General features: G+C 39.1%; 1 long non-coding RNA gene across 1 annotated transcript; it reads right to left on the bottom strand.

Moving 5' to 3' along the window:
• Nucleotides 1-14,670: 14,670 nt before the first annotated feature.
• Nucleotides 14,671-19,850, bottom strand: LOC147830254 (uncharacterized). Its single transcript, XR_015440418.1, has 4 exons — nucleotides 19,472-19,850; nucleotides 16,349-16,455; nucleotides 15,650-15,791; nucleotides 14,671-15,085 (listed from the first exon to the last, which is right to left on the bottom strand). It is a non-coding gene; the product is annotated as an uncharacterized LOC147830254 (long non-coding RNA).
• Nucleotides 19,851-72,089: the final 52,239 nt, after the last annotated feature.

Here is a 72,089-nt window from a genome sequence, read left to right as displayed (position 1 = left end):
TCAACCCTTTTTTTCCATACATGAAAATAACTTGAAGGGATCTATGAACCTAAATAAGAAAGCCTAAAAGTATAAAACTTTAAGAAGAAATTATAAGGGAAAAATATTTATGAATTCAGGGTAGGCAAGAAATACCTAGGATACAAAAAACATGATGTATAAAAGAAAAAATTGATAAATGAGATTTCATCAAAATTTAGAACTTTAAGTGACATCATTAAAATGAAAAGTAGTCCTTAAACAGACCATATTTACAATGCATATAACCTATGACCAGAATATATAAAGAATTCTTAGAGCTCATTAATAGACAAACAATTAAAATGTAGACATAAGAAGATGATAAATAGCCAGTATAGCACAAGGAATGGTGTGCCACTCTAGAATCAGAAAAATACTAATCACTACAATAATAAGATTGAATTATACACTCATTAGGGAGATGAAGTTAAAAGTTTTAAAAGCCTTGTCATGACTTTTTCTTTTTGTTGGCTTCTCCCTCTTTACATTTAATTTCTCACACCCAATGGATTCATTCTGCTGGGTTTCCTGGGGTTGTGATCCTCATTGTCTTTTCCTAGGGTATTGTCTAAAATTTTTTGGAGTGCTGGTTTGGTATTCATGAAGTTCTTGAGGTGCTCTTCATCATAAAAGTATCTTATTCCTCCATCAATTTTGAAAGATAGTTTTGCAGGGTACATGAATCTGGGTTGGAGGCTGTTTTCCTTTAGGGCTTGAACTACATCACTCCAAGCTCTTCTTGCCTTGAGGGTTTGCATTGAGAAGTCTGCTGTGATTCTGATGAGCTTTCCTTTGTATGTGATTTGTTTCTTTTCTCTCACTGCTTGTAGCATTCTGTTCTTCTGTTGGATTTCTGGAATCCTAACTATTATATGCCTATGTGTAGATTTTTTTTGATTAAGGCTAGCTGGAGTCCTATATGCCTCACTTATCTGTATGTCAAGTTCTTTTCCCCTCCTTGGCAAGTTTTCTGCCATCACTTCGTGAACAGTTTTTTTATGTCTTCTGCACTCTCTCCTCTTTCTTCATTGACTCCAATCAGTCTTATGTTATTCTTCTTTGCATCGTCTAGCAGCTGCTGGATTGATTTCTCATGTTCCCTTACAATTTTGAAGCAATTTTTCTTGTCGTGGTCACTAATTGCAATCTTATCTTCTATATGTGAACTTCTATCCTCACATTGGTTCATTCTGCTGTGCAGACTTTCGATGGAGTTTTTAATCTCTTGGAAACCTGTTTGTATCTGTTTTATGGATTCCATTTGTTTCCTATGTTGGGATTCCATCATGTTCCTCAGATCCTCTATTTTTTTATCTGTGTCCTCTCTAGATTTATTAATCATGTCTTGCACCATGAGCAAAATCTTTGCTGTTATCTGAGTATTATTTCTGATTTCATTTTTCCCAGGTCCTCTTTTGTTGTCAGTTCAGAGAGTCCAGGTGGTTGAGAATCAGAGTGTTCCATCTCTTTTCCCTTTGAGGTTGCTGTAGGAAGATCTGCAAGTCTGTTTTTGAGGCTTGTTTATGTGTCTTCTCATTTCCATGTGGGAGGGGTGCTTCTGGCACCCACGCGGCTCACCTTCTCTACCCTAGGAGCTTGAGATGGCAGCACAGGAGCTTCCTTCAGGGTGCTGGGACTGGCTCAGCTTCTCTGCCCTAGGAGCTTGGGATGGTGGCGGGGGAGCTTCCTTCCAGGTGCTGGGACCGACTGAGCTTCTCTCCCTATCAGCTATTGAAGTAGTGGCAGTTGACAGATGTCTATTGGTTTTTATTAATAAAGCTATAAAAATTATTAAAATGGAAATTACAGATTGATGTTTTTATGGTTTTGAGTGTAAAAATACCCAATAATTATTATCAAATTTATTTCATAAATCTATGAAAAGCATTATATGTCATAATCAGTAAACTTTACCCTAAGAATACAGATAACTTAACATTTAAATACTTTTTATAGTTTTATTGATAAGATTATGGTGGTTTTGCAAAATGAGTTAGGAAGTATTCACATTGCTTCTATTTTTGGAAAAACAATTTCATGTGTTTGAGTTAATTGACCATAAAACCATCTAGGCAAAATGTGTGAGAGTGGATGTGTGTGTGAAGAAGCATGCTTGTGTGTGTGCATAGTAGACATAAGGTTATACATGTTTTCTGCTTCATTTTCTGGAAGTTTGGATTTGCTGTATTTTTCAAGCTTAATTAGTTATTTGATTTTAGTTGTCAAATTAGTGGCATAAATTTGTCAAAAATAATCTGTTAATATCTAGATCTCTAGCTATGTGTCTTACTCATGTTTCAATTATTGTTTTTCTTTATCTGTTAGCTATGTTTTATTGATTTTAATGATTTTTGAAAGTATTTAATATTGGCTTTTTCTTTGTTACTTATTTTCTATTTGATTGATTTCTGTTATCTTTGTTACTAATGTTTTCATTTAGAGTACCCCTCATCCCCAATTATTTAGGGTATAATTTTAACTAATTGTTTTAGTCTGTTTACTTTTCTAATATGTGCACATAAATATGTAAATTTTCACGTTTTTTCTTTATTTAAATCTCTCATACTTTAGCATATTTTCTGTTTCTATTTTATTAGTACATGTTGGCAGTACATGTTTGCGTTCATCTTAGGGAGAGGGTTCCCGCATTTATGATTCATTTCATTCCCCTTTCCCACCTCACCCACCTCCCTCCTTCATCTCTAGATACCCTTTCCTAGTTCTTGTTATATTTCTTTTCATATTTGTAACATACGACAGTCACAGTTATTGTGGGAGTTGATACATGTACAGGATGCACTTTAAATCTCCTCCCATTTGCAAAAGATCTGTCTCCCTATTTTCTTTAATCGGTCCTTTATTTTGCTCTTTATATGTATTTTGGATAATTCAAAAGAGGCAAAGCATATGATATTTAATTTGTATGTTGTATTTACTTCACTTAATATGCTTTCAAGCTGCATCTATTTTCCTACAAATGTCTCAAATTTATCCTTCTTTATACCTCAGTAGTATTCCATTAGATACAGGTAACACATTTTCTTTATCCATTCATCTGTTGATGGACATTTAGCCTGGTTTCAAGATTTAGCTGTTATTGATTGTGCTGCTATAAACATTGGTATGCATGTATTGGTGTAATATGTTGTCTTTAGTTCTCTGGGAAGATATCTAGAAGGAGAATCACTGAGTCAAATAGAAATTCTATTTATACTTTTTACATAAATCACAATATGATTTCTATAATGGTTGTACTAGTTTACATGCCCATCAACAATGCAGAAGAGTTCCTTTTCCACCACAGTCATGCCAACATTTGTTATTATTTGATTTCTTGATGATTGCCATTCTTTCTGGCATAATATGATATGTTAGTGTTGTTTTAATTTGCTTTTTCTTCATCTGAGTGAATGTACTCATCTCAGGTGACCATTTTTGGATTGGGTCTTTAAATTTGAGGGATCTGATTTTTTTCAATTGTTTATATGTTCTGGATATTAGTTCTTTGTTGCAGAACAATTGGCTACAATTTTTTCCCACTCTGTTGGTTGTCTTTTTCACTTTGTTGATGTTTTCTTTTACTATACAAAAGCTTTTTAATAAGATGAGATCCCAGTTGTTGACTCCTTGTCATATTTCCATGCAATCAGGGTTTTGTTCATGAAGTCTTTGTCTACATCTATGTCCTCAAGAATTCTACCTATTTTCTCTTCCATCAGATTTATTATTTCTGTTTTAATATTTAGCTCTTTGATCCAATTGATTTTAGTGTAGTGCATGGTGAGAGGCATGGGTCTAGTTTTAATCTTCAGCATGTAAAAAGCCAGTTTTTCCAGCACTGCTTATTAAACAGGCTATCTTTCTTCCAGTGAATGTGTTTGGCTATTTTGTCAAAGATAAGGTAGTTGCTTCTGTATCTTCTAATGTGTTCCACTGATCCTTGGGTCTATTTTTTTTGCCAGCACCATGCTGTTTTTATCACAGTAGCTCTGTACTATAATTTCAAGTCAGGGATTGTGATACCCCCTGCCTTGTCTTTGTTGCCCAGAATTGTTTTTGCTATTCTAAGTCTCTTCTAGTTCCAAATATATTTTAGGAATGTTTTCTTAGTTCTGTGAGGTATGCTAATGACATTTTGATTGGGATTGGATTAAATCTGTACAACAATTTTTGGAGTATGGTCATTTTCACTATATTTGTTCTTCCTACCCATTTTCTGATCTTTCCATTTTCTGATATCCTCTTTGATATCCTTTTTCAGAGTGCTGTAATTTTCAATGTAAAGATATTTTACTGCCTTTGTTAGGTTGATTTCTAAGTATTTCTTTTTTGATGCTATTGTGTAAGGTGCTGCTTGCTAATTTCTCCCTCAATTAGTTTATTTGTGTACAGAGATGCTATTGATTTTTGACTGTTGACTTTGAATCCAGCTATGCTACTGAATTATTAAATCTAGAAGTATTTTGGTGGAAATTTTGGGGTCTTCTATGTAGAGCATTATGTCTGTTTGTACTTCTTATATCTTTTCAGCTGTCTATTGTTTCCAGTAGAAGCCTTTTAATTTGATATGACCCCAAGTGTTGATTCTTGCTGTTATTTCTTAAACAATTGGAGTTCTGTTTAGAAAGTTCTTGTCTATGTCTATCACTTGAAGAGTTTTACCAATTTTATCTTCATAGGTTCATCATTTCTGTTTTAATGCTCAGATCTTTGATCCATTTTGAGTTAATTTTAGTACACAGTGAGAGACAGGGGCCCAGCTTCATTCTTCAGCATGTGGATGGACAGTTTTCCCAGCACCACTTGCTAAAGAGGCTATCTTTACTCCACTTTAAGTTTTTGGCCCCTTTGCAAAAGATCAAATAACTGAATGTGTCTGGGGTTATTTCTGCATCATCCTTTCTGTTCCATTGATTCATATGTGTGTTTTTGTGCCAATACCATGCCTTTTTTTTTACTGTAACTTTGTTATATAACTTGAGGTCAGGTATTGCAATGTCCTCTATGTTGCACTTATTGCCCATGTTTGTTTTTGGTATTTTGGGTATCTACTGGTTCCATATGAATTTTAGGACTGTTTCCTACAATTTTGTAAGGAATGTTGTAGGTATTCTGATTAAGATTGCATTCAACCTAAATAACAGTTTTGGAAGGATGGCCTTTTTGACAGTATTCATTCTGCCTATCCAGGAACAAAGGATGCCTTTCCATTTTCTGATGTATCTCTTCAATCTTCTTTTTCAGAGTACTGTAGTTTTTGCTATAGATGACTTTCACTTCCGTGGTTAGGTTAATTCCTAGGTATTCAATTCTTTGCCATGCTATTGTGAATACCATTGTTTATCTAATTTCTTTCTCAATTAGTTCATTATTGTTGAATAAGGATGCTATCGATTTTTATGTGTTAATTTCATCTCTTGTTACATTTATGAATTTGGTTTTTAATTGAAAGACGTTTTAGTGGAATTCTTTGGGTCTTCTATGTACAGGATCATATCATCTCCAAATAATGATAATTTGACTTCTTTCTTTCCTATACATATCCCTTTTACTTCTTTCTCTTACCTGATTGCTCTGGCTAATGTTTTTACTGTTATATTGATCAGAAACAGTGGTTATTTTCTTGTTCCTCATTTTAGATGGAAAGCTTACAGTTTTTCCCCATTTAATATGATGTTGGCCATTTATTTGTCATAAATGGCTTTTATCAGATCCAGATAAGGTTCTTTGATATCTATGTCTTCATGGTTTTTTTTTATCATGAATTGGTGTTGGATTTTGTTAAAAGCTTTTTCTGCATCTATTGTTATGATCATGTGGTTATTGTCCTTGTTTCTGTTTATGTGGTGAATTCTATTTATTGATCTCTGTATGTTGAACCATCCTTGCAACTGTGGAATGAAATCTACTTGTTCATGATATATGATCCTTTTCATTTGTTGCATTCTGCTTGCCAATATCTTATTGAGGATTTTTCCATCTATGTCTAGAAATTTGCCTCTAGTTTGTTTTCTTTTTTCTTTTGTAGTTTTGTCTTTGTTTAGTTTTGGGATCACAATGATGCTGGCTTACCAAAATGTGTTTGAAAGCACTCTTTCTCTTTCTATTTCATTGATGAGTTGAGGTATATTGGCATTATAACACCCTTCAATTTTTATAGAGTTCAGCAGTGAGCCCTTTAAGTCCTGGACTTTTCTTAATTAGTAGGGTTTTTTTTTCATTACTGCCTCAATTTTATTGCTAGTTATAGGATTGTTCAGTGATTTTATGTCTTCTTAGTTTAGTTTTGCTAATTTGTATACATCTAGGAATCTGTCCATTTCTTCAAGAATTTCCAATTTGGTAGAATAGAATTTTCACACTAAAGTAGTTACTATCTTTTGAATTTCGATAGTGTCAGTTTGATTTCGCCTTTTTACATTTCTAATTTCACTTATATGAGTCTTTTCGCTCTTTCCTTTGGTAAGCTTGGTTAAGGGTTCATTTATTTGGATTATTCTTTGGAAGACACTTCATAATTAAACCATAACAGTGGATAATAATATTTTTCAGATCATCTACATTTTTACTATTATTTCAAATAGCCTATATATTGCTGAAGGAGAAGTATATTTTTAAATTCTTTTATTGGTACATTTTAGGTATACATTTAGATTTATCTTTGGGTGCTTGTACCTGTACATGATGTATCTTGGCTATTTTTCCCCATTACCTGTGTGCCCTTCACCCCTAAACCTTTCCCTATCTACATACTTCATTTCCAATTTTTCTTTTCTCATAATTTTTCCTTTCCCTGAATGAGAAGTATTAAATCATTTTTATTATATAATTTTATGGTTCTTCTTGTAATTCCATCAATGTTTGCTTCAAATATTTTGAAACTCTTATTTGGGTATAAATGAGATTATTATGCTCTTCTCTTGACCCTTTAAAGTTTGAAATTATTTTCTTTATCTCTCTTATACTTGTTTGTTGATTTTATCCATAACTTTTTTCCTAATTTATATGTTGTTAATATAGCCACTCCAGGCTTTTCATCCTTACTTTGCAATGATTATAAAATATTGTGTGTGAGTATATTGTATACCTAAAATGTACCAATAAAGTTAATTTTAAAAATATCATGAAGCAAATTTACTCCAATGCCTAGAAGTTTAAAACAACAGACATTTGTTTTCTCCTAGTTTTTCATATCAGGAATTATGAAGCAGTTTAGCTGAATGACTGCTTCCAGGAGTTCCATGAGGTTGCAGCAAAGTCATTGGCTGTAGCTTCCATGTCACAGATCCACGTGGGTGATGTTGGTGAGGCCCAGTCTCTGGCCTCATGGCCTGTTGAACTCAGAGCTTCAGCTCCTCACCACATAGAGGAGGCTTTTTGCAGTCTTTCCTGGATGTCTTCAAGTTATGGCAGGCACCTGTCCTTCCTGGGGTATGTAATGATGGGAGAAAAGAGAGAGAGGGGCTATATCATAATGGAAGCTACATATGTTTTTACAATCTCCTTTTAGAAGTGTATTCTCATCATTTGTGCCACATACTGTTTTTCAGAAGCAAGTCAGTAATTCCAACCCACATTCAGGAGATTACACAGGGAAAGGATGTCACGAGAGAGGGGTCTTCAAGGATCGTCCTGGGGACTACCTACTACACTTTTTTATCAAATATCTTTTTAAGGTTATTTAACTTCAATCTGACTTTACGTTTTAACAATGATTGTCCTATAGACAGTACAAATTCTTACATTGTTATCAGTTCTAAAGCATTGTACTTTTCATTGGAGTGTTCAAACTATTAATATTTAATGTAACTATTGTTATGTTTAAATCATTACCACGCTGTCTTCTGTTTTCTGTTACTTTCCTTTCCTATCTGCTTTTGAATTATCTGAACTTTTAGGATTTAATTTTAATATATATTTTGAAGTTTTTAGATTTTCCTCTCTATACTTTAGTGTTAATATAAGGAATAGCCAATATCTATGTATTTGGAGCCAAATACATTTTATTAGTTAGTCTTACTTTTTGATTCTTTTAATCCCAATTCCCCTCCCCTCCCTTCAGCTCCTCTTTCCCTCCTTATTTATAAAAGCTTAGTTTCCATTTTTTCTCTTTTTTCCTTTTCCCTTCCTTCCTTTCCTCCTTTTCCTCCCTAGTTCCCCTTCCCATTTGAACATTTTCTTCCTATTTCACAATATCTATTATATATTTTGGTCTTTATTTACACTTTTTATTTTCTCATACCAGAGAAACCATGCACTATTTGACCATGTGTGTCCAAATTACTTCACTTAAGAGTATGTACTTTAAACATTTCATATTCTACTTTGTGTTAATAAAGCACCATTTTACATAAAATATAGAAATCTTGTTATTCTCTGGTCCACTTACTACATCCTGCCAGTTCTATATGCTAGCATTATCAATGCTACATATACCTAGATTATAATTCCAACAAGATAATGTTATAAATTTGACTTGCACAGTCATGAGTAAATTAAATTATTTACAGAAGAAATTGTCTTCAATTTTAATTCAGATAGGTACTATTCCAATTTCCTATGTTCCTTTCTGAAGATTCAAGATTCCATCTGTACCATTTCCTTTCAGTCCAAAGAACTTCCTTTAATATTCTTAGTAGTGCAGATTTGCTGAGGATAAAGACCTTTAGTTTTCCTTTATCTAAAAATGCCTTCATGTTGTTATGTTCTAGTGTCCCTGGCCCAATGAATAATCTGTGTTCATTCAAGCCACAGTTTCCCTATATGTAATATTTCACTTTTCCTGGGCATTTCTAAGGTCATTCCTCATGTGAGGTTTCCAACATTTTGACTACGATATGCGGTGGGGATGTACCTAGATGTAATCAGAAACAATAGCAGGCATAGAGTTAAAAACGTGGTTAAATCTTAAGCTGTAACACATGTAAGCTACTGGGAGTAGATGCTAAACTGCCTTCCACAGTGATTCCATTTGCCATGTGGACAGCACTCTATCCGCCTCTTCGTCGTCTGGGAACCCGAGTCCGGGCACACAGTGTGAGGACTGTGATTCCCAGTGTGTTTGTTGTTGATCAGATCTAAGTGACTTACTCTCAGTGTGAAGTACATAACAGAGGGATATCTTCAAAGAAGGCCTGGACCTCAGCTGTCACTCTACATCTAACATCCACCCACATGCCTTCCTGGGACTTCCAATTCCTACTTATCAATCCAGAAGTCTCTAGTAGATAACCAGTAAGTGTTTTTCCCATTTTATGTTTCTAAGACTAAATCTACAGAAGGCTCAATAGCAGAAAATTGCTGCTGTATTATGCTGACATCTCCCATAAACACACCTCACTCCACTGTGTTCCTTAGCAGATCTAGAAAAATGGAGATTTTCATCTTTATGCCAAATATAAAAGTCAGCCCCTTTTCACTGAGCTCCATGAACATGTTTCTGCTGAATTTAAAGGGTCTATCATATCCAGCTTCCCCAGATGAGTTTGTGGGACTTTTTTCATAGTAGAATACAAGCTGTCTCCACATTTTATTTTTTTAAATGGTTAAGGATCTGCTCCTCTTGTAAACAAATCTTGCAGCCTCGGTAACAGGAAACACAATGACCCAAGCAATGGTGAGCCTGGAGCACAGGAACTTTTTCATCTGAGCAAATCAATACTTTTATTTTTGTTTTGTTTTTAGTTTTGACTGGGCTTAATTTCTACAGAAACTCTGCATTTCAAAAAAATATATAAATGGTTAAACCTATAGATTATTCCTATAAGTTTAAACATTTAGAAGCACATGAAATAAATGTCACTGAAACCTGCAATGCTAAGATGAGTAGCCCAAGGGGAAGAGATGAAAAGAAATTATTATTTATAGAGAACTTGCTGACTGCCAGGTCCTTGGTATGTACTGTCACATTTAACCCACAAAGTTATATTTATTTATACTTTAAAGATGAAACTAAGGCTCGTAGATATTGTGTTAACTCATTCAAAGTCAGACCGCAAAGTTTATAAGCTGCTGTGAGGAGTTTACAAACTGTGTGAGCAGGGTTCAAATCTTTATCTTGATGACTCCAAATTGTCTGCTCTTCTCGTGGTTTGAAATATTTTGTTTTCCAGCTACAATGAGCATCTGTGGTAGCTGTAGAGTCAGAAAATCCCAGTCACTAGATAAAAAGCCCATCCTTGACCAACTCCTAGTTGGGATTGTTGTAAAGGAAAAAGAATTTTTTTAAGTCATCCAAGGTGAGGGGGCTCTTGGCTTAAACTCTTCCACACTTCACTTCCAAACACTTTGGCCAACCTCAAATCTGACCCTCTCATGTCTAATCTCTAACCTAAATACGTAGAGGGTTCTGGAGAGTCAACAGATGAGCCCATACCCTGGACATACAACTAGAGGGTTTATAAATTTCAGACCACTTTGTCCCACAGTCATTGCATTAGATAAGGAAAATGAGACCCAGAGAGCACGATCAACTTTGGGAGGTTATATAGCTAACAGGTGACAGGCAGAATGTATGTTCCTTCCCATTATGCCACCTTGAAATTTCAGTTAGTCTCCACCATCATAGAGTCCCCTCTAAACCAAAACTGGTCAATTATGGCCAAAGCCACTCTAAGACCGAACCTCAATATTTCAAAGGGTAGCAGCTAGAGTCAGTGTGTGCTGAATGATCAGGGAGATATATGGGAATAATTTTATTATGAGATACATTTTTCTAACCTAGTAGGATAGAAATTTGGGTGCAGTAGGTGAAGCATCAGGCTTTCCTCTTAGCATATAACTATTCTGTGGAATCTTGAGTAAGAGAGGAAAAAAAGAAGATCAGAATGTTTTTATTACTCTCTCGACTCCATGACTCCCTGTCTCTTAAGCTTGTTTTCTTCTCACTTCTGTTTCCATCAGCTATTCTCACACAAACTATTCATATTAATTCTCATACTAACTTATCTGTGGAAAAGTACTAGTTACCAGAGATACTTGTAAGAGTGGCCTGACCTTCTAATCTGGACAATTTTAAATTCTGCAGTCTGACTTAGGCAAATATAAGATCATTAGACTTTAACCTGCTCATACTCAGCTTTTACTAAAATGATAATAACAGACCCAACTTCCATTACTAATGTTGGATTCTTCTTTCTTCCTTCATTCTGTTTTAGATATCTTCCATTTGCTGTTTAAATTTAGTTTATCTTAAACCATCATTTACTCAAGGAAGTGATTTCTGACTCAAAGCACAGGAACGAAAGCCACAGCTGAATGTTTAAAACTATACTAATTAAAATAAAATTAAATGTTTTTTTAAAAAGTAGTTTCCCAGTTAGTGTTCTACAGTCACTCGTGGCTTGTTGCTACTGCTCTGTAGAATGCAGAATGCCAGAATATTTCCATGACAGCAGAGAGACCACCTGAAGTGAGCCCAACCAGACCTACCCCAGGGTGTGCTCCCTGAGCACTCTGCATCTCCTCCTCTGAGTGTTCCTCACACTTGAAGTTAGTTGCTATCATCCTTATCCTACTTTAGACTGTAAGTCTCCTGAGTTCAAGGACATATTCAATTTGTTTGCTCTTATATCCCCTGCAAATAATAAAGAATGTGAGAAATTACACATGTTCCACTCAACATTTTTGATGAAGTTGGCTTCTCTTTCCCACAAAACATAATACTTGAGGGAAACCAGTTCATTTCTTTAAGTCTTTCTTTGTTGATTAGCATACGGAAGGGATAAAACTCTTACAGCTCTACATTCTAGGATTGTATTATTTTATTATGTTCTTCCTCCTTTCACCTCGCTCCCTTTCCCTAGCTTCCTGACGCTACATAAGACATATTATGTAGGTGACACCACTGACTAAAATAACCTCAAATAAAGACATTAAGAGTGATAAGGGGGCTGGGGATTTAGCTCAGTGGTGCCGCCACCTGCCTAGTAAGCGGAAGTCCTGAGTTCAATCCCTGGTACCAAAAATAAAGAGTGATAAGGAAGGAAGTTTGCTCTGGACCCCAGAAACCCTTTCATATTTTAGTGAGTACAGTGGTGCCTCAGTTCACAAACTTAATTCTTTTCATGCTCCTGGTCACAAACCAAACTGGACAAGAACCAAATCAAACTCAGTGGTTAGGTGCAATGTCGACCTTATGGGACAATTTGATTCAGTTCTTGTCCAATTTGGCTTGTGACCAGAATTGTAGAAAGAAATAAGTTCATGAACTGGGGTACCACTGTATTTCATCACTCTAGAGCAACTTATGAAGATATCTTCCAGAATTCCACATATTTCTGCAGCTGCACAGAAGAAAGTCTGCATTAGAGACCACAAATTTAAACTATAAGCTTCCCTAAGAGTAATCCAAATGGTATGAATTAAGACATGTTTTTTGCATCTATGGATGGAGAATACAATGGTAGACTTAAAAACAAACAAAAACTCTTATTTTTTCTCTTAATAGTTGTATTGACTGAAGCGTATCATCTAATCATTACTGATTCTCAGTTCTTTTCATTTGCAAATTAGATATGACATTGCCTTTGTCCTAGGTCTGCAGCAAAAATTAAGAGAGGAAATGTTTGGATGTACTGCTAACACTACCATTAGAAAGGACCCAGGTCAGTACTAAACCACAGCAGGTAATTCAGATGACTGTGCACGTGATTCCAGGCACAGATAAGAGATTTATCTTCAGCAAGTCCCTATCATTGTATTTCTGTCTCCTTCATGGTTCACTCTGCCAATTATGCAAAATACCCTTTTCTCACAGACTTGTACTACACAAATACAGAACAGGCGTGGACCTCAACATTGGATTGAGGGTAATGATATCTGCACTCCCATTACATCTTCACTTATTCCTACAAAACAGTTAACTAGATGTGAAAGTCACATTGCAGGATATGATATCCAACTTTCACAACATGAAGGAAGGGAGGTGTGATTTGGCTCACAGTTTCAAGAAATTCAGTCCATTGTCAGCTGGCTCCAAGGCAGGAGCACCATGGCAGAAGAGCATGGGGGAGCAAAGCTGCTGAAGCTCAGGTCTGCTGGGGAGAGGAGGGGGGCCAGCACCAGAGAGGAATGAGCAAGGGAACATGTGTGTTACCCAAGACTGCCTCCTTGCCTACCCAGAAGCACGCTCTACTAATCCGGTAGGCATTTCTTAGCCCAGTGAAGTAGACATGTCAGGATTACTGGTCACATTTTTCAATTGTTATATTTTTTTTCCACCAATAAATTACTTTCTGTTAACTGTGCTTCAGTAATGGGTTTATCCCTTTCCATGACATTTTCACCTGTTACCTGTTCTGTAGACCCTCTATGGAATTGCTGTGTTCATACACAATATTAGCCAGCAAGAAACAGCTTGTGAATTTAACCTGACAACTTCTGATTGTCTTGTGCCAGGTAGGCAGAAAGATGTACTTGAGCTAACAACCCAGGTTGCTTTGTACCCAGCCCAGGGCAAATCTTCATGAGGTAATTTATAACTCTCCAGTATCTATGCATCCCTTGTGTCAAGCGCAGCCAAAGATATGTCATAACACCCTCCTCTCATAGTGCCAGGGTCACTTCAAATGGACAGATGTACACTGCTCCTGCTAGGTCCCCAAAACCAGGCAGATAGAACTGGGAGAGCGGTGTGACCTGCAGCTAACTTCACATTCCTCAGTGTGTCTGCTCTTGTATTCCTGCCTCACCCTGTGCTGTAGGAGACTGTTTAGCCTTGGTCGGTTTCCATGGCAACCACTTCTCCCACAGTACTCCCTTTTTACTATAGGAATTGTTAAAAGAATAAAAATAAATGGAAAATAATTAGGAGTTTTTATTGCATGCCTTCTCCAGAGTGTAGCAGGTAGGAAAAGAGGTGAAAGGAGACGAATGTATGATTATGGCAGAGAATTGTGGCACTGTGAGCAATTTTATTAATACGAAAGATGTAATCTCATAGCCACCATGGAGTGTAATTTCCTGTCTCTGCTGTGGGAATATGTGCATTCCAGTTTTTACTCAAGTATGATTATGAGAAGTAGATGAAAGATGTTTTACACCTGTTATTTCAGTCTCATGCAGCATCATCTTGATTAATGAAATTAGAGCATTTAAGGCATTTAACTTTTGATGGCTGCTGAACAAACAAAAGCCACTGCAGTCCTTGTTCAGTTTTGGTCAATAAGGTACTGGAGGGTACCTTACTGAAAGTTAAATTTTAAAGCAGGAAAAGTTCTCTGCAGGGGCCTTTGGTGAGGTCAGAATGATGACTAGATTTGGGGTCAGGACACTGTTTTCTAACTCCAGTTCAATAATTTAACCAGCTGTGTTTTCTAGAACAAGTCACCTAACCTCTCTACTCTTAATCTGTAAATAAAAGGTTGGATTGTCTGGCTTCAGAAAGTTCTAACAGCCCTAGGATCTCTAGATGTCTGAGTGCCAGACAGCTATGTCCAGATGTGAAAGAAAGGAAAAAAAACAGCAAAGATGTAATATGGCAACAATGGCTATTGTTTTCTGATGAAATCAGGTTGGGTCGTGGATACAGATTTATGTTTTATGGCCATATCTCACTAAATATTTATAAAAACTTTATGAAGGCATAATCATCACACCCATGTTGCAATGAGAAGCTGAAAATCAGAGATAGTGTCATGGCTTAAGGGCTGGAAGAGCTATGCTTCTAACTCAGGTCTGCTTGACATTAATACAGATACAAAATCACATCCTAACTTAACAGGGGAGACAATTATAACTGATTCCCCCTAACTTCCTAAAACATACACATGCAGTATTTGGTTTCATTAATCATCAAACCCAATAAACTGAACAAGAGAGCTTGTATAGTGTGAGGAACAAAAGGCCAGGCATGGGAACCTCTGTGCCGTTTATTTGAGCAGCTAGAAGGTACCTTAGTAGAAGCACCTATGAAAGCAGAATCTTTCATCAAAATAGCCAAGTTCAGGCTTGGCTCTTCAACCCCGCAGCAGGTTCCAGCATCTGAAGACAAAGGGAAACCCCATGAAACACACTCTGAGAGGTGGTGAGGTATTTTCAGGATGGATTTCTGTGACCTCAGCACCTAGAACACAGAGTGACACAGCTTAGGCAGCCAGTAGCATCTGAATAAAGAAATCATGTTCAGAAATCTGTCATGTATGGTTCTGAGACTCCCATCTCACTCCATCACCTATACACTTCTGGCTTATTGCACCTAGATTTCTCTCCAGTCTAAAAGCCTGTCTATCTTCTAAATACCACTACTTAGACTCAGGGGTGATACACGTTTCATTTTCCCAGACAAGCCTCAGTCTGTTCCTTGGATATAACTGAAATAGTGTTCTTCTCACTCTCACATATGTCTGTGTTTGGACAGTAAGCTACATGGTTCTCCCCATGTGCCCTGCCTTTATGACAGAGCTTCATATTCTCATTGGAAATACAAAGGACCAGGGAGGATACAGGGAAATGCTCCCTGAGAGTCACAGTTGCTGAAATTTGAAATGAATTAGTAGCAAGAATGGTATAGCTTCTTTACTAGAGAGCTTCAGAAACAATTAAAAATACATTATCAACATTTTAAAAGCACTGCTTTCTTCAAATGCGGTAATGATAGGTGGGAAAGGAACAGGAGATAGGAAGGTACCTTTCTGCTCAGCTGTTCTAAATGGTAGCAAAGCTGCCCAACGAAAGGAAGAGAGAGTGGCAGCTGGTGTGTGAATAGATGATGGGGAAAATCAGAGCTACTTAGTGCTGATGTGCTTCAATCAAAGTGAAAGACTTCCGAGCTGAAAGGCATAGAACAGACACAGTTAATAGGGTACTGGAGCCTAGGACGCATGTGGTGTCAGAAAATAAGGCCTCTACTGCACATTCACTCAAGTGTCCTAGACGCAGACAAATTATATCCCCCAACAACCAAAGATCTTGCTGATGTGATACAGAAGAACTGCAAGGCATTTCGTAGCATCATGTAAAACAAACAGATAACAGAAAATGGAGATGGAGAAGTTTTACTCATATTTCTAAAAAGGGAAGAAAAATAGATTATAGAACAACAAATAAATGAGCTCTTTTATCAAGCCCAGAAAAACATCTGGGACAGATTATATACAATATATATGTTTGTGACATATCAACTGAACCATGGATTTCAAAAAGTCTTCATAAATTCAATATATGTCATGAAGTCTCTCCTTAGAGTCTTATGAACATACTGTACAAAATACATGCTATACTACCATAACTGTTATGATATCACCCAAAAAACCCTGTTTTATTTCAATTAACAAATAAATTGAGTTATTGCCCAAGTATCACACAGAATTGGAGAAGACTGATCTACCTGCAGAATCCATGCTCTAAGTCAATATGTTGTACTGTCTCTCCAATCTCCAACTGTCCATATGGATGGTTTTTTTAAATCAAATTTTCAGATAGCATAGCAAAAAGCTGGAAGGAAAGATAATGGCAGAATCAATATTTAAATATATCTTGAAAGGCTTGCCATGTGATTCAAAACTCCACAAAAAAATGGGAAAAAACGGGCCAGGGGTTTAGCTCAGTGGTTCTGCCTCCTGCCTCCCAAGCCCAAGTTCCCAAGTTTGATCCATGGTACCAAAAAAAAAGAAAAAAAAATGGAAAAAGTTAAATCCATTCACTTAATGAATAATTCCTAAACTCTACACACTTGTGTGTTTTTTTTTTACACACCGTGGGGAGGAAGAGTCATCAGTAAATTACTTCCACTGTCATGAAGTTTTTACATAGTAAAACCCATGCTCAGAGATTAAAATAGCAGGAGCAGATGTGGTTAAGGGTAAAGGCTTTCAAAGTCGCAGAACTGAAGTCTCATCCCAACCACTGACCTCATGGACTCATCTCCATTACTTAATTTTTGAAGCAGGATTATCATATGCATTTCTCCACATATATCAACTAGGATCATGTTGTGACATACAGAAAAAGTTTCCATTTAGGCTGTGAAAATGTACTGTAATAATTAGAGCAGAGAAAAATAAAAACTAAAAATAAAAATATGGCTGATTCCATATCTTGACTGTTGTTGAGTTTTGCTACAATTAACATGGGAGAACAGCCATTTCTTCAACATACTAATTTCATTTCTTTTGACTATATCCTCTATGGTCAGAGTGTCAGGTCATATGGTAGCTCTATTTTTAGTTTTCTGAGGGGCTTCTTAACTGTTTCTTACAGTGGCTGTACTAATTTACATTCTTACCAACCATGTGGAAGTATTCCATTTTCTCCATATCCTCACCACACTTTAGTGTTACTCTTTTTGTTAGTAGCCCTTCCAACAGGTGGAAGTGATATCGTATGTGCATTCTTCTGATGATTAATTGCACTGAGAGATTTTCATATACCACTTGGTCATTTGTATGTCTCTTCAGGTGCTTTGCCAAGTTTTGAATGTGGTTATGTTTTGCTGTTATTGAATTGTTTGAGTTCCTTATATATCTTGGATATTAGTCTCTTAGTAGGTGTATAGTGTGCAGGCATTTTCCTCTTTTTCCATAGGTTCTCTCTTCAGTGTGTTGGTTGTTTCCTTTGCTGTGCAGAAGCTTTTTAATTTGATATAATCCCATTTGTTGATTCTTAGTACTATTTCTTCTGCCACTGGAGTTCTGTTCAGAAAGTTCTTACCCATGTCTATGTCTTCTAGAGTTTTACCTATTCTATTTTCTAGCAGATTAAATGTTACTCATGTAACATTTAGATCTTTGATCCATTTTGATTATAGTTTAGTACATGGTGAAATATAAAGACCCAATAAAAATAGGCAAACAAAATGAATAGACACTTCTCACAATAAATATAAAAGACCAATAAACACATGAAAAATGTTCAACATTGCTGACCACAAATGTATTACTTTAATGCAAATTAAAACAACACTGAGATTCCATCCTACTCCAGAAAGAACAGCTATCATTATGAAATCAAATAATTACAAATGGTGGTGAGTATGTGAAGAAAAGGAACTTTTATCCATTCTTAGTGGGAATGTAAACAAGTATAATCACTGGAAATCAACATGGAGCTTCCTCAAAAAACTAAAAATAGAAATTCCATTTGACTTAGCTATTCCTCTTCTATACTTATGTTTATAGCAGCACAATTTATAACTGCTAAGTCTTAAAAAAAGCCTGTATGCCCATCAATAGATGAACAGATAAAGGAAATGTGATATTTATACATAATAGAGTACTACTCTGCCATAAAGATAAACTTGAGGCATTCATAGGTGAATGGATGCACCTTGAGACCATAATATTAAGGGAAATAAATCAGACACACAAGCTCAAATGCTGCATAGTTGAGAGAGAGAGAGAGAGACAGAGACAGAGACAGAGAGAGACAGAGAGATACAGAGAGGAGACAGAGACATACCAAGAGACACAGGGAAAGAGAGAAAATTAGAAGATAAAAAAATAGAAAATAGGAAGTAGGAAGAGTTTTTCCAAGTAGATGAGAGAGCAGGAGATAGAGAGGTAAGGAGAGAGGGGAAGAAAAGGGGATGGAAAAAAGAGAGAATCAAAGAAAAAAATGAAAATAAAGCTTTTACAGCTAAGATATATTGTGCACATGTGCCAACTCAGCATGAAAAATGTAATTATTGTGCACTGGAAAAGTGCTAATAAAAATAAAGAAAAAGGTCAAACTTGTAGAAGCAGAGAATAGAGTGAACATTTCCATTGAAAGATGTTAATCAAAAGATACAAAATTTCGTTAGAAGGTGTAAGCTCAAGAGATCTATTATACAACATCCTGGCTATAATTAATGTATCACTGACTTTGAGAGAAAATGAAAAAAAGTGTGGAGGGTAATCCATATGTAAATTAGCTTAATGAAGGTGTTTCACAATGTATAGTTATTTCTAAACATCATCCTGTATATCATAAATACATACAACTTTTACTGTAAGAATATCTCCTAAAAGTAAAGCTGTTATCCTCACCCATACACTCATTGACTTGGAAAATACACAATTGATTTTCATTGATTTTGAGCCATTTTTGCCTCATGTGATGCTGTCCAAGATAGCTCCCAATTTTGCACACAAATCTTAGATTCCAGTATGTGGACTTATTAGGAGATTTACACACAGATTGTGATGAAAGTGAACTCAAAATTAAATCTTTCGGGCCGGGGATTCAGCTCAGTGGTTTCACCGCCTGCTGCACAAGCGCAAGGACCCAAGTTCCATCCCCGGTACCAAAAAAAAAAAAAAAATTAAATCTTTCGATTGCCATATCAATTGAGTTCTGAACAATAGCGATAACAAGCAGTGTTTTTGGAGCTTTCACCATTTGCTGGGTGCATTTTAAACATCTGAATTAACTCAGTTAACAATGTATGGAGAACTTACGAGGTGCCCCATTCTGATGAGCCCCAAAAAGTAGGAATAAAAGAATGCCTATCATCAAGGAAGAATCAACATACCTCAAGGTAAAAGCTCGCAAGGAAAAGCTGGACCACACACTCCAGAAGGATCCAGACAAGAGTCTGACCAGGGGCTCCTTTCTCTCTCCATTGCCTCCTTTCTTAACACCCTAGAAATTCTCAAGGAAAATTTCAAACATTCAACTCCCTCCTGTATTTTCCAAGGCAGACCCTCTCACTCCTTTTGGCATTGTGACCTTTTGTTCCTTTTAATTAGTCATTTCTGGCTCACTCTCACCAGCACCAACTGATCCTTTTCTCTCTCCTTCTACTTCCCCACTCTGCCAGGGAGCTGAGTAATACTTTTTTTTTTTTTTTTGGTACCAGGGATTGAACTCGGGAACTTGTGCTTGCAAGGCAAGCACCAGAACCACTGAGCTAAATCCCCAGCCTGAATAATACTTCTTTGCGGAAAGGTAGAATGTGCAATGGCCTGCGACCCAGCAGATAGGTATGAATTGTGATACTGACATTTATGTCATGTGACCTTAAGCAAGATCTCTAACCTCTCTAAGCCTCATGTATAAAATCAGAGGGACCAGAGCGTCTCACAGCTACTGTGATAATTCAGTGTGATTTTATATTGATAGATTAACCCAGGGGGTGAGGTATATGGAGATCAAATTTGCCTGTTTACTGTCAATAAAGCTGAGTTGGAGAATATGGCTTGAGCTATTGCCAGAAGCAAATTTTCTAAAATCACTGTTGAGATACAGACCTCTCCGAGGAAACACTAGTCCCCCTCATAACAGGCTACATTAGTTCATGGAGCAACTGAAAATATTTGTGTATCAAAACCTAGGTTTCTGAAAAATAGAGAAGAAAGAAGCCTGAGTAATATACAGTTAATACCTTACCAATTTCACAAGATTTTGAAATAACTCTTCATCCTGTGGAAAAAAACAAGAGAGTGGGTAGAGAGAATAACAAGAGTCACTTACACAAGAACAATACAGCAAGTCCATTTTATGGGCACAAAAAGTCTCAAAAACAAAATATTTCCTCCTATGCAGAAAGGCAGGGAAAGCCAGGTACAGGATGACACAGTATTCCAGGCTGAACACGTGGAGAGCATTGCTGTCAGATGTCATTGATAAGAAAAGGAGATGTTGTCAGTGTTCGGTATTTTCAATAGATTCAGCAAAGTCATACACTGTAGCTACTTCCTTGTGTTGCACAAGTCTAGGGCAGCACAAATGGAGAGCAAGTCTGTCCAACCCACACATGATGGTGTTACTGATGGAGATGGGGAGTCTAGATAGCACAAGAGTGTGGTTGTGAAGATACATATTTTCACATTTCTGGTGTTTCTCCAGTGGCACTTTCTAATCCCAACTCTCCCCCTCCTGCAGTGTATGGTACTTTGCCAGTATATAAGTCCACTGCACCTTCAATATTTCACTTACCTAATAGTTTTGCTATTAGGCACATAGTCAAAAGGCATTGCTCAAAGAGAAAAACATTCAAAAGAGATTTTTTTATGCCAGAATATCTAAGTATTGCAACCTTTGATACTTCTTAACATGTTATTATTCTAATATCATTATGCTGCTGCTTTAAATGAGATTTTACCGCAGCTGTTTTTTTTCATTTGTTGTTTAGGGGTTATAATAGGTTATAGTAGCTTCCAAGGATGAAAAAAATCAATATAAACAGCTAAAAATACCTTGTTGTTATCTCAGCTTGCAATTCTGCCAGCTTTAAAGGGAGAGGAAAAAACAGTAGAGGTAGGCTTTCAGGCTCTGGCATATAGAATTCCATTTGATGATGAATGCACCAGAAATACTTCCCAACATATCTCTGCAAGGACAGCTCTCCTGCCTTTTTCTCAGTAGCACAAAATCCATGGTGAAGACTGTAGTGACAGGATCCACTGTGTTTTCACTATGTCATTAGCACCCTTTGGATTCTTGCTCACAGTTCTGGGGTGGTAAATTCCAGGGGAATCTGTGTGCTGGGGTTGGAGAGTCATTCCCGGAGCACCAGGAAGCGCCCCCCACCCTGACCCACTGCTTCTCTCAACCTCCATCCAGACACGAGGAGCTCTGCTCCTTTGGACTGGTCCAAACCATTCTCTGCTTTGAAGCATTTTCCCAAGCTGGAGACCTTATTTTCTACTAAATCTCCTCTCCTGCTGGTGAGAGAAAGCTCAAGTTGAAAGAGGCGATGTCAAATTTAATATGATGTGGTTGAGAAAACATCAAAACTCTTCTGAGTGTTTAGCACTTGATTAGACACTGTGGGAGACATTTAAAAAATCAGATTATCACACTTGACAATTTAACATGCAAATTGTTTGCGTCAAAGTTTGAAACTGGGGTGAGTTCTAGTGAGGAATTCAAAGGAGTGTCTACCTTAGATACTGTGTATCAGATTCTGGCAAAGGTGCTGGATGTGATGATTCTAAGGGTAGCTAAGATTTGAATACAACAGGACCAAAACCTGTCGGGTGTGATGAAACTGGCAGGGCATGGAAACTTCTGGAGGACTTGTGGAAAGCAGAGGCTGAACTTACTCAGGGTTCATTAGGGTGGTTGCTTAAATGCTACGGTAAACAAGAATTAAATGTTGGTTTAACAAATGAGCTCTGAAATCAGACAGGCCTGAGTTTTGAGCCTGGATTTTCTCCCACCTTCTTGGAAATATACTTAACTCTGATCAATCTCAGATTCCTGAAATGGGGAAATAATGCATGTGCTACTACTGAAGATAAAGTGATATTCATTGGATTAAAATTCTTGATGGATACTGTATTCCAGGCACACAGATTTCAAAAGCTCTAGACACTGAAATATAAATTTAAACAAAATAGACAAAACTGATGATGAAAACTGTCCAGCATATGGTAAACAATCAGTGAAAGACAGCTCTTAATTGGTGTTTTCAACCTTATGGGAGAGGAGCTGATGTGATCATAATTTCGATTAAGCAACATAGCTCCATCCTGCAGGTCAGCAGTAGGATGTCGTGGAGATAGCAGGATCTGAAAGCTAGAAAGACCAGCAGAGACACTTTGTGGCAGTCCCCATAGTGAGTGTGTGACCTTCCCCCAGGGCCAGAGATAAGGAGACTGCTGCAGGGAAGAGTTCTTGAAGAGAATGGTACATTCACCTCAAGAATTTTCTTCTGATAATTTCTTTAAATTTTCAATTCACATAGAACAGCTGGAAGCATTTAAAAAGTGCAGTGTGATGTTTTGACACATGTGTGCGCTATGTAATGACTAAACCAGGGTGATAGGGACTGTCCCTCACCTTGAACACTGTAGGCCAATGCAGCCAGCAGCAGTTCAGAGTTAGCTGTCTCTACCATCACAGGAGAACAGCCTGCAGACATCCCACGGAGTATGGACTGAAGCATCTTGACCTTTATTTACTTCTGAAACAGCAGTTTCCCCAGGACCCACCCAGTTCGGAAAACAGCTTATAAATAGAACATTTTGCCTGTTTCCTGAACCAGACCATCACTGTGATGATGAGCTGACTCGGGTGCTGCTGGTGAGCTGGATGTTCTCACGGAGATCTTTGAGGGGCAAAGAAACAATGCTGCTCGTCCATCCCTCAAGTCAGAGGAAGTAAAATTGAGGAGGCTGTGGTTTGTGCGCTTAACGGATCTGCAGTACATTCATCAAACTCCTTGTCAACATTTTATTATCTGCAAAGGGATTCTCTTTTCTCTAATTATATATAACATAGAACTTAGGAAATTGTCCGTTTTAAAGGTAAATAAAGCACCTGGTCTCCTCCCTCCCAGCAACTAAGGACTTCTCCGTATTTGAGTCATAAGCATGATTGGAAGGCAAAAGCAACAACAATAGCGACAAGAAGCAGTGTTTATGAGGTACTTATCATTTGCTAGGTGTATTGTGTACATATGAACTAATCAAATTAATTAACAATGTAAAGAAGGTCTACTATGTACCCTGCTTTAATGAACCCCAAAAACTTAACTAGCAAGAAGATAATATCTATCATCAAGAAAGCCAGTCTTAAAGTAGATAAAGGAAATGCTAGACCACACTTGCTCAATGGAATCAGAGAAAAGGCAGACCACAGCCTCCTCTCTGCCCATATCACCCATCTATTCATATCCCGGATCCTCAGTGAAAACTGTGTACCCTTGACTCCTCCCTGTACTTTCCAAGACAGGTCCTCTCTCTCTTTTCTGGTTTCATGGTCCCTTGTTCCTCTGAGTTCATCTTTTCCAATTCACTCTCATCAATAGCATTCTGCTAGGGAGTTCAGTGCTAGAGCTTGGTGAAACAGTAAAAGGAGCACTGGCTTCGGGTTGAGCTGTTTGGTTCCAATCTTGGCTCTCACCTTTCCATCTGTGTGAGCTTGAAAAGGATCTCTAAACTATTTGTGTCTCATCTATAAAAAGGGAGGGAACCATGTTTCACAAGCCAGTGTCACAACTCAGAGTGATTCTCAATAGATAGGCATATGATCAAGATATACCTATGTGATCAATATTGATATCCGGTTCAAATCTGTATGCATTATGTGCATACATATGTTGAGCTCTCCACATACAGTTTATGACATAAAATAACAAACTGTATTTATATTACTTGTATATTAATTTGTCTATTTACTCCTCTGTTTCTTGCCAAGGAATTGGAGAAAATTGGTCTGTTTTGGTATTGTCTCATTCTCAGTATCTCAAATAGTGTCTCTGTGGCTGGCACGGAGTGGGTATTCCATAAATATTTTAATAGTGAATGAATGCATGAGTCATTGATGCTTAAAAAATATTGTTTCTTTCTGAGCTTCATGTGAACATTGGGGATTTTTTGCTTCTGTTTCCCAGCTGTGACCTATTAGAGGAGAACTGCATAATCATGCTGATTGACTTCATAACAAATTTATGATCTGCAATCTTAGCCAGCCTCTAAGTATTTCTTGATAATCCTTTAACGTGTCTACTCAGTTTCCTTTCATTTTTCCTTAGCAGCTGTATCTAACACCACTTTTCCTTGAGTTTTTCAGTCCTCCAGCTCCTATGCCTTCTACCCTTCCACAGAAGAGCAAAGGAGCTTAAGTTCTCTCAGCCTTTGCTGTCCTGCTGTATTGCCTCCCTTTCAACTTGGCTTTCACTCATTCCTCTCTGCTTTCAGTTTCTCTTCTTCCCCTTTGCATACATGATGGTGCCCTCTGCTAATCTCTGTTGGGATGCCCCAAGGGCATTAAGTCTTACTTCTTTCACACCATGGGAAGGGAAAGGGAGGCCATGACAAAGACAGAATGAAGGGTAGTTCTGGTAGCTCTGTCTGTGTGAACTCAACACTTTAGATCACAAAACCCCTCCTAACTAAAAAGGCTATTTATCCTCAGCAGCTCATTCCTCCTGAAATCTAAAAGAAACAAAACACATTAAATGGCAATACTCCCTTAGATTCACGTCACCCATTAAAAGGATGTTTGCACCCCTACTGAACCACAGGACAATGTTTTCAGCACTGAGGAGCAGGTGCTATTATCTTCATTTTATAAACAGGGATATGAGGCCCATAGAACTGAAATGATTTGCTCAAGGCCACAACCTCCATTTTTCATTGTTGCTTTTAGAAACCAGATGTTCTTACTGGAAACCCTGGGCTCTCTCCACTCAACCATGCTGGCCCACGTCAGAGAGACACAGACCACGATTTTATGTTCGGATTTTACCCCAATCTTTTCTTCCATGATGGGATCTCTTAAAAGCTAAGATTCCTGACTGCTAGTGTAAGGCTAAGTGCATAATCTCAGGAGACAAGCTTCCACCCTTCAAAGCCTGTGTAAGGCCTGGCAATTTCCTGAACCTAGTTGTTACTCCTCAGTAAAATGGAGATAATAATATCTGAATATCTTGTATTTTTCTGATAATAAAAATTAATTATATGTAAAGCACTTAAAACTCTGTCAGATGAGGACTCAATACATGTAAACTATTCTTAGGTAACTGAGGACTGTGAGAAGGGTTTTCTTTTCCTTCCTCTATGTAACATTACGGTTCACTTTGAGGGGTTTTGGACGCACATTTACCAAGCACCTCCTAAGTGTCACCTTATTTTTCCATTTCTCTCCTGATGTGCTTTGCCTGATTTTTAAGACATAGATGATGCCAGACATGGTGGTGCATGGTTATAATCCCAGCACTTGGGAGGCTGAGGCAGGAGGATTGCAGTGACTTTGAGGCCAGCCTGGGCTACATAGTAAGTTCAGGGCCAGCCTGAACTACAAAGCGAGACCTTGTGACAAAAAAATAAATTTAAAAAATGCATTAAATAGATTCTTTAACATGTGATTGATCCCTTTTTCCTCCCTATAAACCTTTCTTCTATCCTTCACCTCAGTTTTAACCAAGGTCAATATGGCAGGAAGAATTTGTAGGAATCTCCCCAAGATCCTATTCTCTATTCTCAGTAATTGTTTTAGGTTGTATGGAACAGTTGGCCTTAAAAGGTGCTAATCTAATCACAGGAGTCCTTAAAAAACCTTTGTCCAGCTGGGTACAGAAGCCAGAGGCATTCAAGGAATGGTAAAGATTGAAGATGCAATGGGCTGCATGGGAAAGAATGTAGGTGGCTTTCTAAGAACCAAGAACAGTCCCTGGCCAACAGTTTCTTAGTCTTTTCTTGCAATTACAACAAAATACCTAAGACTAAGTAATTTATAAACTCAAATTTGTTTCTCACAGTTCCAGAAAACAGTAAGTCCAAGGTCAGCATGCTGGCAAGTTCAGGGTCTGGTGAAGTCCGAGGCTCTGCTTCCAAGATGGCGTCTTGACTGTTGTGTCCAGTCAGGTGGGGCGAATGCTACATCCCGACGTGGCAGAAGAGATGGGACCGCAAAAGGCACTAGCTAGTTTCCTCCGGCTCTTTCCTAGCAGGGCTCATCCACTTGTGAGGCTGGAACCTTCATGAACTGATCACCACGCAAAGGCCATGCCATACTGTCTCACGAAGGATTAAGTCTTACGTCGCTGTCCGAGGGTACACAAATATTCGAACTGCGGCGGCTAGCAAGCAAACAGGGGCATCCATCCTGCAACTGCAAGGACCTAGATTCTGCCAGCAACGTGAGCTTGAAATGAGCTTGAAGACATATCCTTCCCCAGACAGAGCCCAGCCGGTGCACACACCGATTTTACCCTCTTGATACAGAGCCCAGTCGAGCCTGCCTACGATTCCTAACGCACAAACCTGCACGACAATAAGGGGGCATGACTTGAAAATGCTAAGTCAGTGATGATCTGTTCTGGCAGCGACAGGAAATTTGTACAGCTGGGAATCTGCTGATTTACTCTTCAGAAAAGGACCTGGGCTGCCCGAAAGCACCTAAACCCCAGGTGCATTCTTCCTTATTACCAGGAGGTGCAGAAGCGCTGCTGGGAGGCCAGTGCTCCTCTGAGTGCCTGACAATGGGGGATGGGGAGAAAGGACAAAAAAAACCGAGACGAAATATTTTACATGACCTCCATAATCAAGGCCTACAACCCGGCAATGGCGTTCCAGCTACTTGGGGACGACACTTGGAGAATCATTCTTAACTTACATTTTGGATGGAGGAGTTTACAGAGAAGGGCTGTAAGAGCATCTACTGTGGGTTAGATGTCTGCCACCCTTACACCAGGAGCATAACACTGGGTAAGACACTGCCCCGCCAACCCTTCCTTTTCACGTCTGTAAAATGCAAGAGCAACAGCACCTAATTTAATGGTCTGTCTTGAGGGTTAAGTAAGAGGATGATCTATGATGCACTTCCTTCAATGCCTGGTACTTATTAACGCTAACTAAATGGTTATAATTATAATTATTCATGTATTCATTCAAAAAGTATGTGTTAATCATCATCTCGGTGCCAGGCATTGCTAGGCAATATGAGAATACAAACACGAACGAGGAATAGCCTCCACCCTCAACCATCTCTCCGTGTGTCCCCACGCATTCTTTGCACTCATGTGTGCATGTGAATGTTGCTCTGTGTCTGCTGAGAGTGCCCGTGGTGTGATTTCTGCCCTCTCTGAAACTGCCAGGGAACAAAGTGCTGCATTGAGCCCTGAGGGGAGGAGGGGGCTGCAGATCAGCCATCTATCTTCCTCCTCCTCAGAGGTGGGCGGTTGTTTGCTCTGAGAATACTGACGAAATGGCCATTAAATCATTTCAGAGTGCTGGAGCTGGGAGGTCCCTGCAAGGCCTTCCCTCATACCGCCCTGTTCTGGCACAAAGAAGGGTGTTATGCCTCACGCATACCAACAGGCAGGCCACAGGAAAAAGGCTCTCCTTGCCAAATAACTTTGCCCAGCCCACCTCCGAGTGGGGAAGTAAAAAGAAATCCATCAGCCTGCTTGTCTGGGAGTTGCAGAACTCCTCAAAACAGACCTATTAGCTGAAAGGATAAATATTTACTCTGAGTTCATCTGAATAACCCAGAAAGGGGACTCTGTTTTTTATCAGTAATAAAAAACACTCCCACCTAAACCGGGATTTAGAGCTTTTTGTCTTTAAATCTTCCATGCCTACAATCACTCAAACTTCCTGTGAGAGAGCAGACCAGGGTTTCTTCATGGTCCCAGGGCTCAGCTGGGGGCTGGGGTAGCACAGGAGCACAAAGGAAAAGCTCCAGCAGGGGAACCGTGTTTTCTTTTGCCGCAGAAAGCATGTGTGGGCTCTGCCTGGCTTCTACTACACAGGTAACTGAAATATTTGCCCTTGGGAGAGAAGGCGCAGAATGTTCTCTTAAAATGCTCCAATTGGTGAAATAAGAGATTTTAGATAAACAGCTTGCAAAGGACCCCATTTCCTGAGCTATGCTTTGATCACATGACAACAGCGCCAGTGAAAACACTTCTGTTATCCTTTCAAGGATGATGTTCAAGAAAGGACTCCTGCCTGGGTCACAGAGGTGAGGATTTGGACTTGAAGTGGGGAGGAGGGAGGGACAGAGGGAGGGCTGGGGTGGAAGGATGAAAAAGATGGAGGAGCAACAACCGTGACCAGACAGGGGATGTTTCTGTGCTACATCATTTGGCCCTGCATCCCCCCTTTTCCATCCCCCACACCCTTATGGCATGGTGTCTGAACTGGAATAGAGTTCAGATTCTGGAAGCAAAATAATTGTTTTCAGGCCCAATTTAAGGCCTGAAGTAAAATGGATATTGAGAAAATGCCATGTGAAAAAAGTCCTGTCCACCATCCAGATGTTTTCTAACCCCTCTGAGATTCAGGGCCTCTATGTGCATTATGAGGGTAATAAACTTGGCCCTAGGATTGTGCTAACCTGAATAAGCAGATACAGATACTGTGCAACATAGGAGCCCAGTGAGCATTAGCACAAATCTGCATATTCAAGCTTTAGAGAAGGGCAAATCATAGAAACCAGATTATTTTAAATTTGTCAGTCCCAAAGCTCACACAGTTACAGAGGTGGGCAGAAGAGGCTGAACGGGCCTGGACTAGGTGGAATAAACATCTTCTGCTGTGGGTGTTGGACACATTGAGCCCGTGGCCTCCCAATGTCTCCTTACTGAAGCTGGGCAGCAGCCATCCCTCCCTCCAGGACCTATTCAGATCCCTACACACAGTCAGGGCACCATCAGTGCAGCGGTGCAGATGTGAGAAAGTATGTCTCTGTCCTTCATCTGTCAAGAAAAGGTACATGTGTCTCTCGCCACAGCAAAGACCAGTGTTCTAATTCTCCACTACAGTTCACGCATGTAGAGTAGCATAGTCATAAGCATGCAATTAACTTGTTAGATAAAATTAATAAATGGATGAAAGAAAGAGGAATGAATGCAGAAATGGGACCATAAGCTTCTGTAATGTTTTGAGTTTATGGTGTACTTTCTAGCTCTTCCCCCATCCTCATAGGTCCCTTAGCTTTCTTGCCACTGTAAGGCTACCCTAGCTGCTTTGGCACCATTTAGGGGATTTTTTGCTGTCATACATGCTAACAAGAGAACTCATATGGCTCCGTCAAAGCTGGAGAGGATTTTAGGGAAGAAGGGGAGGACCTGGTCCTCTATTAGTGTTCCTGTTGGTGGTGCATGACAGTGTCAGTCCTGTCCACATCTTTGCTCCTGTCCTGGTCCATATCCACGTTTTTCCCAGGAGCTGAGGAATGGACACATTTTGCCCACTTGTTACTCCAAATGGCAGCGTTCCCACCTCTTTTCCTTCCACCTTGTAATGAAAACTTTTTCCCTGGGAGAGAAATAGAGCCAGGCCAGATCTGAGGAGAAACTGTATCTTGTCTCAGTCTATACACATACACACACTGTATACATGGCCTTTAAGTTTTGGTCCCAAAACTTGGTCTGAATAGTGAGTATCTTACTTTAATATACTATGATTATTAACCTACCCATGCTAGAATAAATATATTTTATTTAATATTAGTATACAATATTATTTAATTATTTCCTTCTTTCTAACGTTCCATGGAAGAAGAAAAAATGGAAACAAAGCTTTTGTACATATGGAGGAGAGGAAGCTTGAGGGGGGGAATGGGATAAAATAAAATAAAATATATTAAAAATAAATAAAGTTCTGTTTGTTCAGATTGTTTTTTATAGATGCTATGGGTAAAATTCTCGGCATATAGAACTTTCATTCTAGAAGAAGACAGGTAATAAATAAATAAATGCATCACTAAGTCCATATATGTTAGATGCTAAAGAAAATATGCTGTGAAGAAAATAAGCTGTGTAGAGCTTCCCTTAGGACAACTTTTAATTTTTTTATTGAATTATGGATTCATCAGTACTACCATGAATGCATAAACATTCTTTTTTGCATTGAAGACAGAGTAGTAAACAAGATATAATTGTTGTCCTCAAGAGCATACATTTAGCTAGGGAGTCAAACAGTGAATATTAAAATTGTACAATTAAGTGTTCCAATGTACTAAGAGAGTATAAAACAGTGCATCATAATGTATCCAGAGCCACCAAAAAATGCTTCTGGGTGGATTTTTAGTTTGATGGCCATCAGTTAATCAGGCTTTGCTCTATCTGCACCCTGGTTAGGTCCCCTTCTATCCTATGTGTTTGGCCATGGGATTTTATTTGGTCAATGGGACATAAGCAAACCTGAAATACACAGAGGTATAAAGAAGTACTTACATCCTGGAGTTTGCTGCTGGAAAGTCTTCTGCTACCATGTGAAGAAGCCCACCCTGACCTGCAGTATAGATTGGTGCAGGCAGCACTCATGGTCAGACATCCATCACGGTCAAAATATCAGTGCCCGCAGCTGCGCAAGTGACCCAGGTGAGACTAGGAGACCTACCCAGCCAAGTACAGTGGGGACAAATAGAATAATTGCTATTTTCAGTCAATAAGCTTTGAGATGGCTTTCTGTGCAGCAAACAGTACTTGCTACAGAAAGATATACCTAGAAGTCAGCTGTTGTCACCCAAAAATTGAAAACAGCATGTACGTACAGGTTTTGAGGATGAGCAAGAGACAGTGGTTGGAAAAGTAGTTAGAAAATGTATCAACTTCTCATAAATGTTTTTGTGGATTTGGGGAAAGTGCTAAGGAAACTTATTTTGCAAGTTGTAAAATAGTTAATCTGTGTTGCGTAGCAGTGACAAACTGTCACCTGAATTAACTGGAAGATGGAAAATGCTCTTAATGAATTTGTGGATCTTGCAAAGGGCATGATCAGAAAGAGTGACGAAAGTGTTGATTGGCTTTGTTTAGCTGCATGTGGCAAGATGGAGGAAGAGAGAAATGAGCTAATGAGGGAACTGTTCAATTTCCAAGCAGATTCAGAGGAACCCCGATATAACTAGGATTGTCTGGTTGGAAATAAAGTTTTGCATAGCTTTACTCTCTCCAGCTTGCCATGAGAGGCTTTGTGGAATGGCTACAGATTAAAGATCAGTTCAAGAGTGCGGCCATACAACTCTTTGCTAAGATCCCCCAAATGACTTAAAGCCAGACCTAATAGACCCTCTCAGTGAAATAAAATTGCTTCTAAGAATCTTAATGGCAAGGTCTAATGGACGCCAAGTCTCAAACCAGTTCTAAATAAATACAGTGCCAGAAGGTTATTTCACACAGAACAGCAGGCATGTATTCTGACCACTAGAGTAGATGTAATATAATACATAGCAAACCCAAAAATGTTTAAAGGAACTTATACAATCTGACATTAAAAGATACGGAGACAATTCTCTAGACACCCACACTTTTTGGAAATGTGGCAGGCTGAAATAAATCACTGCATTAAGTTTTCTTACAAATTTTCTATTGTGAGTAGAGTAAAGAGCATAGGGCAGTAGCTGAAGACCTGGTCCCAGAAAACAGTCACAGTTAGGGTGGCTGACACATGTCTGGATGTCTCCATCACAGATTTTCTATTCCTTTCCTAGCACTAAATGCTAGATATTTGGGGGTAGGTAACTTGTTTTAGTTCCCTTGTCTCTGCAGTGGAGGGGTATAACCAAGGAGCTGTATTGGAAGAGTCCGCTGCATTGGACCTAAAGCAGATTGTGAGATCAGGGCCTTTGAATCTGACTTTGTCCTTGAATCATATTTCAAGGCTCTTGGAAGGGATTAACACATTTTACAGGTTAGAGAGACACGAACCACATGTAGCGCCCCAATGTCCTCATATCATGCCCCCTCATATGTGTGATGCTTAGCATGGCCAAGTGACCCGTTTGCACCAACAGGACACTAGGAGACATGAAGCAACATTCAGCTGAAACCTGCGCATGGGGCTTTGCTCTGCATTCCTGGTGCAAACCCTGAGCCCATTTGCAGAAGCTCAGGTGGGTCTGCTGGTGACACAAGGCTCCACTGAAAGTGACAAAGGCCAGAAGGGCAATCTTACATTATCCATCCCCAGATGATCCTCTAGATAACTGACACTGCATTTGTGATCCAAAAGACCACACAGAAGGACATGGCCTGCATTGTTGGTCCGTAGTTTCATAAAAATGAAAGAGTTGTGAACCATGAGGCTTTGAAGCTTTTGTTGCTCAGCAAAGACATACATGTTTTCTCTGAGGTGACTAAGTTAGGATAGGAAGGTGCAGTGGACAGCAGTCATGCAAAGAGAAGGGGAGCGATATTCCAGACAGAGGAAATAGCTTGGATGAAGAAGAGCCTGAGCAAAGTAGGTACACATGAATCTGGGGGTCTGGAAGCATGCCTGAGTGGCTGGGAAAAAAGGAGCAAGAAGATTATGAAATAAGTTTGGTGAGTAGGAATAGCTAAGTTCTTCCATGATTTCTGTATCCATTAGCTATTGGTACAATAATGCTACATAATTTACCCCAAATTTCAGGTTTAAAACAATTATAATTCTACTATTCTCATGCTTCTTCTGCTGAAACAGAAGCTACCCTCAAAACTCCTGTGGTATAGGCAGAGGTGTAAGAAAGAAATTTAACCATGCAAGTGCACTCCTGCCTGCATCTGCCTGCTAACAGTGCACTGGACAAGGCATGTTGATAAGCAGTTCCGGGCCAGAGAGTACATTCTGCTCACCAAAATGTACACGTAAACACATTCCACAAAAGGCAGACAGAGTATCCACAGCAGCACTATTTATTGTGGTCAAAGAAGTGGAAATAATTTAAATGATCATTTAATTAACATGAGTAGATTTCAAAAATTCATATCAATTTGATGAAATACTCTTTGACCACAAAAAGGAGCAAGTACTGCTATATGCTACAACGTGAACTTTAAAAGCATTATGCTAAATGAAAGAATCTAGAAACAAAGCATTATGTAGTGTATTATTCCATGTATATGAAATTTCTGGAAAAAGTAAATCTATAGAGACATAAAATATATCATTATTTGTCTAGGGATAGGAGAGGAAGTTTGCTACAAACAGGCACAAGGAAACTAGGGTGATGGAAATGTTCTAAAACAGATTTGTCTGATAGTCACATACCTATATTAATTCATTAAAATCATTGAAATAGTCATTTATAATAAGTGCATTTTTGTATATTAATTATATAAATGTAGGTTTTAAAGTGTATAACTATTGGAATGAATGATACTGTGACATTATGCTAAAAAAAAACAGTACCAATGGCACTATTAAATGACTGACTTGATAAAAGGTGGACCTATTTACAAAACTTTATATGACTGCTATCTGTCTTTAAACAACTTCTAAGATTAAAATCTTTCTTCAGAAGCATCATACCAAATTTTAGAATCACTATGTTCAGTTATGCATCTTTGGCTGTAAATAATAAACATGTTTAATTTTGTCCTTTGAGCTACTGCATTTTAAGTTATTGCATGTGGTAAAAAAACTGGCACACATAAAAGCAGCTGCAATTAATGAAGCATGCCCTACTTATTGGCTTTTCATATAATATGTACAACAGAAACATGCTCTCATAAACAGGTCAAGAACTCCAAAATATTCGCTAATTGCTGGAATTTGTTCTTCTGTTTGGAATAAAAATGGATTTAACAATCAGAATAGCTATTCAAGGGGTAATAGAAGCAGGAAAGAGGGACCTCTGTTATTAGCTAATCTAGCAATTATCTCCAAATCAGAGCTTGTGTTCCACATGCATATCAACTGAGTTGGTTGAGGAGGTGCAGCTGGAGAGGTGAAAACAGATGCCTCTTCTAATGCAAAATTCTCTTGGTTAGGAGAATGCACTAGCATGAATCCAAGAGATCTAGGATGAACTTAATTCCCTATATGGAAAATGCCTTGTTCTATCACAGGCCAAGAGCAATTCTTCACACTTCCTTTCCAGCATATGGGGAATGTGCCTGCTATGACTTCATCCCATTTCTGAACTCTGAGCCATTGTTTGCAACTTTGGCATCTGCACTGAACCTGGGTGACTTTGACTGAGACCTTGATACAGCGTGACTTTAGGAAGTTTTTCCTCTCTGTCTGACCTTCAGAAGAGATTTACGAGGAAGGTATAAGACAATGAATGAAGACAATAATTGAATTATTATTCAGCTTATAAAATGTCACAGGCACTGACTCTAAGTTAATACTTATTCAACAAGTATTCACAAAGAACTTTCAGGAGCCCCATTCATTGTGCTAGGTGCTTTATTCATCTCATCAAACAATGGCCTTGGAAAAAATTCTAGTTGTAGACTTCATGGAGTCCATATAATCATTTGATTTTCACCATTTTGTGAAGCCCAAATCATTACACTGTATATACAAGGGCTTAGAAACTTCAGCTTCGTGTTCTTAAGTAGCTTTCTCATGGTTGCAAATGGTTTGGGGAGATAGAAAAACTTAATCAAAATGATCATATTGCCTCACAGCTCTTTGAATTTGGGCCTGTTGCTTTACTATGAAAGGCTTCGGAGTCTTCATCTGTGAGGAGATGAATTTAGTGATGCAGATTCCCCTGAGTTTATATGTGAAAGTCATTCTTGGTCATTACTTCACTCTCCATCTACTGCCCCATTTCTGTTGCTTTCACACAATGTTTACTTTAAAATGTATGCATTTAGTCTCTAACTTTCCTCTTCCAGTCTTCTCTTGAGCCCACTCAATGTATGCTCCTCAATCGCTCTAAGACTTTTGCCATTGTTAACCATGACCTGCTTGTCACATGATTTCAATACCTTTCTAACATAACTCTAACCTACTGTGTTTTCCCTCCTACAGTCAGATTCTGTCAAATTCTGTATCAGATCAGTTCATTACTCTCTTCAAAAGCTTCCAGTGGTTCTCCTCTTGAGCAGAATAAAAATCAAAACTATTATAATGACCTACAAGATCCTCTTCAATCTATTCTCTTCTCTCTGATCTCATTTCTTATAATCCATCTGCTTTGACCTTATTGGCATCTTGCTGTTCCTAAAACATGCCAGGAATCTTGTTTGTCCTCTCTTTATACATAAACCACTTCACTTTGCTGTTTTCCCTTTTCAAAATCTTTCCTCCATATAATCCACCCAACTCCACATCTTGTTGTTCACATGTCAAAATCTCAGTAAGGACTTCTTTAGCCAAGCTATCTAAATGTGCAGCCCACTCTACATACTTACCACTCACACACACATACACACACACACACACACACACACACATACACACACACATTATTATTATTGGCTTTATTATCCTCCAAAACACTAATCATCCTTTTTTTGTGTACCTGACTAGAATGTAAGCTCCATAGGAATGGGTAATTGTACATTTTTATTCATTGTTAAACCCCTACTATCAGAAAAAATCTGGTGTATATTGGACACTTTGCATGGTCTATGGCATGGATTCAGTTCTTGATAAATGGTAGGCTCTATTATTATTATTTTATAAGTATATTAGGTAGGAAATGAATAAATTTAGAGAAAATACTAAGAAGAAGAATAACAACCACCAGAATAACTGCCCTGAGTTTCCAGGATGCTATTTTAGTCTTTATTTGCAATGTCACTGATATGTACCAATGTTTTAGGTTTAGTTCTGCACTGAATCTGCAAATGAGAGAAGCTTTTCAAGACTACAAAATGCCTTCTCATTAATACTGTGTGACAAGAAAGAGCTTGAAGAGCTCCCTATATTCTTTCTTGCAAGGAACAGTTTTCCACATTTGCTGCTTTATAGTCACTCTCCTCTGACTTTATTCCTGTATCACATTTTGAATGCCCCTCCGCTCTTTGCTTTGGCCCATCCTTTCCATGGGTTAGGAACAGTCTGTGTTTGTCTGCAGAACCACTGCCTTGGAGCACTTATTCACATTGTTTCATTTTCCATGTTTCTTTTCTTTCTCTAGTTACTTCATATATTTAATTTAAGTCCCTTGCTGGGTCAGCATCTGGGTTTCCTTCCTCTCTTTCCAATTACAATGCTTTGGACTTGTAGCTTGACTAGAAAGTAGTTTTTGGATTAACAAAGTATGAATGAAAGCCATTAGCACTAGCAGAAGCAAAAAGAAAATAAAGAGGGAAAGAAATAGTTTTGAGCTACTGCTCTTGTGCCACAAAGGAGGTAGAAGATAATAAAGTAATAAAAAGTACCTAGCTACAGACACCAACTTTAACACTCACTATGGTTGCCCTGAGCGAAACCTTTCAACTTCCAAGGCTAACCTTACCCCTAGTTTACTAAACCTAATTGTGCATTTCTAGAGAAATTTTATGAGATTAAAAAGGAGGCATCACAAGCAATTAATATAGCACCTGGCACAGTATACAGGCCATGGCTGTTATTTTACTTGCAAGGTCATAGCATTTGATTCTCATCTTACATCTCACAATTATCCTGAGAGCTAGGTATGATTATTGTCCCTATTTTATAGTGGAAGAATTGCTATCACAGAGGACTGATGTTCAAGGTCACATAGTGTGTGTGGACCTGACCCACACAATGCTCATCTCTAATTCCTGTTCTCTTTTCACTATGCAAATGATATAGGGGGAAGAGATGTAACTCCCAAACCTACTAGATATCTGAAATGTGAGTTCTTGTTCTCTAAAATTGAAGAATGAATTCTAGGAACAACGGACGTTAAGAGTAGGAAAATTTACTGAGAAAAAGAGCTTCTAAGAGAGACAGAAAGGGGACCTGAAAGTGGGTTGCCCCCTCACCACACTTTTCAAAGATGTTTTATACAGCAAAGCCATGTGGTGAGGCAGGTACAAAGTGGTACAAAACTATAAGACCCAATGGAAATTTAGAAGGTGGTACAAAACCACAACCAACCAATAAGACTACAAGTACAGTCACCCAGGTAATATTGATTAAATGGGGATCAAAAGGGAAAACAAGTCACATGTAAGGAATTTCCCATTTAGAATATTAATCATTGCTCTGTCTAGGGGAAGTAGTGCCTCTTCTTTTTATAATGCTAACCAGTGAATGTGCCTCAGTTGTTCTCCATGTTGGCTCCTGGCTGTGTTGGCTCCTGGAGGGATGGCACCTTAACGACAGGGGCCTTGCAGGGTGGCTCCTTGTGGAAGACCCTGTCTAACTGCCTACAAGATATCTAATTAACTTACCTGTCTACAATACAAATACTTAATGACTGTGTTATTCACACTGCCACTATCATTTTCCACAGGAGAATTTCTTTTCTAATTTACAGAAAGTCCATTGCTTTGCATTCTTTTTATATTAATGAACTAAAATCCCAGTTATGTTTTGAGAAGGGCAAAGTAAAAGACTGATGCACTGAAATCTCAGGCAAGCTAGTTCTCTACTGTAGGTCTTAATGATGAATACAGATCATGACATGATTAAAACAGCTATGCCAATTATAGCCATGATTTCCAGTAGATTTTTCTTATCATGTGTTATGTCTGTGTCTGGATGACCCCCCAAAGCCTCATGTGGTTATCAATGAGGCTTTTGAGATATGGCTGGATCTAGAGTGTTTGATGCTGGGATTAAGGGTGTTTGATTACTAAATTCTGATTGGTTTAGCACAGCTCTGGGTGTGGATAATGGGAAAGCCCACCCTGGTGTAAGTTCTACCTGCCCTGAGGGCTTGTAGCCTCAACAGAATATAAGACAGAAGGAAGGCTCCTGTTTTCTCTTGCTCCTTTCTTCACTACTTTGCTGCTTTGCAGCCTTCTGCCCACCATGAACTGTTTCTCCTCTGTAATACCCCTCTGCCATGCCAATCTTCCTGGAAGCCAGCTGACTATGGACTAAAACCTCTACAAACTGTGAGATACAATAAATTTTTTCTCCATTAAATTTGGGTGTTGGATATTTTGTTTCAGCAACAAGAAAAGTAACTGAGACATCATGTCTCACTCTAAACATTCTCTCTACTGACTTAGTAGAGAAAACAAGATAAAGCAAATCAATCAACCAAGAAGCAAAATCACATATCAGCTAGGAATATGTAAAAAAATATGTTGAATATTTTTATCTGCTGGCAATTTTAATATAAAGTAGGTCTCCATAAACATATTTAATTTTATTTTGTGTTCTGCATTCCAGAGAGTATAAAGGTAGATTATAAATGATAATCATTGTCAATTATGTTTTTGCTTATGCATTATCTTTAATGCATAAAATGGCCTTGAAAATGATTTCCTTTATTGAAAATGAAGAATCTAAAATTCTGTGAGGCTAAATAACATTTCTATCACTCTCAAGACTGATGTAATTAGTGTCAAAAGTGAGCTTCAAGCCTCCAAACTTGGATTCAGTGTAGAAAGACAATTGGGTCACTAGTTACAAGAGCCATGTTTGGGACCCTGCTTATTTGTAGGACCTATGTGATTTTTAGCACAGCAAGGCAGGTTGCTGGGCCTACATTTCCTTCTTTCATTTTTTTTTTTTGCACTTTATTAAATTCTTTTATTGGTACATTGTAGGTATGCAACACAATTACATTTCTCATTGGGAATTGTACCTTTACATAATGCATCTTGGTTCTTATTTTTCCCCATTCCTAGCCCTCCCTTCCCTATTTACAAAGACTTTATTTCCATTTTTCCATTTCTCATCATTTTTCCTTTCCCTTCTTTCCTTTCCCCTGCTCCTCCCACTACCCCTACCCCTTTGGACCTTTTCTTCCTATTTTGCATTATCGATTATTCATTCTAATCATTGATACATTTTAGGTATACAATATAATGACATTCATCATTGGAAATTTGCACCTTTACATAATCTCTCTTGGTTCTTATTTTTCACCCTTGCCCAGGCCTCCCTTCAACCCCTCCATTCCTCCCTATTTACAAATGAAGGCAAAGTATGGTTTTTTGTCTCTTTGAGTTTCTTCCAGTTATATGCAAATGTATTTTTTCAGATGCCAACTCCCACTGGGGGCTAAAGATTGTCTATAGCTATCTCATTCACTAATGGAAGATGTTGCACTATCTTTATTTCTAACACAGTACTTCTGGTAAGACTATACAACTGAAAGTCTCAGGGAATGAGCTATAAATCTCTGCATTTATATTTGACTAATTTCCTTTTTCTGGGCTGAATGGAAGAAGGAGGCCCCTGGAATAGTCTTGAGCACTGTGGTGAACTTCTAATTTGAAACCACAGGGTGCTCTTTGAGAAATTGCAGACTTGCATCTGATAACCATTTTATGGGAATGTGCCTTGGCCTTTTAGTTGTGGTTCCCCACAAAATGCCATGATGAGTGACATGCTTTCAGCAGATGAAAGCTCCATGGGGGTCTGTGCCAAAGACCTCTGACTACATCAGTTGGCATTTGCTGATTTCTGCCTATTTTCTGTTTGAGTGAATGTCTCTGGACTATGCTTTCATTTGAATCTTTGGTATTCCAATGAAATTCACATGTGGTCAAATGGACATGCTATCTTCAACTTGTTGTGCACTGGACTGAGAAAATTATATTCCAGCATTTCAAAAGCATATAGGCAAGCTTTCCAACCATGGCTCCTTGTTTTTTGTTCAGCTAAAGCAAGGAGGGAAGTAAAATCAATTAAAAGAGGAACAGAAAATTAAATAATACCTGTCAAACCCTAAGAATATAGTAATATAGTGTGCACTTAATTTAGATATGATATAGACATAATATATATAACATAGATATATGTACAGTTATATGTATGTTGTATATATGTAACTGCACACATATATACATACCGTGGACCCTTGACTTACAAACTCAATTCATTCACATGGGCTGCTTGTAATTCAGTTTGCTCAATTGAAGGCTCAGGCTCCTCTACACAGCCTTCAAGTCTCTCTCTTGTATAATTTTAGGCCACATTTTCTTTCAGGCAGATCTCAGTGTCCTTAGAGAGACAATGGCCCAGGATTTTGCAATTAACCTCACATAGGAAAGGATGTTGTAATGTTCCTTCCAGAATTCTTTAAAGGTTAAATCTGTATCTGAGACCATCCAAAACATAAGTGGTTGCCATTCAGGTCATAACTCAAGACTTTGGTCATAAGTTAAAACTAAAATTCCGGTTTTAACCTAAGGTGTTCATATGTCAGGCCAGTCATAACTCAAGGGTCATTCTCTATAAGAGGTATTATGAACTAGTGAAGAACTCTAAGTCTGTTGCCAGACTGCCTGGTTCAAATTTGAGCTCTACTACTTACAAATCCCACAGATTTGGGCAAATCATTTCACTTCTGCATATCAGTTTCTGCATTTGTAAAAAGGGAATACTATAGAAACATAAATGGTTATTGTCAAGGGTATTATGGCCCTGAGATTTTGAAATCCTTATGGTTTCTCTTGGAGCACACTACCTCCCATGCTCCTCATTCCAACAGCACCTGAAATTCTCACACAGGCAACAAACACTATTCTCATTTGCTGTTTGCTAAAGGTTTGCTTTGTGACAAGTAACATGCTAGACATCATCAAAGAAGCACTAAAAAAATACACCATTTACCTTTCCAAAACTGTAACACAAAGGACACAAATACAGTAATAACTACTGGAAGTCTGTTGCTTTAATAGAAGTGTATTGTGAAAGGGCTATATTCATCTTGGTTTCACAGAAGAAATATCTGGGTTCCATCTGAAAAAGGTTAGGGATTGGATACTGCAGGCAGAAGAAAGAAAAACTGACAAGACAAAGGGAGGAAAGTATGTGGCATCTTTGGGAGCATTTTGTAACAACAAGGGAAAACATTAGTTGGTTATGTGCATGACAAGCTTACCCATTATGCTTGCAATGTCCTAATAGCAGAGACAGTTTCATCTCTGTATTTCCCTTGCAGAATGTCTTACTATGACACAAGTACAAGAAATGTTGGTGAATTGGTTTGAAATGAAAAGGTGGTTTAGATACTAAGTGCTACAGAATTTCAGAGGAAATAGAGATTTGTTTTATTCTATAGGTTTTGCAGAGATTTAAATTAGGTTGGTAATAAAAGGAATAAAAATAGGGAAGGAAGAAGTTAAACTGTCATTATTTGCTGATGATATGATACTCTACATAGAAGACCCATAAAACTCTGCCAAAAGATGTCTACCCTTAATTGACAGTAGAGTAGCAGGATACAAGGTCAACATTCAAAAATCAGTAGCTTTCTTGTACACAAATAACAGACTCATTGAGAGAGAAATTAGGGAAACAACTCTTTTCACAATAGCATCCAAAAAACTGAAATATGTAGGAGTCAATCTAACAAAGGAAGCAAAAGACCTCTACACTGAAAATTACATACTCTGCAAAAAGAGATTGAAGAGGGTATAAGAAAATGGAAAGACATTGCCTGTTCCTGGGTAGGAAGAACCAATATAGTGAAAATGGCCATACTTCTAAAACTACTATGTAGATTCAATGGAATGCCAATTGAAATTCCAACAATATACTTCACAGAACTATAAAAACGAACCCAAAAATTCATTTGGAACCAGAAGAGACCTAGAATAACAAAAGCAATTCTAGGAAACAGAGACATGACAGGAGGTGTCACAACCCCCATCTTGAAACTATACCACAAAGCTACTGTGATAAAAACAGCATGGTACTGGCAAAGAAACAGACATGAGGATAGTGAGATAGATTAGAAGATGCAGAAACAACTTCAGACATACTCAGCCACCTCCTCTTTGACAAAGGAGCCAGACACCCTCACTGGAGGAAAGATAGCCTCTTTAATTAATGGTGTTGGTAAAACTGGGTTTCAACCTGCCAAATATTAAAACTAGACCCCTATCTTTCACCATGCACTAAACCAAAATTGAAGTGGATTAAAGATCTAAATATTAAAACAGAAACACTAAACTTGCTGGAAGATAAGTTAGGAAGAGCTCTCGGAGACATTGGCATAGGAAAAGACTTTATGAACAAATCCTTGGTAGCTCAGGAACTAGCACAAAGAATGAACAACTGGGATCTCATCTTATTAAAAAGCTTCTGCACTGCAAGAGAAACCACTAACAGAGCTAAGAGAAAACCTACAATGTGGGAAAAAGATTTTACTAGCTGTCCCTCAGACAAAGGTCTACTATCTAGAATATATAAAGAACTTAAAAAAAATCAGACCCCCCAAATATAAAGACCCAATCCAAAAATGGACATCTGAAATGAACAGACATTTCTCAGACAAACAAGTAAAAGCAGCATATAAACATGAAAAATGTTCGACATCACTGATCATTTGAGAGATGCAGATGAAAGCAACACTGAAATTCCACTTCACCCCATAAAGAATGGCTGCTGTCATTTGTTGCTAACAACAAATGCTGGCGCGATTGTGGGGAGAAAGGAACCCATGTCCATTGTTGGTGGGAGTGCAGACTGGTGCAACCACTGTGGAAATCAGTATGGTGATACCTCAAAAAACCAGGATTAGAGGTCCCATTTGACCCAGCTATTCCTCTGCTGGGTATCTTCCCAAAAGAATTAAAAGAATCATACCACAGGGATATATGTGCACCCATGTTCATAGCGGCACAGTTTGTAATAGTTAAAACTTGGAGACAGCTCAATTACCCATCAACTGGAGACTGGATAACGAAGATTTTATTTAATATAAAATGGAGTACTACTCAGCCATAAAGAATGAGAAACTAGAGACATGTATAGCTAAATGGATGCACATTGAGGCCATACTCTTAAGTGAAATAAGTAGGACAGACATGTGTAAATACCTAATAGTTTCTCTCATATGAAATTTGAAAAGTATAAATAAGAATAAAAATGTATAATTGATACTGTGAAATAGGAAGAAAAGGTCTAAAGGAATAGGGGAAGTTGGAGGGGTAGGGGAAAGGAAGGAAGGGAAAAGAAAAAAATATGAGAAAAGGAAAAAATGTAAACAAAGTCTTTGTAAATAGAGAAGAGTTGAGGGGAAGAAGGGGGGGCAGGGGAAGGGGGGAAAATAAGAACCAAATAAGTCATGTGAAGGTACAAGATCCCAATGATAAATGTAACTGTGCTGTATACCTGAAATGTGCCAATAAACTTAATGAAAAATTAAAAAGATAAAGTAGGTTAGTAAGTTTTCAAAAGTGTTTCTTTATAACTTAATTTTTGGCAGTGCAGAGTCAAGTTAGAGCAAAGAGCAACATCAAATGCAGTTTCAAGCCAGTTCAAGTTAGCTTTGTGTTGTAGGGCTCATGGTCTTAGAGGTAATATTTTGGTTCCATGTTGTTCATCTCCTGTTGATGAATCATCTTTCCTTTCTACTTAAAGGAGTCCAGGATGTTCTCTCAATTAAGTGTCCTATTCCCAATCTAAAAGGACAAATACAAGATTCATGTTGACCCATGTGGATATCATGTCTTACCTGCCCATACTAATCTGTCCTAGAAAGGACAAGTGACCAAATGGGACAAGTCAGAGTCATTTTTTGAACGACTTCAGTTCTGGGGGACAGATTATTTTCATTTTGGATCATGGATTATGATGTCCTCTCACTAAAAGTGAAGAGTCTTCCAGACAGTTAAGCAAACAAACAAAGAATGGAAGATTCTGCAAACACAATGTGAGACCATTTCTCCAAAATTCTACAACTTCTCAGTTACATTCCTTTTCTACTTCCCCTCCTCTCTCCCTCACTCCTTTTTTATTTTGTTTTTGTTTTCTGTACTTTGAGAAAATCTTTCCTAGCCAAGATGAATGGTCAGGATCAAGAAATTTTCATTTTAGCAATGATTATTATTAAAATCAGAAGTTCAAGTAACATATGGAAGTAAATTCTTTGAAGTGTGACCCTAAAATCAACTGAATAAAGAATCTAGGAAGCCAGAATTGGACTCACTGTGAAGAGTCAAAATTAGACAGTGGGATAGAATCTAATGTTTCCTCTACTCTATTAAAAATATGATCAGACAGCTTCACACCATGGCTTGAAAGTCATGCCATTTAAGCAGCAAATTAGAAAGCCAAATGTGTAATTTTAATCTTTAGTGACCACTTACTATTCTCAATAATTTTTGTTCATTTATATCCCAGGCATTAATTTATCATTAGGGCAGTCATTCAATGAATAAACACATGATCAGTTTGAAAGATGAGAGAGGCACTAGGAACATTATAAAGAATAGGAAAGCTAACTAATTTATAGTGCTAGTAGTATATATTTGAACATTTTCTCTTCAATGCCCTGAAGTTCAGTGGAGCCCACCAATAGTAGTTTCTAACCAGTAGTAGTTTCTGCCAACTACTATTCAGACAATTGTGCTGTGCTTCCTCGCTGTCATGATACTGTGATACCCTTCAGATTGTCCAAGGAGTCCCACCAATTTCTAATTGCCTTTGGATTTTAACCATCTTTCTTCAGTCATGTACTTTGAAGAAAATATTTTTAGCTACTTGTTCATACTACTATTACTATCACTTATACATCCTTTTGGCAATCATCATAACTTAGAAAAAATTGCATAGAGAAAATAAGGCTCATACTGAAAAATATGAATTGCATATAATAACACGTCTCAGTTCTTGTCAACATGGTACAGCTCCATTCCTAAGGCCATTTACAATGTGACTCACTAAAGCTCATGCCCCCAACTAATTCCGGTTGAGAACACAAATAAATAGAACACATTTTAAGAGCAACTGTAACGTGTGAATAAAAAGCATTGCAGACAAATAGCTTTTAACTAGTCCGTGGTATACGGTGAGCTACTCAACAAATGCATGTGCCTTTCTATAGGTAAAGGAATTTCATTAAGAACAACCTGAAAGTAGACATAAGTATGATGTTATGGAATACAGTGACAAGCTCAGCTATTGGATGTTAAAATGTGTGCAGAAGAGAATGAGGAAATGGACAGGGAAGGAGAGGGAGAAAGTTTTGGGTGTGCACAACCACCCACTGTGTTGAAAAGATCAAAGAAAATAATGGAAGTTAGCCCTCTTTGATCAAAATGATTTTACTCCAAACATTTATTGACTGTGCATATTTTCCACAACTGAGGCTGTTGCTCAATTTTTCTGCAGTGATCTGTAATTGACCAGGTAAGAAAAGCAATTGTATACTCAAGCTACTTGATTTTCATGTTATGAGCATTAGAAGCTCAAGTGTAAATTGGTCTTCCAAGGTCAGGTTCTTCTATGTAGCAATACTGAGTGTGTCCTCCCCTCCTTTACTCTCTGATAGTATGCTACATATTAAGGTCAGCTGAAGAAACTGGTCGATAAGAACTGAACCTACCTTTAGAATAACTTGAAAGTGTTCACTAATCGATTTAGCAATTTTGATATGCGTCAAACACCTGTACTGATACAAAGAGAAAACCCCTTCCTCATGAAAAAAGGACATTCAATTTCACTGCCATTTTTAGCTACTTGTTGCCTTCTGCTATTGTCTGAAAGCTTGTATCCACTTCAAATTTAAATGTTGAAATCCTAACAGCACAGGTGATGGTATCAGGAAGTGAGGCCTTTGGGGACTAATTAGATCATGAGGGTGGAATCCTCAGATTGAGGTTAACGTCCTTTGAAAGAGACCCCAGAAAGTGGCTAGCTGTTTTGTCATTTTGAGGACACAGTGGGGAGGTAACATCTATGAATCAGGCAGTGAGTCTCCACCTGCACCTAATCTGCTGGCACCTTGATCTCGTACTTCTCAGCCTCCATAACTCTTAAAAATAAGTTCTTGGGCCAAGGATTTAGCTCAGTGGGTCTGCTGCCTGCCTCGCAAGCACAAGGTCCTGAGTTCGATCCCCAGTACCACCGAAAAAAAAAAAAAAGAAAGAAATTCTTTTGTTTAAGCATCACCTAGCCTTTGCTATTCTGTTATAACAGCTTAAATGGACTAAAGCAGAAAGGTAGTAACAAGAGTGTGGGTATAACAAATAATTAGCACTGTGAAAGTGGCTTTGGAACTGGGTGATTGGGAGAAATCAGAATCTCTTAGATGTCTGTTAGAAAAAGCTTACGCTGGCATGAGTGGACTTTTAAAAGTTATTCTGGGAAGAGTTCAGGGAGAAAAGCATAGATCTGTAGAGAAAATCTCATACTTAAATAATCCAAAGAGAATGCAGACCGTTCTGATGACATTTCAGAGTGAAATGAGAAACGTGTTACTGGGCAGTGAAGAAAGGGCCATCCTTCCTACAAAATGGAAAGAACTGGGCTCAAATTATATCCACAGCCTAAAGTTTTATGATAGGTAGAACTTGCTTATCTTTTACAGAAGAAATCTATAAGCCAAGTGTTTAATAACTTAAATTGTGACTTTTCATCAAAAGGGAAGCATAATGTAACTATTTGGAAATTCTTTAGCCTACCCATATTGAAAAAAATGAGAACACATGTATAGAAGCGAATATTAAAAAGCTTGGCCAACACACCATCGGATAAGCATGTTCATGGCCTAAGCAGAAGCCAGGACAATGAGTGAATTCTTCCCTCTGCCCCATGGCCTTCCCAAGTCCTCAAAGGTGCTCAGAGGGAAGCGCAGGGCAGCAGAACCAGGCACCTCAGGCCCCAGCCGCATTTCAGCGGTTTAGGCCTGACCCATCTGCTGGGGCTCCAGCAGGCCCAGGCTTAAGGTGGATGCCTTAAGGTAGATGCCCAGGCTTAAGGTAGATCCCAGAGCCTGTCCTTCAGAGGCATTTGGCACCTCTCATAGCCCACAGGCGCGCAAGCCACAGAGGAATTTTTACATCTGCCTGGATTTCAGATCACAGCGCTGCCCTCTCAGCACCAGTGAAAGAGACCGCATCACTACAAACAATGCGCTATTACAATTTTCACTTTGATCAATTCTTTTAAAAGCAAATTAAAATGAGATAAAATATCTTCCATATTTACCTTCATGCTAAAATTTCTTGAGATCTTTATCACTCTGTGCATCCAGGTTCCGGTTTTGATAACATGTCTTTGGCTCAGAAATGATTTTTTTAATACTTCTTCTAGTGGAGGTTACTATTAATTATTTCTCTCAGCTTCATGGTGTTTTAAAATTAAATAAAGACTATATAGCCAGGCGTGGTGGTGCATGCCTGTAATCCCAGCACTTGGGAGGCTGAGGCAGGAGGATTGCTCCAAGTTTGAGCCCAACGTGGGCTATATAATGAGTTCAGGCCCAGCCTGAATTACAAAGTGAGATCCTGTCTCAAAATAAAAGAATCCTGTTTCAAAACAAAGACTATATAAATTTATTTTATGTAGTGATACAAACATGTTATGTATCTATTTTCTCTTCCAGTACCTAAAGATGTCAATCCATTACCTTCTGTCTTTCATAATTTAGATAAGTCTGTTATAATCCAACTATTTGCTTTTTTGTATTTATTTTGTCATTTTTCCCTAGTTTCCTTTGTGTTTCTCTTTATCTTTGGTTTTCAGAAATTGTAATGTGTTTATAGTTCCTTTTATTTTTCCTGTTTTGATATTATTCTACTTGATGTAATCTTTGCCTCTTAGGTCTGTTATAAGATGTATTTAATTAGTTTTGGAAAATATTTCTCTCTCACATTTCCCCTTGCTTCTTCTAGAATTCCAACTTATGTTTGCTAGACCTTTTGGAATTTTCACACTTGTTTTATTCAGACTTATTCTGTTCTTTTTAAACTGTTTATTTTTTTCTTATGATGCTTCTGGTTTGGTAATTTCTCTGGTTTATCTTTTGGTTCAGTGATTCTTTTCCTGGCTATATTGAGTCTACAGATGAGCCCAGCAGAAGCATTTTTAATCTCTATTTCTTAGCTTGTTTGTTTCCTAGATTTTTCATTTGACAAACTATTGTAGTTTGCATGTCTCTGTTGAAATTTCCCATCTGTTTATACATGTTGTTCATCTTTTCCTTTAGAAACTCTAAGGTATTAATCATTTTAGATGAACTTTTCGATAACTTCAACATCTAGTTCATCCCTGAATCTGGTTGTATCATTTGCTTTTTCTCTTGATAAGTTTTTTCTCACTTTACTATGTGCTTCAATTTGTGAATGAAGTGAATATTTTATATTTAAAACACTGTAGACTTAATAGTATTGATAGTACCTCCTTTAATTTTATTTCTCAAGAATTCTGTATACTCACATTAACCTAAACTTGATGTTTCGCAATTTAGGAAAATTTGCTAGATGATCTTCTTATCCACTGGAATGATGCTCAGCATCTTTCATCTCATGCTTTGGCACTAGTAATCAAATGTTTGTTTCCGATCTTTCTATAGGAGTTTCTTCCCTTGATTACAGACTGTGGCTGACCTCTAGCCTGAGGTCATTGTATTAAAGAAAAGTTATGCTGTTTAACTCTATCCAGCTCTTATTTTTTGTTAAGGTAAGCCAAGCATCACTCTTTCCATTCTCCAAAACTAAGGGAGAAAGCTTTCTTTTAGCAAATATTTCTGGAGAACTCATGGTGTTTCAATAACCATTCTATGTGCTAAAGGAACACATTGAATCATCCAGATCCTAACCAAGCAACTCACAGTTTTGGGGAGCAAACATATTTCATATGTTAATTCAACTTACTAAATGCTGTTAAGGGCTATAGAGGTACAAACCACAATGAACAGTCCTGTACACAAGGCACAGAATGAGTGATTTATTACATAAAGAAAAATTCATAAGTCTGTTATGGGATATTCATAAGGGAACTTTATGCAGAAAAAAAAAATCAGAATTTGAGAAAGAACTGTGAAAAGTCTGATATGCCCAAGCAATATTTAACAATTTAGTAAGGCGGAAGTAGGGGAAGCATTGATAACAGGAGATATGTATTGACCCCATAGAGATCAAATGTAGAGTAGGCTTTAAAAGGAAGAACTTTGGCCTATTTCCTCCTCATTTTATTACTTTTGATGTGACACACACACAGCACTGGGTAATACATGCTGCCTGGGTGCGTCCACATGTGCTTAATCTGAGGGTCTCACTTTTCCCTTGAGACCCACTCTTCCCGTTTTACAGAACAAGTTATTCACCCTGTGTCCTTCAGGTTCCTGTGTTTACCTTTTAGTCATTTTTCTGTCCCTATCGCTCCATAAATTTAAAATCAGTTTCTATGACGTCAAAATCCACATTTGGAGCTCTCACGAGTAATCGGAAGGGTTGCTCTTGGCTGGGATTCTTGAATAGCAGCGATGGCCTGGAACCAAGGAAAGATTTTGGCCTTTAGGGTCATGACTGATCTCACAGGCCCCACCTGACCTCTCACAAAGATGCTTTAGGATTTACTTTTGTATTCTTGTTGTGTTATCTTTAAAATCCTCTCCTTCATATCTGCCTTCTCCCTGCTCCCAAGCCTTATGCAGGTTAATATGCGCTAGGCATAGGCTGCTTTCAGATGTTCCGTATCAGTGGCATCGCATGGGTTAGACCTCACCAGACATGTTCACATGGCTTTGTCACGCACCTAGTGAGTAGGTAGAGCAGAGTCTTCCCATAAGCATGTGGTAAGTACATGCAGAAACTGAGGCCTACAACAGAGCCAGTAAATCTTCCAGCTCCTTCCTCTAAGACAGCGAGTTTCTTTATATAACTCAGCCCTCACCTAGCACCTCATTGTCTTTAATCACCAAGCCTTACCTCACCACCTTTCTCCAGGTCTGTATGCTTTCTGTTTCCCTTTTCTGTCTTTTTCACTAACTTGAGGTAGCCTGGAATGAAGAGAATGTAAGTTCTCTTTGGTGGTTTAAGCATTTGTGCTGCCCTCCCCCTCCAAAATCAACAAAAGCTGCTGAGTCTATGAATTTAAAAGTAGAATTGAGGCTTGTAATTATAGTGATGGAGTTGAAGAATTTTTGTTGTGTGTTTTCCCTTCTTTTCCTAGGCTTATCATCTCAGATTGATATCTGAATCCCCAAACTGCCTTTTCAGTGCTGTCATGTGAATACTACACATTTATTTATACAGCATGCCTAATGACCAGGAGTAGAATAAGGGAAATCAATTGACATATTATTTGAGTCTGTCTTTTAAACATAATCACATTACACGGAACAGATTCTCAGAGGGCTCTGAATGTTGCCTCTTTAAGCAAGACAGATTTTTAAGAGAAGACTGTTTTCCCCCACCCAGAGAAAAATTTAAGAATTCAGACAAAATCAGCTCAAACATAAATAATACAAGAATTCATCATTTGTGTGGAATAAGACTGGGTCACCTTTGAAAACATCACTGTTTATGAATTTGACTTTAGCTCCTCTGAGATTAAATTTTTTTTCTTTTCTGGCCAAATATTTGTAACATGAAAAATGGAATGAGATTTATCTCTAGCTTGATATTGTCAGAAGCATATTAAGTAGAAAGAGCTGACCTCATTAAGTGAGAGGACATCGCATTTAGGAATTCAGGGAGCAGTTCACAGCTTTCTTCCTCAGTCTACCCTGCTCATCTACTCCACGGGGACACCTTCCTGCTGGAGAAGGCTACCACACAGGACAAATAAAATGTGAATTGATCCTCCTCATCATTAAAAAGCAAACCAGTATAGTGTCCAAAGCAACAATTTATATTAAATAAAATCACTCGGAACTTTATATTTTGGACCCATGGTGATTTCTTCACTTGGAGTGCCGCAAGAGCAATCATAATTGTTCGGGTGGTTGACGGCATCTGGGATCTTTTATTCTCCTCACCTTGCACCTTCATGCAATTTTCAGCCTCATCCTGGCCCTTCCCTGGAGTTGGCTAAGCTGCCAGGAAGTCAAAAGGTCTGTGTTGCCAAACTGGATCGCTCCTGTGTATTGGATCCATTATCTCAGGTTGGTGAGAGCATGGGAATAGTCCAAGCTGGGAGTCCCAGGTAACGCATCTCAAGCATGTTCGCTGTAGATCACTCAAAGCACTGGACAGAGGCCCCTTTTCTCTGATCTTTGCTGGTGATGAGCTGCAGTCTGCCCCTACACCTTGCCAAGTGAGCTTCTCCAATAAAACAGCTTGCTTCATCAAAACCAGCAAGAGAAGGAATATCTGCTAGAAAGGTGGCAGCAATAACCTTCTTTAACCAAATCACAGTGCTACTATACCATCGCTGTTGCCTCATTCTGTTGGTTAGAAGAAGCTCACCGAGTTTGACCCACACTGAAAGCGAGAAGTCACACGGAGGCGTGAGCACCAGGAGGCAGATGTACTGGACGCCGTCTAGGAGTCTGCATGCAAACACAGTGCACATCAAAGGCCACACACCTGAAGTGCATACTGAGAGTCATGCAACAGAACAGGCATTGAATGTTTGGGGGGTTTTTTTGAATATATTTACTAAGTAAAATATAGAGTATTGTGTATCATTTTTTTTCTAGCCCTCCCTTCACCCCCTCCTCCCTTCCCTATTTACAAAGACTTTATTTCCATTTTTTTCCATTTCTCAGCATTTTTCCTTTCCCTTCTTTCCTTTTCCCTGCCCCTCCCACTACCCCTACCCCTTTGGACCATTTCTTCCTATTTTGCATTATCGATTATTCATTCTAAACATTGGTACATTTTAGGTATACAATATAATGACATTCATCATTGGAAATTTGCACCTTTACATGAACTCTCTTGGTTCTTATTTTTCACCATTGCCCAGCCCTCCCTTCAACCCCTCCATTCCTCCCTATTTACAAAGATTTTGTTCCTATTTTTCCATTTTCTCATATTAATTCCATACCCTTCTTTCCTTTCCCCTACCCCTCCCACTTCCTTCCCCTTTCCCCTTGAATGTTTGATGAAGGAGTTAACACAAACATTGGGCGCGTGCAGAAGACATTTGTCAATGTTAGAAACTCTGGATTTGAAGATTATTCAAAAAATCTCTGCTAGCTATACGAGTTTAGACAAGCTAATTACCATGTTGCAGTCTATTTCTTCATATGTTAAGATGGATTTTTATGTCAGCTCTATTCTAGTATTATTTCCTTCTTTTCTACCCGTACAAGTCGATTTGCTCTTGCTCTTCCACTCTCAGACCAAAGCACAAATGTGGAGCTAAAACACTCACCAGGGACGGGAATGGAGGACAGGCCCGGCCCTCTAAACCACAGTGACTCACTCAGGATGAACATGGGATCTACTGCATGACCATGAAAGAGGGAAGAAAAGAGGGCTTTTCTTGGAATATCAATCAAGACAGAGCATTTTATAAATGAAAGTGAAGCCCAGAGATTATAAGCCTGAGGTTGCCTATGGGTCATCCAATCCATTACTAAATTAGAAAAGAGCTGTATGAGAATAAAGCTAACGCAAGAATTCAACACTGAGATGCAAAAAGAGAGAGCCCTAAAGCTGTTTAAAACTTAGATGCAGGCTTGCCTGAAGCTAAACACCCCTGACTCTTTAGTTATACAAACCAATAACATTTCTGATGAAGTCTACTTGAGTCATTCTGGGGACCATTGCTTGACCCATGGACCACCTAGAGCAGTATGCAAGGCATAACTAGCTCTCAGCAAGTACATGCTGACTAAAGGAAGAGGACAATTTGGGGATGATTAATATTGAAATCTAAGGGGAAGAGAGTTGGGACACACTCATCTACTAAATCTTCCTTAACCCTAAAATTCTGTGCTTGGCTGTTTCCCAGGACATCTCCTTTTGCCTTTGAACTCATGCCCAAAATATTCAAGGATATCTTCCCGAATCTCTTCTGTTCATTCATCGTTATTCCAGGCTCAGTGCTGTGTAGGTGGGCTGAGCCTGTAAAACTATCTCTCAGCAGCCTCAGGCACAGGAAGCCAGCCCATAGATGTTCCAAAAGGAAAAAAAAGAAAAAAAAAATCACCCAGCATATAAAACCCAGAGCAGGAAGCAAAACTAATGAAGGAATGTCCTCAGCTTTCACAGGAAATTATTTTCACTCTGCCTCTATAAAAAGTAACAGATTTGACCCCTCATTCCTCTCCACCTCTTTCTCAGCAAACTTCCCAATAGAGGTGAAGGGAGAGCAGGGTGCCAGACTAAGGCAATGAAAGACAGGCTGCTTTTCCTGAAAACAATCATCAGAAACCATTGGTCACACCCAAAAGCCTACAGAGTCTACTGAGGGACTGAATTGGACAATTTTGAGCACAGAAATCCATAGTCATTACAAGTGATTGCAGAGAAAGAGCACTTCTTTCTAATAAGAAACTAAAGACTGGGAAGAAAAGTTATGTTCAGGCTACTTTTCTCACTATATTGTGGCTATTTATCAAAGGAAGTTCAGTTCTTTTACATAAAGACTTTGATTGTATTTTGGTGCTATTTGGAGTCTGAAACAAAAACAAAGTCTGCAAGATAACCAATGTTTCCAGACACTGAAGTAGAGCTCCTAGGCAAAAAGTGACACAGGATTGATTCATTTGTAATTTTCTTTGGAGATCAAGGTAGGCAGAATGTGGTCAGCCAGCCTGGGATGCAGGCTGTCACAACACCCAAGGACCAGCCCGGATAGCTTAGTTCCATAGAGGCTGAGCACAGAAAGAGCATGTTCAACTGCAAACTCTAGCCAGCGAGGATCGAAGCATTGAGATGAACAGAGGGCTTGGATAATAGGAGATGACTGTGGTCAGTTTACAGGGCAGCCACTGCATGAGGTGGTGGCCCAAAGTAGAGAAGGTTTGAGCACCTCAACCCTGTGGGACTCACTTTAGCCTTAATCCACTGTGGTCCTAGATCCATGAGGCTGAGGTCTCTTCTCACTCTGTCCCCAGTGTCTCTCACACAGTACTTGAACAGCGTATTTGTTGATTATATGAGTAAATAAGTAACTTCCTCTGACAAAAAGAGATAATGTTTAGTGCACCATGATCAATATTGAATGAAAGAATTACTGCAGTTAAAGACAGAAAAAAATGTTTAAATGTCCACAACCAAAATGGAGCTAGAAAATGTTTTCAAAGTACTTTAATAAACAAATGATTCCTAACATCATCACACTCTTTGACCTTTCGGGTTTATAAAGCTTTTCACCTTTTAACATATTCTTTGATGGTCATAATCCTGCATATTGGGCAAGTCAGACACCCTTTCATTTGTTCACTCCATCAACACAAAGTTCCTGTTATTGACAGTCAGTCAAGAATGTGGTACAGAGAACTGCTTAAGATGTGATCTACTCCCCTGGCCTCAGAAGCTCACAGGAAGTGAAGAATATGCACATAATCACAACACAACATGCATGCAGACAAATAATTATGGCAAAATGTGGCAACTGTCCGTGGAGAAACTAAGAAATCACATTAAGTTGTTGAGTGTTTTTTGCTTATGGGAGTCAGGGGAGGGTCACAAAATGATGAAAAGTTAAGGAAGGAGATTAGGGCTGGGGCAAACCAGACAACTAACTGGGCGTGGGTCATAAAAACCCACAGGACATGGCCAGAACACAAGACCCAAAATGACTCCACAGTTCCGAGCACTGTACACTAAACAAATGAAAAAGTGATATTTTTAACCACTCATTTGAAGCTAGAGCTGTTTGCAGTTCTACTTTCAGTCTTTCTTGTCTGGCTAGAAGCCCAATAAGTCTTTCAATGGGACAAATTTAAATCTAGCCCCAGGCTAAGTCAGGTTGTGATAAGAGAACTGTCCCAGTGCTTTATTTGTCTGAAGGAGAATTTTGTATTGAAAAGACCCCTTTCCCTTAACTTCCAGGCTACTGTGAGTGCTCATTGGCCTGTTCTCCTCCTATATAGCTAAACACCTTCCAGTTTAAATAAATCTGCATTTTCCCTGACTTTTCTATGTCTTATCCAATTCTTCGCTTAGGACACCAAGAACCTGGAAAGAATTCCTACAGAACCCACCATCTGTAGAAAAAGTACCTGGCAAATATTTAAATGCAGGAGAAGTCTTTTCAGAGAAAGAGAAGGCCCCAAAGGTGTTTCTACTACAGCAGGGTGAGCTCTTTTGGACAATGACAGATCGTGGGTCTGGGATAAGTTAAGGCTAATCATGGATGGTTTTGAAGCATCAAGAGTGAATCTTGTCTTTCAGGTCTTGGTCATGGGAGACTTTTAAAAATAAATGTTTTATTAGTGTGGGATAAGGTGTTCAGATTTGCATTTCAATTTTTCCTGTTTTTCAGAAGGCTACTCTGACCTGACATGCTTAGGTCAGAAGGAAAATATTAAAACAGCCACGGTTATGCCAGATTGGAAATGAAATGTCAAGTACCTACTTCCTGATTGCTGTTTAATCATTAAACACAACTTTTGTCATGTGGAAAAAGAGTTAATTATAACACAGCCTGGAAATTCATGTACCTGAAAATCTTTAGAAGGGAAAATGTAGGGGAAGGAACAAGATAGAACAGCAGATACTAAACAATCCTTATCGGTCTGAATCTGTTTTACATTTCATTCCAGACTCTGCAAATTAGCACCAACACAATGAATCTTTGTAAATTAATGAGGGTAACAGCGGGAAAGAAAGAATCAATCAACCACTCTAGTTCCAAAACCTTCCTCTTTGGTAATAACCTGAAATGAACCTTGGAGTCATGACCTCAGGGTAATAGCATACTTCGTACCCTTTGAGTTGAACAATTAAATAATCACATTCCTCTTGGCCCAACTTCCTAAATGTATTCATTAGATTAAAACACAACTTGTCAGGTCCCTGGAGAGGAAGGGGTTTCCTGAATCTGCTTTCCCTTGCCCTCCAGCTTCTGACAATGCCTCCCGCTTTCATAGAGTGGGGCCTGGTGCCTAGCTAGGCAGCCGCATGTGCTGTGTAGCTCCCTATTCCCCTGGAGCTGGCTCCCTCACTCCTCTCTCTGAACTCCTCCACCCATGGTGTTCTCTTTGCTTCACTGAAACCTTCCCCATCAGTTCTAATTATGTTATGCATCCTCTCAACACAAAAGCTATTTGATAACTCTTCATGGCTCAACTTCAACAGCCCATCCATCCATCCACCCACCCATTTCTTCCATCTTTAAGACAGATGAGTTCTGAGGGGCCAGAGATTTAGCTCAGTGGTTCTGACGCCTGCCTCAAAAGCGCAAGTTCCCGAGTTCAATCCCCGGTACCAAAAAAAAAAAAAAAGACAGATGAGTTCAAAGCTTGGTTTTCCATTTCCCATTGCTACGATCCTAAGCAGATTACTTAGTGTCTTGGTGCCTCAGTTACTTCGTCTGCGTGTCAGTTACTGTTCTCTCCTTCCTGAGACAAAATACCCGACACCCAAAGTTAAAAGAGAAAGGTTTATTCAGCTCACAGTTTGTAGAGGTTTCAGTCCATGATTGGCTGGCTCCAAGTGATAGTGGCACATAGCAGAGGGGCATCGCAGAGAAACAGTTCATGGCACCCACACGGTAGCAAAAGCAACAAGAGATCCCTGCCCCTTTTATCTTATCCAGACCATGGTGGGGGGGATTAGGACAGTGCCAAACCAAGTAACCCAGTGTCACACACCCTAGCTTCAGCGACCTCTGAAGAAGCCACCTATGACTGCATGAGGCTTTGTGGGGGACATCTACACCCAAGCCATGACAGTCTATAAAATGGGGAAGATAACAAGACCTATCTCCTTGCGCTTCAGTGGGTAATAATTTCCTTTCTGTGAAGTGATTTTAATGATGCCTGGCTCATTTAATGAGCAACTTCTCAGCACTAGAGCTTTGGGGTTTCAAATACAGGGAGTGCTATTCTTGCTCAAAGTAGTGAAACACAAAGCCAATTAAATCGTAAGTTGGTTTAAATGCAGCAGTGAAAAGAAGCATGGCTACCCCAAAGCACAGAGGCTGGGCGGACTGTGGCAGCCAGGGGAGGATGCTCCCCACCAGGCCTCCCATATGTGGTGATTCTGGTCTCCCAGTGGTTTTCAGAGGCTCTCCCCTCATCCATGGCTTTCTGAAGCTCCCACCTAAAAGAACAGCATTCAGTGCACTGCACATCCTTCCTTTCCTTTATTATTTTTCTTTATTACATTTATCGCTAACTGCATTATATTATTATAGACAGCTAAGTCCAATAGGAATTAATGTATAGTCAGAGAGGGACAGGGCTCTCAAGGAAGTCAGCAGAAAGAATAAAGACATCAGAATTGTGGCTGGAGGTGATCTGAAGACCAGGCCTCAGAATAAAGATGCAACAGCCAGTCCTGCAGGCCTGCCTGAGGATAAGCAGTAACTGGGAATTGTACCATAATTGCTATCACCTGGTCCAGGAAGTCCAGATAGACATCAGTCCCCCAGGTGGGCGACCAGAGCATTGGGACCCACCCCTTCCCAAGATGCCTCTGTTCTCTCCATTCCTCTTGCTTCCTGACCCACTTCCCTACTGGATCAATATTGCCTAAGTGTCTGCGCTTATAATCTTACTGGCTGATTGTAGTTTGACCAACACTGTGCTCGTTTTGCTATTTTGTACCCACCTCATGACTTTGCTCTATAAATCATTCTTAGAGAAGTGGTCTCAGTGGCAACCCACTTGTGGGTCCCCTCTTATCTCTCAGGAGTGGTCTCTCAATAAATCTTTCCTACACTTTACCTCCATTGTTCATTAGAATTGATTCTTCAATTTCAGGGAACACAAACTCAGCATATCTGACATCCAACAGGTTGGGAGTTACATTTTCCCCTATAGAATTATTATGTATGTATGTATTTATATGTCTGTCAGGTCTTCTCAAAGCCTGCTCCCTGGGCCACCAGCAGCATCACCTTGGGAACCTTCTAGAAATACAGAATCTTGGGTCCCACACCAGACAAAAGAAATCAGAATCTCCAGCTGCCTCTGCTTGAATAATAATCCGCAGGTGATTGGGATTGTCATTCGAGTTTGAGAGACTCTGGGTTAGAGTCTGTCTCCACTCGGGAATGAGAGCTCCTTAAAATAGGTAAATTTTTTAATATCTAGAGCTTAGATCTGTATCTGAAACATTGCTGATGTTCCATCAGTAGATGAATGAATGAATGAATGAATGAAGAAATAATGGCTCTATCTTACTTGTGTCCAAGCTAAAGCTAAGATCCAATCATCCAATTCTATTTAGTTCTCTTTCACTCAAGTCTATTTGCTTTCACAACTTGGCTGCAGAACAAAACTCCAAAGAAAGAAAATATTATGCCATTTTTGTGCATGCATATATGTGTGCATGTATATTTAGAAAATGCTTAATATTTATGTAGGGAGGGAAGGATTTGAGCACAAAGGTATGTTGAAGCTGGTTTTATAATGCATACAATGAGCCACATATCCCTGTAGTCCTGAGGTGCATCCATAATAAATCAAGAAGCTGAAGATAGAAAAAGCAGACAGCTTCACCGCAGAGAAGGCTAAAGTCAAGCACTCTGCACTCCATGGGCAGAGCCCCTTGGTCAGAATGCTGCTGAGTCCATCACTAAGAAGAAATTGAACAAACCTGGGTCTGTGGTTACACGTGAGTGTGTGAGTGTGTGTGTGTGTCTGCCTGTGTATTGAGGGTCCCATTGTTAAGTGAAGCCACAAGTCACAGAGTCACATTAAAGTCCAGCTGCTCCATGCAGATCAAATCCAAAGCCATTGATCCTAAACTGGGGGGAGGGCCATTTCCCTTCTTCCTGGTGTCTGAGGATTTTGCACAAACAGCAGCAGCACCCCAAGAGGTACTCTGAGCACCTCACTCTTAGCACCTGTACAGGGCTTACAATTTCATCTCCTTCAGTCACTTATTCCCTTACTTTGCATAAATGCAAGATTCCTAATGCACATCACTTTAAGTACTAATGTATGATCACTTTTGGGTGTGAAATGATCTTCTAGCAAGGATGGCTACGGCCTTTTGCAGTAAGATATCTACCCTTTCGAGACGGCTGATTTAAACAGAATGTGCTCACTGGTCAAGCTCTATGCTGAATGAAGTTTGAGGAGAGGGATGTGGCTGCAGTGAATACAGACACCCAGGTGACCTGACACCCAGTATGTGACCATGTGTGCACCACAGAGGGGGCACTGGAAAATCCACTTAGAAGTGACACGTGTCCCTCTTATGACCAGAAATAACCACATGCTCCTCCACAAGGGACTGGAAGACAGGGCACTAGTGGCAATTCAGTCAGCAGTGGCTCTTTCTGTGGTACAAACTTGGTAGGTGCTCAGCATGACCAGCCAAAAAACAAAGGACTGTAGATCTACAGTTCTGCACTTTACCATGTGCCAAGCACTATGCCGTTAGCAATGAGTTGTCTCACTGACATCATAGCAACCCCTGAAAGTATGGAGAATTATCCTTTTACCAGGGAGGAAATGTATAGCAGTCCCACAGTCTCTCACTCAGTAATGGCACAGTTGGGGTGTAAGTAATGCATCTCCTCCTGTAAGCCACCCCCATTTCCACTTTCCAGAGCTCACACAACACATAGAACAGTTTGAGAGTCACTGACTTTCTTGACTTCAACAAAGAGTTAATATCCCCTGCTATGTATTCTTATTGCATTCTAAGTGTTTTCTTCAGACACTTGTCATAATTCTTACTGATCTCTGATTACTCTCAGTCTCAGTAGTAAGAAGTTAGGAGGACAGAATTTCCTGAGAACAGATAGAAATTTGTCTGCTTGTCTTGGTTTTCTCTGTTGAACACAATGTCACCAATCAACCAGTTTTCAGTAAATATTACCAAATTCATGGCATTCCCCTTTCCCACTTTTCTCCTGTTTTTAGTCTTCTGATCCATCCCACAAAAAGCAAATTAATATTTCTAAAATATTGCACTTATCTAATAGTCCCACATCCCTCCAGGCTTCCCAAGCCTGCAACATCTGATCCAAACTCAACCTGTTGCTAAAAAACCTGGCCTCAAGTGTCTTTTCCAGATTGGTCTGATATATCCCCCGAGCTGGACCCACAGTGGCAACACCTACACTCTACACCCTTTAGCACCTGTCTTAAAACCTCTCACAATTTTTAAAAAATGGCTGTGATTTGGCTAGGGGGTTAGAGTTCTAATTTGTAATCTGGAAGCAAGGACATTATAGATGAGAGGACTAGCATAAACAAAGACAAGGGACCCAAGAAGACTTATACTTAGAACTGTGGTCTTGGGCTGTTTTCTGCTTGTTATTACTGCTAGTCTGATGCCCACCAAGCTACTGTGACTTCTCTATCTCCTTTCTCCAAAGGCTAACACCCCCATGACACCCACTCTCCAACAGCAGGCTTCTCATTTGGCTTTTATAGGTTGGTAAAGAGGTAAAGAGGAGTCACAGGAGGTGGAACTGGCCTTCATTTAGCATTAGTGTCAAGTCCTATGCAAGTAGCCTTTCATGCCACCTTTAGTCCATACATTAACCCCAAGGTATACAAAATTTTGTTTCTACTGTATAGAGAACAGGATCTGTGCATTTTAGAAATATAAACAAAACTCAACAGCAAATTGATTCTTAGACTTGGGTTTTTTTCATTTTTTAAGATAATGTCAATTCCATTACACCTTGTCACTAACTCTGTATGATACTCAGGACTCCAGCATAGGAGCCATCTGGATGTGGACAGAAATGCAGAATATCAGGGCCTGACTAAACCCACTCACTGAGTCAGATCCATGCACACACTGAAGGTGGAGACACACTGTACTATACTAGCATTTTTTTCACAGGAGAATCACTTGGAGAGTTTTAAAAAAATCTCAACTCCATGGGTCCCACCCCAGACCAATTAAGTCAGAACTTTTATGGGTGGACTAAGAAAGACATTAATATGCTTTTAAAAAATTCCTCACTCAGTGATTCTGATCATAGTCAGAATCAAGAACAATTGTTCTGCACCATTATATCTCATTGTCAGGAAATATATTAGCCCTGTTTCTGGTAAAAGGATCACCTATTATAAGAGACTTGGTATAGCCAAATAGAAATTATTGATTTATGTACTTTTATGAAATAAGGCCTAGACCATAACAGAATTATGAAGACTGCTTCTGTTATTGTCATTCAGAGGGATATGCCTGTTTTCCAAGCTCAACTAAAAAAATTGCTTAAAAGTCAAATGATTTTGGTTTTCTTTCATATTTCAGAGCTCTTGAAAGGAGGAATTGGTAAAGTCATGTTTTCTAAACATTTAACTTCCAAATTGCCAACATACCAGTAAATGTCAAAGAGGTCTTTAACAGTCCCATTCCTTTTAAACAGGAAGTAACAACTTGTTAGAGAGAAGATGGTAATAGGTAGTAAAGTAAAATAAAATCCTAACAGCTTCCCAACTCAGGATAATGAGATGGAGAAAGTGTTTATTGTTTTAGTACCTGGTAGGATATACCTCTTAGAGAAGGACAGTGAAAGTGTCCTTAGCCAGTACAGTGAAGAAATACATAGAAACCCACTTCACTGATGCTGTAGCTCAAGAGATAGAAAATTCATCTGCTCTACAAGTTCCAAGGAGGTCTAGAGGAAGGAGTCTGAAAGTGACAGTGACTGGGGTGGTGGAGGCAAGACAGGAACAGGGGCAGGGCAGACAGAGACAAAAACGGAGACAGACAGAGACAGAGAAAGTTCTTGTTCAGCGGTGTGACCTCTTACAGCGATGAATCCCACTCCAACATTGGGTGAACCGCTAGTTCTTTCAGAAAGTAGTAGAGATGCTCAGATCTGATTTTAAATTTAAATGACACCAATTCAGAAGCAGGATCTGAAAATAGAATTGTTAGTTCTTAGGCATTTGCTAACATCTTGGGAAAGATCTGGGACACCCCAGCGTTGAAACTCAGAAGGGGTATGGAAATTAATCCTAAAAAGCAATGTTCTGACTGGTTGCTGCCTGTTATATCAGACAAACAGGTTTTCACCCTTACATTACCATGGCAACTCTTGGAGATTTTGTTAGTATATTGGTATCTCCACCCAATACAACTTCTAAATAACGATTCAGATTTAGAAAGAGGAGTTCACAAACATGTGTTGTGGGCCTTTCAATCTATTACAGGCACTTTTAAGGTGGCTAGGGTCAGAATCCATCCAAAAGGGCCCTTCCTCAGGGGACTGCTTCTCACTAGATGTTGTGTGCTAAACCAAATGAACTTGTCAGTTTCCCTTGTTTGCTTTCTTCAACTAGCTAGTCTAGTCTCCTCCTAGGGTCTACAGTATACCTGCCTAGGACATTAATATCATATGAGCCACAAATTTCCTTTGAGAATAAAGGAAGTCCTTTCCTCAAAGCAAGCCAAACACAAAGAAACAGAGGTGACTGAGAGCCAAATTGCAAATATTTCAAGAAAGTTGAGCATCAACACAGGCAAATTGCCCAAAGGCTAGCCAATTCCAGAGAAAAATAAAAAATGTTTTGGCTGTATAATGTGCTGAATTGTCTCCTCAAAAAGATATGTGCGAGGCTTACCCAGAAAAATCTCAGAATACTACTGTATCTGGGAATAAGATCACTGCAGATGTAATCGAGTTAGGTTGAGGTCATAGTGGATGCGGGTTCCCCCCAAATCCAGTGATTTCTGACCTTATGAGATGGGGAAGGAAACACGAAGGTAACACAGTGAAGCAGGCCATGTGAGGACGCTGGCAGGGATTAGAATTATGCTGCCACAGCCCCTGAAGGTCTGGATCCACCAGGAACTAGAAAAGGCAAAAGGGATAGTTCCCTAAACCCTACAAAGAAAGCATGGCCTTCCCCACATCCAAACTACAGACCTTGGGCATCCGGAAATGTGAGGGAATGATTTTTTGTTATTTTAAGTTACTCAGTTGGGGTTCCTTGTTACAGCTGCCCTAGGAAACAAATACAGGCCAGGAGTGAAATTCAGGGTTCATACATCCGTACACACAGCTAGAGGCAGGCAGATCATATTTACTCGGTTGTATTACTTTGACTATGAAACTTAGGGATCTCACAGCACACTTACACTGCATGGTAAAATTTTATGTGTCTATCCCAACTCTGAGGACCAAGCTTGTGTCTGCCTTTCTCATGGCTTATCCCGACCATAAGCCCATAGTAGGTATTCAGTAAGTTTGTTCGGCTGAATCAGTGAGTCACAGGCAGAGGAGAGGACAGAGGTTAGCACAGATATCCTCTAGCTATGAATTTCTTTGCTCTTGAAGGAGAAATTTACTTATTAAAATACCTGGCTTCTCCATTGGCTCTGTCTCTTCCACTTTTTTTCTGCTTGGGTTTGTACGTCATGCTCTGCAAACGTGTATCACACACAAATATGACTGTGTGATTTTTTTTCACAACTGACCACTATACTTCAAAGCAAAGTTTCCTTTCACAAACTCCTATATTATGCTGAAAATGAGTATTTATTCATTCAGATCTTACCAATATTAAATAGGTTAATGAATGTAAATATTTAGTAGATTTTCTGATGCATAGAAAGAGTTCAGGCCAGCTGCAGACAGGCAGGTCTGTGCACGGCCTACCGAGGTCCTGAGTTGCACAGAAAACACCAAATCACCCCGCTGCAGACAGGCAGCCACCTGATTCCACACTACAAAGACGCAGAGGACACCAGACCACCAGACCAAGGTACTGAGTCCCACTGTTCCTGGTCCAGAGGAAGGGGCTTCCCGGTCACCAACACTTCCACTGCTCCCAGCCCAGAGGAAAGGGCTTTTGGGCCACCTACTGTCCTGCTGCTCCTGGCCCAGAGGAATGGGCTTCTGGGCCACCATCCCTCCCACTGCTCCCGGCCCAGAGGGAGGGGCTTCTGAGCCACCATCCCACTGCTCCTGGTCCAGAGGAAGGGGTTTCCCAGCCATCATCCCTCCAGCTGCCCCCAGCCCACAGGAAAGGGCTTTAGGGTCTCCATCCCTACTGCTGCTCCCGGCCCCTGTCCCACCTCACCCAGCTCAGAGGGGGTAATCTGTGCAGGTGCTAACAGCCCCCCGCCCCAGTCAAAATGAGAAAACATGTAAATAAGTCTCAAAACCAGACTTCCAGATCACCTACAGCAACCCCAAAGGGAAATGAGATGGAACACTCTGATACTCAACCACCTGGACCCACTGAACTGGCAACATAAGGGGATCTGGAAAAACTGAAATCAGAAATAATTTCTCAGATAACAGGAGAAATTGTGCCCCTAGTGCAAGACATGATTAATGCATCTAGAGAGGAGCTCAGGAACATGATGGAATCCCAATATAAGAAACAAAAGGAATCCATAAAACAGATGCAAATAGATTTCCAGGACATGAAAAACTCCACTGAAAGTCTACACAGCAGAATGAGCCAATGTGAGGACAGAATTTCAGATATAGAAGGTAAGACTGCAATTAGTGACCAGGAAAATAAAAATTGCTTCAAAATTATAAGGGAACATGAGAAATTAATCTAGCAGCTGCTAGATGATGCAAAGAAGAATAACATAAGACTGATTGGGCTCAATGAAGAAACAGGAGAGAGTGCAGATGACATAAAAAATCTCTTCACAGAAATAATGGCAGAAAACTCCCCAAGCAGGGGAAAAGAGCTTGACTACAGATAAGTGAGGTATATAGGATTCCAAATAGCCTTGATCAAAAAAAATCTACACATAGGCATATAATTGTTAAGATTTCAGAAACACAACAGAAGAACAAAGTTCTCCAAGCAGTCAGAGAAAAGAAACAAATCACATACAAAGGAAAGCCCATCAGAATCACAGCAGACTTCTCAACACAAACCATCAAGGCAAGAAGAACTTGGAGTGACATATTCCAAGCCCTAAAAGAAAATAGCCTCCAACCCAGATTGATGTACCCTGCAAAACTATCTTTCAAAATGGATGGAGAAATAAGATACTTTCATGACAAAGAGCACCTTAGGAACTTCGTGAATACCAAACCAGCACTCCAAAGAATTTTACACAATATCCTAGGAACAGACATTGAGGATCACAACCCCAGGAAGCAAAGCAGAATGAACCCATCTGGCATGACAAGAAATTAAATGTAAAGGGGGAGAATACAACAAAAAGAAAAAGTCATAGCAATGACAAGTCAATACGTTTCAGTTATAACCATCAATGTTAATGGTCTCAATTCACCAATCAAAAGAAATAGACTGGCAGAATGGGTCAAGAAGCAAAATCCAACAATATGCTGCATACAAGAAACATACTTAATTCAAAAGGAAACTCATAGACTGAAAGTTAAAGGGTAGAAAACAATACTCCATGCAACAGGAGCCCGAAAAAAAGCAGAAGTAGCTATCCTCTTGGCAGATCAAGTAGATTTCAAACCAACACTGATTAAGAGAGATGAAGAAGGACACTACATCCTTATAAAGGGAAGAATCCAAGAGGAAGAGATGACAATCATAAATATCAAAAATACCAAACACTAGTGCACCCAACTATATAAAACAAATACTAACAGACATGAAAAGTCATATATGCACTAATACAGTTGTAGTGGGGGACCTGAACACCCCACTGTCACAAATAGATAGATCAGCTAGACTAAAAATAAGTAATGAAATACTAGAACTCAATCAAACTCTTGAACAAATGAACTTAACAGATGTTTACAGAGTCTTCCACCCCACAAAATCAGAATACACATTCTTCTCAGCTGCACATGGGTCATTCTCCAAAATGGACCACATACTCACACATAGAACATGTTTAAATAAGTGCAAAGGAACTGAAGTTATCCCCTGTATATGATGGGACCATAGTGTGATGAAATTGGAGATCCATAGCAAAAGAAACTCAAAAACTTTCATAAACACGTGGAAATTGAACAACACACTTCTGAATAACCAATGGGTCACAGAGGAAATTAAAGAAGAAATCAGACAGTTCCTTCAATTAAATGACAGTGACAATACAACATATCGGAATCTATGGGACACAATGAAAGCAGTCTTATGAGGGAAATTCATAGCAGTGAATACGCATATTAGGAAAACAGAACGAGCCCAATTAAATAACCTGATGCTGAACCTCAAGCTTCTAGAAAAAGAAGAGCAGGACAACCTCAAAGTTCATACAAGGGAGCAAATTATAAAGATCAGAGGAGAAATCAATGCAATGGAGACTAAGAGAACAATACAAAAAAATCAAAGAAGCCAAGAATTGGTTCTTCGAAAGAATCAACAAAATTGACAAACCTTTAGCCAACCTTGTCAGAAAAAGGAAAGAAAAGGCCCAAATCCATGCAATTAGGAATGAAAAGAGTGAAATTACAACAGACCCAGCAAAAATCCAAAGGATAATAAATACCTGCTTCCAGAACCTATAAGCCAATAAGATGGACAACACAGAAGAAATGGGCAGATTCCTAGATACATATGAATTACCAAAGTTGAATGAAGAAGACCTAAAAATTCTGAACAACCCAATATCAACCAATGAAATTGAAAATGTCATTAAAAACTTATCAACTAAGAAAAGCCTGGGCCCTGATGGCTTCACTGCTGAATTCTACAAGACATTTAGAGAGGAACTTCTGCCACTACTATTTAAACTCTTCAGTGAAATTGAAAGGGAAGCAATACTCCCAAATTCATTCCTGGAAGCAAGCATCACCTTGATCCCCAAAGCAGAGAAAGACCCAACTGAAAAAGAGAACTGTAGGCCAATCTCACTAATGAACATAGATGCAAAAGTCCTTAATAAGATACTGGCAAATAGAATGCAGAAGATCCTCAAGAAGATCATACACCCTGATCAAGTGGGATTCATCACAGGGATGCAGGGATGGTTCAATAAACAAAAATCAATTAATGTAATACACTATATCAATAGAACCATGGACAAAAACCATATGATTATCTCTATAGATGCAGAAAAAGCATTTGGCAAAATCCAACATGCATTTATGATAAATCCCTATAAAAATTGGAATAGATGGTCTCTACCTCAAACTGATAGAAGCCATCTATGAAAAACCAACAGCCAATATCATACTAAATGGTCAAAAACTGAAATCCTTCACACTGAAATCAGGAACAAGACAAGGATGTCCACTATCACCACTCTTGTTCAATATAGTTCTGGAAACATTAGCCATGGCAATTAGACAAGAGAAAGAAATAAAAGGAATAAAGATAGGTAATGAAGAAGTCAAATTATCATTATTTCCAGATGACATGATACTCTATATAGAAGACCCCAAGAACTCCACCAAAAGTCTTCTAGACTTAATAACCAAATTCAGTCAAGTAGCTGGTTACAAGGTCAGCACACAAAAATCAATAGCTTTCCTCTACACAAATGACAGACTCACCGAGAGAGAGATAGGCCAAATAATTCCTTTCACAACAGCATCCAAAAAACTGAAATACCTAGGAATCATCCTAACAAAAGAAATGCAAGACCTCTTCTCTGAAAACTATGGCACTCTGAAAAGAGAGATTGAAGATGATATCAGAAAATGGACAGACATCCCCTGCTCCTGGGTAGGAAGGATTAATATAGTGAAAATGGCCATACTTCCAAAACTGCTATATAGATTTAATGCAATTCCAATTGAGATCCCAGCAGCATACTTCGTAGACCTAGAGAAAACAATTCAAAAATTCATTTGGAACAAGAAGAGACCCAGAATAGCAAAAGCAATTCTAGGTAACAGAGACATGGCAGGGGGTATCACAATCCCCAACTTGCAACTATAATACAAAGCTACTGTGGTAAAAACAGCATGCTACTGGCAAAGAAACAGACTTGAGGACCAGTGGAACAGATTAGAAGATGCAGAAACAACGCCAGACACACCCAGCCATCTCATCTTCGACAAAGGAGCCAAACACCCTCACTGGAGGAAAGATAACCTCTTTAATAAATGGTGCTGGAAAACTTGGGCTTCAACTTGCCAAAGATTAAAACTAGACCTATATCTCTCACCATGCACTAAACTAAAATCAAAATGGATTAAAGATCTAAATATTAAAATAGAAACTCTGAACCAGTTGGAACAGAGGTTAGGTGGAACCCTTGAAGACATCGGTGTAGGGAAAGATTTTATGAACAAAACCTCAGTTGCTCATGAACTAGCACAATCAACAAATGGGATCTCTTCTTATTAAAAATCTTCTGCACAGCAAGAGAAACCACCAGCAGTGTGAAGAGACAACCCACAATGTGGGAAAAAATCTTCACCTGCTCTTCCTCAGACAAAGGTCTACTATCTTGAATCTATAAAGAACTTAAAAAGATCAGACCTCCCAAATTTAAAGACCCAATCCAAAAATGGGCATCTGAAATGAACAGACATTTCTCAGATAAAGAAGTAGAAATAGCAAATAAATACATGAAAAAATGTTCAACATCACTGGTCATTCGAGAGATGCAAATGAAAACAATGCTGAGATTCCACTTCACTCCAGAAAGAATGGCTGCTATCATGAAATCAACCAGTTACAAATGCTGGCGGGGCTGTAGGGAAAGAGGAACCCTGCTGCACTGCTGGTGGGAGTGTAGACTGGTGCAAGCACTGTGCAAATCAGTATGGAGATACCTCAAAGAACTAGGACTGGAAGTCCCATTTGACCCCACTATTCCCCTGCTGGGGATCTTCCCCAAAGAATTAAAAAAATCATACCACAGTGATATATGTGCACCCATGTTCATAGCAGTGCAGTTTGTAATAGCTAAAACTTGGAAACAGCCCAAATGCCCATCAACTGGAGACTGGATAAAGAAAATGTGGCTTTTTTATAAAATGGAGTACTACTCAGCCATAAAATATGAGAAATTAGAGACATTTATAGCTAAGTGGATGCACATTGAGGCAATATTCTTAAGTGAAATAAATAGGACACATGTGTGTAAATACCAAATAGTTTCTCTGGTGTGAGAAACTGAAAGTGTAAATAAGGACTAAATGTATAATAGGTAATGTGAAATAGGAAGAAAAGGGGCAAAGGGGAAGGAAGTAGGAGGGCTAGGGGAAAGGATAGAAGGGAATGGGATTAATATGGGAAAATGGAAAAATAGGAACAAAATCTTTGTAAATAGGGAGGAATGGAGGGGTTGAAGGGAGGGCTTGGCAAGGGTGAAAAATAAGAACCAAGAGAGACTATGTAAAGGTGCAAATTTCCAATGATGAATGTCATTATATTGTATACCTGAAATGTACCAATGATTAGAATGAATAATTGATAATGTAAAATAGGAAGAAAAGGCCCAAAGGGGTAGGGGTAGTGGGAGGCACAGGGGAAAGGAAAGAAGGGAAAGGAAAAAATGCTGAGAAATGGAAAACATGGAAATAAAGTCTTTGTAAATAGGGAAGGGTGGAGGGCATGAAGGGAGGGCTAGGAATGGGGAAAAAATAAGAACCAAGATGCATTATATAAAGGTACAATTCACAATGAGAAATGTAATTGTATTGTATACCTACAATGTACCAATAAAAGAATTTAATACAAACAAAACAAAACAAAACAAAAAAACCAAAAAAAAAAAAAAAAAAAAAGAAAGAGTTCAGTGTATTGCTTATTTTCTTATGCAACCACAGGTGGTCTTTGAGCACTGACTAAATTTAAAATACAAGGGAGAAGAAAGAGGCTTCCATTGGTCTCTTAGAGCTAAATGGACAGAAAAGACAAACATGGCCCATTAGCACTCTGCTTCATTGATGCAATCCAGACCTGCGTCATCGCAGCAGATGAAGACTCAGCTGTCCAAGGCCACCACAGGCCAGCTGACAAGGCCACAGAAGAGGATAGCATCTCAACTGAATGTCCTCCTCCAACTCCCCTGGCAGGGTGTTGATCGATTCCGGTAGTATGTCAAGGTTACTTTGTCCATGACATCAAATAATTCCTTAGGAAACATTGCTTTTTGTTCCCTAAGCACAGATGGAAGACAACTGGCCTAAGCCCTGCTGGCACAGTCTGGCCAGACTCTGAACACTAGTCCACCCAGCCTTCCTTTATGTAGAAAGTTCTGGAAGCTTGGCCCTGCGGACCCCTGGCCCTGATGTTCAAGGACTCTATCACATACGTAGTCCTCCATTTTTCCCCACTCCAAAATGTCTTTTCTGTGGACATTTTTCCAAACCCTATGGTGAAGGAATGCTGAAGGGATGTCTCATCTCACCACCTGTACATCATTATCACCAACTCCTCTTGTTCCCAGACCTCAAAACTCAGACTGAACTATACCACCCGTTTCTCATCTTACACATCCTATGGGCTCTGTTTCTCTGGAGAACCCTGAATAATAGAGTAAGGAAGAACTCTCGAGCTCACCAGTCACTACCACTGCCCCAGTTTGCTAAATCATTTATCCCTCCTACCAACCTAGATCATCTTATATCAAGAACTGCTGAGAGGGACTTGGTGACTTCTTCGAGACAATAATAAGAAGCTTTTCATGAGAGTAGGTTTGTATTAGTATGTAATATAATTACGAACCTGAACTTCTCTTCAGAAGGACATATTTACATTAACTTCCAATACATCCAGTGTAGGTTCTTTGCTAATGGACATCGACTTGTTCCAGCTTCCTACTATCCTTGTTTGCCACATCTCTACCCCTCTCCTTGGCCGGATCTGTGGCTTTCTTGACCACTCTGTGTGACTCAACAGTGTGTCGCCAGCATAGTCTTTTTCTCCACTCTCACATCTAATATCATCACAGAAGCTTCAGTACTGATGCTGCTAATTGATCACACTACCTTAACTCCCCTTTATCTTCGACTTCAGAAGGCATCGCCCCACTCCATTTCAGAAGCATTTTCCTTCATAACAGTTGGAATCGCTCCTCTTCTGAGACAAATGTTCCCATATCTAAAAATCTGAAATTAGCCTTTCAGTCTCTGAATACAAATTCCTCACCCTAGAGATGCTTCTTTTCTGTATTTTCACCAAGCTTGCTTTAGATCACGGAGTCTCTCCAGAATAGCTCCCACCTCTCTTCATTTCCCTTCAGTCTATCTAGAACCTGGGTCCCTTAGCACATCTCCAATGTCCTTGTCATTCTTGAGTTACCTTTCTGCCTATCCAGCCAGATATCACAGGATCCAGAAGCAGGTGCCCCAGCCAGGGGAGTGAGAACCCTCATATTCCTCTACTCCCTAAGGATGTCACTTAATCACACTCCCACTTGTGATTCCTTTTTGTATTTCTGGTTAGGTTCTCTTTCTCTTTCACCCAATCAGTCCTCTTAATTTCCTGCATCATCTGCAAGACTACGATACAATCCTCTTTTTTTCCAGTAGGATAATTTTTCTTTCTTCCTTAAGATCAGAATTTGATTCAGGTCATATGACTCATCTCATTCTTTCCATTCTAAGTTGAAGATTTATAATATTGTTCACTTATTAATTACTGCAGAATGTGTTTTTAAAATTGCTTAATATTGACATTTTATTCAGTTAAATTATTTAGTACACTTTTACTATATGTTGTACAGTGTGGTAATCCTTACAGATACAAAGAAAACAAAAAAGAATACTGAAAATCTCAATCCCTGTTTTTAGATTGAAACTATAGGTTTTTTTGATGCACAAGTGAGGAAATCTTCCTTCTGCTTCTAACTGGATCACTAATTTGCTGAATATCCAAGGGTAAGAGTTCCTCTGCTAGACACTGCATCCATTTTCCTAGCACAAAACAAGAACCATGAACAGTTTAGTTCTGTGATGCCATTGTTTGGTGTCAGGAAAAGATTAAGATATCAATTAACTCAAGTATAAAACACACTGGTTCAAAATTATCCCCCACAATTACTGAGCTGCTTCTAGTCTGCTGATACAGATGTTGAGTAATTTATTCAGCCATCTCCTTTTGAATGCCTGCTTGAACTCTATGGGAGCCACACCAGCTATCCAGTGCTCCCCTCTCAATGGCTTGTCGGTTCCTCCTGCAGCAGTAACAATGCACCCTCAATGAGGTGCTAAGGCGTTCTGTCCTTGTGAGATGAAAAGAGGTGGTCACAGCACTGGCACTGCTCAGGGCTGCAGCCATCCTTTCCAATCACTTTTCTTTGAGGAGCCACATGATTCATTCAGGAAATGTATGAGTGCCCAGTACAGAGGAAATTA

The sequence above is a fragment of the Heterocephalus glaber genome, unplaced genomic scaffold, assembly GCF_053883595.1.
Source record: "Heterocephalus glaber isolate CG9 unplaced genomic scaffold, H.glaber_assembly_v1.0 deba00000281, whole genome shotgun sequence".
Classification (NCBI taxonomy): Eukaryota; Metazoa; Chordata; class Mammalia; order Rodentia; family Bathyergidae; genus Heterocephalus; species Heterocephalus glaber.
Note: the sequence above shows the minus strand (reverse complement) of the source record. Positions and strands in the feature narration are given on the sequence as shown.